Source organism: Benincasa hispida, chromosome 1 (genome assembly GCF_027475165.1).
Source record: "Benincasa hispida cultivar pf3 chromosome 1, pf3_genome.v1.1, whole genome shotgun sequence".
NCBI lineage: Eukaryota > Viridiplantae > Streptophyta > Magnoliopsida > Cucurbitales > Cucurbitaceae > Benincasa > Benincasa hispida.
The window spans coordinates 75,071,363-75,143,082 of NC_143478.1; the positions used below are offsets into that span (position 1 = coordinate 75,071,363).

At 34.7% G+C, this 71,720-nt stretch overlaps 6 protein-coding genes and 1 pseudogene across 10 annotated transcripts; 3 read left to right on the plus strand and 4 right to left on the minus strand.

The window, feature by feature from the left end:
* The first annotated feature begins 9,787 nt into the window (after positions 1–9,787).
* Positions 9,788–11,135, plus strand: LOC120087830 (uncharacterized). Its single transcript, XM_039044801.2, has 2 exons — positions 9,788–9,930; positions 10,040–11,135. The coding sequence occupies exon 2, from the start codon at positions 10,103–10,105 to the stop codon at positions 10,628–10,630; it is 528 nt and encodes a 175-aa protein (XP_038900729.1). The 5' UTR covers positions 9,788–9,930; positions 10,040–10,102; the 3' UTR covers positions 10,631–11,135.
* Positions 11,136–13,784: 2,649 nt separating this feature from the next.
* GRF5 (growth-regulating factor 5) lies at positions 13,785–15,927 on the minus strand. 2 transcript variants are annotated; one of them, XM_039023798.2, is made up of 4 exons: positions 15,202–15,927; positions 14,605–15,085; positions 14,094–14,443; positions 13,785–13,964 (listed from the first exon to the last, which is right to left on the minus strand). In XM_039023798.2, the coding sequence occupies exons 1-4, from the start codon at positions 15,383–15,385 to the stop codon at positions 13,957–13,959; spliced, it is 1,023 nt and encodes a 340-aa protein (XP_038879726.1). In that variant the 5' UTR covers positions 15,386–15,927; the 3' UTR covers positions 13,785–13,956. The 2 variants fall into 2 exon arrangements, with proteins under 2 accessions (XP_038879726.1, XP_038879715.1); XM_039023787.2 differs by having other exon boundaries at positions 13,922–14,443; positions 15,202–15,532.
* Positions 15,928–18,224: 2,297 nt separating this feature from the next.
* Positions 18,225–20,444, minus strand: LOC120078896 (uncharacterized; annotated as a pseudogene). Its single transcript, XR_016529926.1, has 5 exons — positions 20,370–20,444; positions 19,127–19,717; positions 18,764–18,799; positions 18,588–18,655; positions 18,225–18,472 (listed from the first exon to the last, which is right to left on the minus strand). The product of XR_016529926.1 is annotated as an uncharacterized LOC120078896 (transcript).
* A 27-nt stretch (positions 20,445–20,471) lies between these two features.
* On the plus strand, positions 20,472–21,044 carry LOC150038723 (uncharacterized). Its single transcript, XM_090316652.1, has one exon. It carries the CDS (start codon positions 20,521–20,523, stop codon positions 20,875–20,877), a length of 357 nt encoding a protein of 118 aa, XP_090172778.1. The 5' UTR covers positions 20,472–20,520; the 3' UTR covers positions 20,878–21,044.
* Positions 21,045–21,124: 80 nt separating this feature from the next.
* LOC120071466 (putative GTP diphosphokinase RSH2, chloroplastic) lies at positions 21,125–24,824 on the minus strand. 2 transcript variants are annotated; one of them, XM_039023775.2, is made up of 7 exons: positions 24,685–24,824; positions 23,490–24,411; positions 23,204–23,389; positions 22,392–22,852; positions 22,118–22,276; positions 21,697–22,039; positions 21,125–21,590 (listed from the first exon to the last, which is right to left on the minus strand). In XM_039023775.2, exons 2-7 carry the CDS (start codon positions 24,243–24,245, stop codon positions 21,297–21,299), a joined length of 2,199 nt encoding a protein of 732 aa, XP_038879703.1. In that variant the 5' UTR covers positions 24,246–24,411; positions 24,685–24,824; the 3' UTR covers positions 21,125–21,296. The 2 variants fall into 2 exon arrangements, with proteins under 2 accessions (XP_038879703.1, XP_090172760.1); XM_090316634.1 differs by having other exon boundaries at positions 23,490–24,576; positions 24,685–24,739.
* A 17,200-nt stretch (positions 24,825–42,024) lies between these two features.
* On the minus strand, positions 42,025–45,528 carry LOC120068103 (DNA N(6)-methyladenine demethylase ALKBH1C-like). 2 transcript variants are annotated; one of them, XM_039019802.2, is made up of 4 exons: positions 45,197–45,528; positions 43,540–44,328; positions 42,670–43,014; positions 42,025–42,573 (listed from the first exon to the last, which is right to left on the minus strand). In XM_039019802.2, exons 1-4 carry the CDS (start codon positions 45,293–45,295, stop codon positions 42,298–42,300), a joined length of 1,509 nt encoding a protein of 502 aa, XP_038875730.1. In that variant the 5' UTR covers positions 45,296–45,528; the 3' UTR covers positions 42,025–42,297. The 2 variants fall into 2 exon arrangements, with proteins under 2 accessions (XP_038875730.1, XP_038875734.1); XM_039019806.2 differs by having other exon boundaries at positions 43,540–44,333; positions 45,197–45,469.
* Positions 45,529–48,125: 2,597 nt separating this feature from the next.
* Positions 48,126–51,483, plus strand: LOC150038724 (uncharacterized). Its single transcript, XM_090314254.1, has 8 exons — positions 48,126–48,691; positions 48,787–48,918; positions 49,146–49,326; positions 49,369–49,567; positions 49,724–49,820; positions 49,924–50,246; positions 50,793–50,944; positions 51,361–51,483. Exons 1-8 carry the CDS (start codon positions 48,126–48,128, stop codon positions 51,481–51,483), a joined length of 1,773 nt encoding a protein of 590 aa, XP_090170380.1.
* Positions 51,484–71,720: the final 20,237 nt, after the last annotated feature.

Genomic DNA, 71,720 nt, shown 5'->3' on the forward strand with positions numbered 1-71,720 from the left:
GACGTTACCTTTGTATAAATACTATCGTTTACCTCTGGACGTATTGTCTACACGACGTCGTCTAGCACTTGACGCTATCGTCTACCTTTTGACGTTATCGTCTACACGATATCGTCTATCACCTGACGCTATCGTCTACCTCCTTCAGACGTTATCGTTTACCTCCTCTAAACGCTATCGTCTATCGCTTGACGCTATCGCCTGCCTCCACTTATATGTTATCGTTTACCGCGTGACACTATCGTCTACTTGTTAGCGTTGTCGTCTACCTTTTGACTACTATCGTTTATCTCTCGTCGTATACCTCGTTAAACGACAAATTCACACTTTAACTTCTTTTGAGTCACGGTAAATATTAAATTCGAAAATTGGAAATGACTAAAATAAAATAAAACTCAAAGTGAAAAACAAAAAATGATATTTAATACTTTGATACACTTTCCTCCATATGAATTTTGCTACAAAACGATGTAAACCCACAAGTTTTACTTCATATAAGTAATTGTAACTACATGAATTAAAGGATGTGTGGAATGGAACACTAGAATAATGTTTCCAAGCATGATACATAGTTAAAGAAATTAATCAAATTATTGAAAACTAAGAGTTTGATGAAAATAAAGTCGTAATTCATGTTTTCAAATATGTGTTTGGTAATAGATCCAAAATTTAGACTACCAACCAGACATTTAGTCAGTATGTCCATACAGAATGATACTAACTAAAGGCGGTATATACTTAACTCCTATCAATTTTAAGTAGTCTCAAAACATTAAAAAAGTAATATAATTTGAAATAAGATTGGTAGAAAAGAAAAAGAAAAGGGTAAAAAGAGGAAAAGGGTAAAAAGAAAGTGATTGAAAAGAAAGATGAAGGAAGGGGATGGGAATAGCATATAGGTAAGAGCGTGCTATGTTAAAGGCAGTGACTCAGTTTTTAACTTATAACCCATTAAAAGAAACAAACAGCCTCAATTTCCAAAGCAAACTATAATAATAATGTTTTTAGAGGACCCCTTTTTGGCCCATCCCTCTTTCTTTTTCCTCCCTTTACATCTGTCTCTCCAATTCCAACATCCCTTCTTCTCCCACCGTCACCTCGACCACGATTAAAAAAAAATCGAATTTTAAGAATTGGATTGGATTGAATTAGAGACTTTATTTAAGTATGGCGGTGAACTAAAATAGTATAGGATAGTATATGGGGAAAATATCTAGCAATATCGTAATACATACTCATCTCGTTCATTATTTGACATGTCATTGAGTGATTTATTTCATAGACTCTACGTAATTCTTAAATGCTATTTTTGTGTCAAGCAATAAATGAAGATAGAATGAAAAACTTCTATTATTATAGTACTAGAAAGTTTCTAGTACTATAAGTTCCAATTTTCATTCCATGTCACCACTATCCTATTCCAAATTACAATTTAGTCTAAAATAATATGCCAAAATATTTTTACTTTCAACGTTTATGATAAGGATATCTAAACTATGTTTTTGTAATTTAGTAGATATATATATATATATATATTTCCTTTCGAGAGGACAAGAGGAAACAGGGAGAAAAGGAGAGGTGAGTTTAAGTTTTTATTTTATTTTATTTTGTAATGGGACACTGCAGAAAGAAGAGGGCATACTGCCATCCCCTGCCCCTTCTCTGCATGGAGCTTTGGGGATTAGGGTTTAGGACATACAACCCTTTCTATTGCAACAAACCTACTCTATATGTCCTTAACAACGTAACGTTATAATTATTATTATACTTAAATCATCGATTGACTCAAAAGCTATGAAAATTAATATTAATTGATGAAGAAATGAGGCTTAAACATTCTCAGACCCCGTTCTAATGTGATTTTAAATCATCGATTGACCCAAAAACTTAAACTGAGGGATGAAAGTAAATTTAATTATATATCATGTAAACATTATGGTGGCAGTGAAGGGTAGCTTTTAATTGTCTGTCTTCATGCTTCATGTGAAGGAAAAGGGCCAAAGGGTAGCCTTCTTTCTCTGATTAAATTGAAGCACGCCATCACAGAGAAGTCTTTGCCATTTTCACTGTCTTCATCTTTATATATATCTTAAATTCTTTATTTATTTTGTTTCTGGATTTGATCCTTTGATGTGGTTTGTATAAGTCAGAAAAACTTCAACACTTTTCTGTTTGTTTGGCATCTATCTTGAGAAAAATAAGTTGGGCTTTTTTGCTTTTTGGTGTAACCCCATTTCAAGAGATGATGTGAGATAAACTACTTTTCTTTTGCCCATACAAAACCCAAATCATAACTTTACTCTCTGCATCAGAGAAACCCAGAGATAATATTGTTGGGGCTCTTTAACTCTTAAGGGAGCTTATTTTTATCTTTATTTGTAGTTCAACAAAAATGTGGAAGCTGAAGATTGGAGGGTTTTTTTTTTATTATTTTTTTATTTGTCTAACTACAGACATTTTGATCGTTAGCAGATAGTTGTGCTAGTTCTTATGAAAAATGAAATTGTAAAAAAAAAAAAATGTTGAAAAAGATCTCCTACTACTACAATGTGATTAAGAAAAAAAATCATAAAAATTAAAGGAAAAGAACAAAATTAGGAAACACGAGAATTTACATGGAATATGGTAAAAAACTACCACCCTACCATGTGAAAAGTTGTTATAATCACACTGAATAATTTTCTCCTTGATCTCAATCACAAGACAAACCTACTTTGTTTCTCATGTGCTCATGCTCTCTGTATCTCCAACACTCTATCATTTGATTCTTAGAATCTCTGCTAGAATCGTCGCTAGACTCCACTAGACCACCATATCATCGTTTAACTTGTACTTGTGTAATTCAAATTGTATTAACACATCTTTAACTTGCACTTACTATAAGTTGAATTTGATCATTGCATCAAATTTCTCCATATAGTATTTTATTGGACTCGTAAAGTTTGACACGTGTTTCACTCTTACCAAACAGGCAAATGGTGAACAACTCATACTATTCATATTACAGCCACTTGTTTCAAGAATTCTTCAATTTTCTAATGTGAAAATACAGACAATATTGCAATCATGTAGCATACTCAAAAATTTAAGAAACAAAAAACCAAAATCTTTGATACCACTTGTTGGAAAAAAATCTCACACTACTGTTGCAAGAATAAGTTAAAAAAAATAGATAAACTAAAAGAAAATAACAAAACTAGGAAATACAAGAATTTACATAAAAAAAAAAAAAAAAAAAAAAACCTCCAACTTGAAGAAAAACTATGACTCACTAGAAAGAAATCTACTATATGAAAAATTGTTACTATCACTCAAAATAATTCTCTCTCCGATCTCAATTACAAAAGCAATCTCTAAAGTTTTTGTACTACTCACACTCTTTTATCTCACTCTCAAATTAAAGAATATAAAAGAAAATTAAACTAAAATTAGCACACTAGAACTTAAAGTGTTTCCAACTGAGACAATTTGAAAACAAAGTTATATGCTCTTTCTATAGTATTTGGAATCCATCACTTCCTTGAACATTTCCGACGTGGGGCAATTTCACTTTTAATATTTTACCAAAATCCAACAAAGTTTAGAAAACAAAAGATCCAGATAACCTAGAACACAAAGGGTGTAATTGGGCTCCCAACTTCAAATGGGTGGAATCGGTGTTTGGAGCTCCAATTGTAATAGTTATGATGATTCCAACTATTATAACATACCACTAATTACATTATTACTATTTCAAATCATTCTTTATTACCGTGTTTACTATTTTCTTACTCATTAACTTTTTTCTTCTTTGTTTACTATTTCCTACTCCAAAACTAATTCAAATAATTTGTATCCCAAATATAGACTATTAAAACCCATACTAAAATTGTCTCTATTAACATGTTTTTATACTTAATTTGTGAAAATATATCTAGTCTTTTTTCGCATGAAAATTATTTTTATCGTTTAATCAATTTTTTTTATGTATAACTTTAAAAGACTAAATTTAAGATTTATTAAGCATTCAAAGATAAAAAATTTGGTAATTGAAAGTATATGAACTAAAATGGAATGAAACTCAAAATATATGGATGAAAATAATATATTACTTTTTTTTATTACAAATAGTGGTATGAAAATTTGAACAATATGTAAATTGCTACTACTCACTCGATGGCTTAATTTATTAGGAACGGTTGAGATATGTCGAACCATTCATTATATAGTTTGTTGATCGAGTTTTTTATCCCTTTCTTTTCAATATGAAATGTTTTCAGAAAATTTCTTTTAATTGCTAACAAAATTTTGAAAATTTACTTTGAACCCGTAAATATTGAGATATTACTATTGGGCCCGGGAATTTGTCGGTATCTCCACTTGTAGCCCACTTAAGTCAACGTTTCTACCTTTGGGCCTTTGGTTGATGAGCCCAATCCCTTTCTCATTCTTATCGTCTCTATGATTACGCAATGTACATGCCTACGTGGCCAACTCATTCAAAACACTAGAACCCTTCGTAAACCTATTATTAAATTTCCATCGAAATCTCGATATTTTTATTGATATTTTTACATTTTTATGGATTTGATATCGATATGATGAATGAATCGATATTTCTATCATATCGTAGAAAAATCTACAAAACATAATTAAGCAACAAAATATCACTAATGTAAATATGATATAAATAACAAACATGTTAACTTGTTAAAAAATTATTAAATATTTATCTACTCATTTAAATTTATTTTTTAAACTTTTTGTTTTTATAATTTTTTCAGAAATATCCATCAAAATTGAAATTTTATCGATATTTCCAATTAAATTTTTTTTATAAAATTGAGATCTGGATATTTCCGTCAACATCGATATTTTAAATATTGTTCATAAATAGCAAAATTTAAAGACTCTTTTTGAAAAATAGTAAATAGATTTCAAAATTAGGAAAATTGGATACCAAAAACCCATTAATCCAAAAATGCCAAATGTAAAATTCAAATGGTAAAAACAAAGATTTCATTAATTATTAAGACCCGGTTTGGTAATCATTTGATTTTTTTTTTTTTGAAAATTAAGTTTATATCATCCAATTTATTACAATGATTTGCATCGTCCTTAACTATAATGGTTGAATTCTTAGCTAAATTCTAAAAACATAAACAACTTTTAGGAAGATACTTTTTTTAGTTCTCAAAATTTAGTGTGATTTTCTAAACCATTAAAGAAAAATAGATAATAAATAAGAAATTTGGTGGTGGAAGCCGTGTCCATAGACTTAATTTTTTTAAAAAAAAATGATTATCAAACGGGATCTAAAAGATCAAATTTTTAAAAAATCTTATAAATTGAGTGACTAATTCAAAGATATAAAATTCAAAACTTGAAAACCAAGATTCGACTATTAAAAGTTAGAATATTTTCAAATCTTGAACTTGAAATTACATCACCAATAAAACTTACATAACATAAAAAAAATCAACATAAACAATTACACACAAATACCACGTTTTCTAAATAACTATTAGTCTCCTAAGATTAAGCCTTACAAATACAATGTACCAAAAAACATTGTATCAAAGGATTCTGACGATCAATTTCAATATGATCAACCAAAACACAAATATAAATATTGTATTTAAAATAACTATTAGTCCCCGAATACCAAGTCATTCGAATACAAATATACTACATTAAGAAAAATGGATAACCAATTTTAACATGATCAACTACATAGATATCTTGTAGTATTTGCACTCAAATAGAAGATATGTGTGCATTCATGACATAAAACTTAATAAAAATTTCAAAAAAAAAAAAAAAAAAAAAAAAAAACCCTTCTCTTCCATAAAGCATCTGAACACACTTAAGTAATTTCCTAAGCGATTCAAATGGAGATAACATCAATAAAATATAGAAACCTTTAAGGCGAATCAAATCCTTCATAGGAGGCAGATCGAAGTCCAGTGCCGGTTGTAGACTATTGCACTACAAAAAGTGGATTTAGCACAACAATCAAAGGAGAGCAAGAGAAGTGAAAAGTGTAGGATCGATACGGCAATCCTAGATGAGGGTGAACAAAGTTCATTCAAATTAATTAAAACTTTTTCCTTATGTGAGTACAATTAAATTAATTAATACACTTTTTGCTAGCAAGTAGTTTAAACAAGAATTTTATGCAAATAAATACACTTTGAATTATGCAAGAAATTAACAATCGCACTTTAAAGCACTCTATTTAATTTTAATAAAAAGATTGGTAATTGACATAGAAATTTAAGAACTACCAATTGAAATAAATATGAACAATTAAATTCAAGAACAAAACTTGCAATTAATTACAAACAATAAAATATAATAACAAATTATTTGCAAAATTAAATAGGGAGAGATAGAGAAATTGACACCAAGACCAACCTACTCCACTTCCTAAGTTTTTATTAGGTATTTTACTAGAAGTCTTTGACTCTTTCCACAGCTTAAAGTTGAACTATTACAAGTTTTGTTTTTTGGAGCAAGAACAAGTCGGATTCTTTCAACGATTGAAGATCAAGCCGTCACAACACTTTAAGAGTAACCCTTTATAATAAATTTGAAAATGAAGAACGATATGTGAAAAACTCTCTCAAACAGTAGATTTACAAATGTAAGCACTCAACGAATCAATTCTCACTATATAGTAAATCTCTCTAAATAAATAGTAGATTTACAGATTTAAGCATTCAATGAATCAATTCTCACCATATAGTACATCTCTCTAAATAATTAGATGAAAAGAAGAAAATTAAAGCTTGGAGAGAACAATGGAGACTTAATAAATTATGAAAGATTGTAAAATGTGAAAATTGTTGCAAAAAAATTGGAGAAGAAGATGAGTTTAAGAATAAGGAAAGTGAGTGATAACCAAATTTAAATAAAAAAACAAAAAAACGAAATCATTATTAAACTTTACTAAATGGGATTCAAATTATGATGAAAGGACCTCTTAACAAATCAAACGTAACATATCTAAATTCTAATAAAATCAACATTTTTTCTCCAAACAAAGAGACAAAATAATAAATGAAAAAGAAAGAAAAAAAAAAAAAAGGAAGAAGACTTTTTCAACCTTTTTGTATAATTGGGGTGTGATTCAAAAGTCAATGTAAATCTCAGGCACACTGAAGAGCCGAGATCTGAGCTTTTAAATAAGGGGATTAAACACTTAATTTCAGACAAAGTTTCAGTTTCTAATTATAAAATGATTATTAAATTGCCCAAATCATTAATACTTTAATTTGAGTAAAAATCACAACTATATCTTTTAGCATTGTTGATATAAAATAAACTTCTTTTTCGTATCTCGACTTCTCTGATTTTATAAAGTCTTCAATTTTGAAAATAAAATCCTCAAATTTATATTGTTTGGACTATGGTTGAAATTCCATCAATTATTTGCTTATCAAACCTAAGTATTATATAATGAGCTCATTGTGGGACCCATATGATTATGAAATGGATTATGAGATTTTATAAATACCATTTAGAGTTCTTTTAAATAATTATTTCACTTTAATACTTATTTACCCTACAAACTAATTATTGAAAGCTTAAATTAAGACATCATTTTCTTAAAATTACACTCAAAATAAAATATCGAAAGACATTATATTGAAATATTTAAACATGTAATTTTTTTCTACAATGTGGAATGAGAATCGAATTTTTAATCTCAAAGTTGATATTATATACTTATGTCAATATAATTATACCAATTTTAGCTTTAAATATGTGACTTTAGTGATTATGACATTTGTATTTCTAATTATATCCCGTATGCAGAAGATTCTAATGTTTAATCTAACAAAAAAAAAAAAATCGATTTTAGTTGTTGAACAAAGCTTATATTAGTCATTTGTTTAGGAAAAATAAGATTGGATTATCTCACTCACTTTAGGATAGGATATTTTAAAAATGATGAGTTAAGGATAATTACGGTATAGTTTTAATAATAAATATTTGACTCAAAACTTAAAACTAATGGTTAGTTTGTCAATATAAGCATAATTTGATGATAAACAAAAAAAAAAAAAAAAGAAACAAGGAAAAAAGAAATAAGTGTTTATAGATAACCGAGAGGTTAAAGATTCTCCCACCCTATATATTATTGAACTAAAAGAAATAATTATTTGTTTGAATTTGATCACAACTTAGTGAATAAAAGCATATATTAAATACTGAAGGCTCGATATCCTACCTTGTATTGCAGTATTTATTTATTTATTTTTTTGTAAAGTTAAATTACAAGTTTAGTTTAGTTTCTAAATTACAAGATTTATATCCATTTGGTCTCTAAATTTTGTTAGAAAGCTAAATATGCATGTGACTTTGTTTTATCCTATAGGCCCTTATGTTTTTAAAAGTAACTAAAAAATTCTTAAATATTTAATTTTGTGTCCACTAAATCTCTTAGTTTTTAATTTCTTTTTGTCAATTAGTCATTGATTGATTCAACATTTTAAAGATTACAAACCATAAACAAAATAAAAAATGTAGGCTCCTACTAGATATGAAATTACAATTTATATTGATTATATTAATCAATTAATTTAAATATATCGATTACAAAATTGAAATTTGAAAGATATATTAGAAAATTTTAAAGTACAAATATCCAAATTAAGAACCCAAAAATCTATTAGACATTTTAGACAGTTTAGAGATGATGATGAAGACACAAACTCGAAACTTCACTACCTAAATTTATAATTTTTTTTTTTAAAAAAGAGATTTTTAAAAATGGAAAAATAAATAAACTATTTACACACATTAATAAATTATAAATTTGTTTGATAGAGACTAATAAAAGTCTATCAATGATTAGAGATGATGATGAAGACACAAATTCGAAACTTCACTACCTAAATTTATAATTTTTTTTTTAAAAAAGAGATTTTCAAAAATGGAAAAATAAATAAACTATTTACACAAATTAGTAAATTATAAATTTTTTTTGATAAAGACTAATAAAAGTTTATCAATGATTGAACACGATAAAAGTCTATCGCGGATAGACATTGATAATAATTTGTTTGTGTTTTTATGGTTATTATTATTTTTTTTTTTTTTTTGTAAATAATTTGATTTTTTTTAGATATAATTTTTTTTTAAAAAAAAACTAATAAAAGAGAGTAATTAATTGATTTTTGGTATATAAAAAAAATGTAGATGGAAAAGAAGATTGAGGTGTTGAGAAAGAGAAACAGAAAAGCAAAGCATATAATTAGGGAATTTTAACAGCTAAGTGTGGGATTAAGTTTAAAAGTCTCTGAATCTGCAAAAAAGTAATGTTGTCTGTCATTGAAAACAGGTTGGAAAAGATTGTATGAATGGGTAATCCATCAATCAATCTCCTCGAAATAGCTTCAACTGTTTCAAACTCCGCGTAAACTCTATCTTTCCTTCTTCACCATTTTTATTTTCAAAATTTTCTCTTTCTCAACAAAAAAAAAAAAAAAACCTAAGATCATCATCATCATCATTCATCATTCATCACTGTGACTCAGTCAATCTCAAATTTGACTTAATTTCCCTTCTTCTCTTTCTTTCTCAGCCATCGATTTCCATTTCATTTCCCCCCTTCTTATGCTCTTCTTTTCCCCCCTTACCAAACCCTCACATTGAGGAAGCCCCAGATTCCGAGGCCATCCCAATGTCCTCTGCAGATTTATTCATCTTTTTTCTTTTCATTCCTTTCTTCTGCGGATTTTGATTTTGGGTTTTTTTTTTTATCTACTTATGGTTTCGGAATTTGGGGTTATTGTATCCAATTACACTTGGGTTTCTGAGTTCTGTCAAACCCTAGCGCTTTGAATCCGGTTGCGATTCTTTGTGGGTGTTGACGATTTTTGGATTTTGAGGTTGGGAAGGGCGAATTTGAGCGTTTTGGAGCGAACCCTTTTGGACGAAACGGCAAGAACATCGCTTATTGTTTCATTTCAATTACAGGGTTGTTATTCTCTGTTTTGTCTTTTTATCCTTTTTTTTTTTTTTTTTTTTTTTTTTTTTTGGGAAAACCCAGATGCGAGGAAGTTCCGGTAATTTGAACGTGAATCCTGATTTTCTTTGATTACTGTTCAATGCAATGGAACGGCCATTGACCACATTGATCTTCGTAATTTCGGGGTTTGCTTTCAGTGTCTTGTCGCTTCTTGTCGAGTCTCAGACTCAAGATGGAGCCAATCCTACTCTCTCGCCGCCGATACCTTCTCCACCGCCTCCCTCTCCGCCGCCACCACCACCGCCTTTATCCCCGTTGCCGCCTCCGCCTCCGCCTCCGCCACCGCCCCCAATCTTGTCACCACCTCCACCGCCCCTTTCGCCATCTCCACCTCCATTTTCCCCACCGCCTCCGTTTCCATCGCCTCTTCCGCCGCGTCGTCGTCCTCCGCCCTTTCATGCATCCGAGAATGGAAAAAAATCTCCACCAGTGCCTCCGAAGAACATCAATAATACTAATCAAGGCTCGAAGCGAAGTCTCAATAAGGGGAAGAAAGTTGGGCTGTTCTTCGTAGGTATTGCCGCAGTCCTCCAAATCTGTGTGGTGGGATTTTTGGTATTCAAGAGAAGGCAGCTCCTAAGAGTCAAAGACCGATATGAAGGCTTTTCATGAAGCCATTAGCATCTGTTTTCTTCCTCTTACAACAGAGCCGAGGACTGTAGAAGTATTCTTGAGGATATGGCGGCCATTGAGCTAACTGGATCCAGTCACCTGCTCCATGAAAAAAAAAAAAAAAAAACCAACAATTGGGTAAATTTCAAGTCTTGGATTGAGAAGATTGACAAAGCTTGTTCTTGAGTTTATAAGAGGCTGCACAAGCAGAAGATGAAACTAAGCAGGCAGTAGGCGGATAGAAAGGGCGAGCAATCTTCTCTTAGGCTTTCCTCAGGTGTTGTGTAAAAATGGGTACATGATATTTGATTAAGCTTTTTCTCCTTGTGATTTTTGAATTCTTGTTCATTCTTTTGTCCATTTCCGATTATACAGTTTATTAATTCAAACCAGAAGAAACCGTCTTGAAATACCCCCATCTTGTTGAATTCTTTTTCTGCTAACCTCTGTTATGGCTGTAAAAGATTGTCTTTGTCTAATATCCACAAACTAATTATGCACTGAACCTCTACTCTCTTCTTCTTGAGCATGTAATATTGATAGTAGTTGCAGTTTTGTTTATTAATGTTGATTTTGGCAAATTGGTAGTACCAAAGCTAATTCCAGATACAGTTTTTCAGAGTTTAGTTATTGATTATCACTTATCAGCTATGTATATCATGACACTTCACCGGATATCAATGTTTTATCTTTACAATTTCTTTCCCTAAATAGCCTTCTATGCAAAAACAATTTAGTGAAGGACAGAGTCCTCTATGTGTCTATTACCTGAAAGAAAGAAAAATGATTGACTTCATTGCACATTCATTTTGATATTCACAGAGCGTTGAAACTAGCTTGCACGGACCTTTACTGTTCTTTCAGTATAACAATGTTACTCTACATTTGGTGGCTAAGAAAAATCATAGAATCTTAAATTAGATGGGTGGCCATACGACTTGTTAGGACCTAATTTGCATAAAAGTTTAACTGTGAAGGAAAAGACTGTTATATCAGGATTGATCTTCCATGGTTGAATAGATAGCCTAAAATTTCAATCCCTTGGAGCAGATTTTAGGTAAGATAGATGCATTTGAAAATGGTATTGGTTATTGGTCTCAAAAATCAACCTTGAGAGGTCAAAATAGCAATTATTAAATTGTGCATTGAGTCTGTCTCCATATACCCTTATTTCTAGACATTATTTTTACCAGCTCCCTCTCCTATTAACTATTCGGAACAACATAACCCATTAACTTCATATTGTTAGATGATATGATCTCATTTTTGCTCAGTCTCTTCAGTTCTGTTTGGTTTGGCTTTCGACAGGTCTTATCAATGATTTCTCACCATATGATGATTCAGAATCTATTAAAATGTCTTAAAAATTTCGCTATTTCTTATCTTCAAATATCACAATTTCTTCATGATAGCTGAGGTCCACAAAATGATCATAGGATGTGGTTGAGCTTGAATTCTTACTCTTGTTGAAGAACAATAGAACAAGAAACGATAAAGAGTACGAAAGCTCATCATTCCTACTCCAATAACATTGGGACAAATAGTTTGACTTTTTCAAGGAATCTAAGTGGTTGTTCATGAGTAGTACTGAAAACAGTTTTCGATATATGTATTCAAGTCTATCTTAAAAGAGATGTGCAGAATGACTTGTAAAGTTTAAAGTCACTGAGCGCTTGTATTCACAAGCTTGTTCAGTAATTCTGAAAATAAAGTTCATCCATATGATAACCAACTGAAACAAAATGGAGAAAAAGTAAAGTACTTTTAAGAACAAATAACTCATTTACGGTCGTAAATTTTGCTTCTCTTACTACAGGAAACCATCTTGTATCTTTCTATTTTTTTTTTTTTTTTTTTTTTTAAATGGTTTTAAGCACTCACAAAGTCATTTGTTGCTTCCGTTCCATGCAAGTAGCGTTTCTTGCTATGGAAGTATCTATCTCCTCTCTTACTATGATATAGGACGCAATGAAACTTCATTCTTTTAAAGAATCTAAATAGACCCAACTTCACTCAAGTTTTCATTCACTATAAATATAATCTACAAAAGAAATCATAAGGAAGTTGAAACCAATATGTTAGAAAAATAAAAATATTCTAGAATTGGAGATGAATTTGGTCAGCCTTAAAATAGAAACTGAACAATATCCTAGAATTGGAGATGAAAGGACTGTAGGAGCTGCTGATAAAAAAAATTAAAGAGAGCAGAGATAAGGGGTTGTTTGAAGTTTTGACAGAGCTGGAAAATGCAAGACTGTCAATCCTTCTGCTGTCAAACAGTGAAGCTGCAAGATTCTTTTACATGTGCCATCTCCTCCACAGAAGCTTATTGGATTTTCATCTCATTTATTCTACAGAAGAGTTTAGGTATCTCTCTCAATCAGTTGATCTTTCAAATTCTATACTTTTTCCCCTTGTTTTGTGAAAGATATGGTTAAAATTTAGCCATCAAACTGAGATGGTGAAGAACAGTCTGTGAAATTGATTTGATACCCTGGAACAGGAAAGAAAAGCCACCCACCTCAATAGTATTAACTTTGTCTGCAGGTGAAGTTTGGAAGGATTCATTCAAGTAATGTCAAATCCGAACATGTACTGTGTTGGCTTACTCTGTCTCTTTGACTTGTACTCTGTTTGACCTCAGACATTACTGAATCTTGAACTAATTTTTTGTTCTTAAAAACTAGGGAACGTGTTTCGTTTACTTAGCCTTACTTTTGTATCGTTATAAAACAACTGATCTTTATGTTTACGGTTCTTAAAGCATTTTCCGACTTTTGGTGAGGAACAACTTTTAATATTTATAAACGTTGGAGATTGCTGAGTATTTGAAATCATGTCATACCAAAAACAAAACATAATGCTGTGATGAGACAATTTAAAATGGGAGAAAATAGCTAACTTTAATGAAGTAATAGCTTAAACAAATAAGTTGTTTTTGAGAATACTAAGGAACAACCTATTAGACAGGAAAAGGAAAGTGCATTTAGGTATGAAGCTAGAAGACAGAATCTAGCAAATTTTCTTTTGTTTAGGGAGAAAATTGTCAGAGTGCTTATGTGTGCACTCCATGCTTCCAATCAAATAAGCAAGGCTGCATACTTTGAAACATGTTTCTTACAGAAAGAGACAGCAAGTGGAAAAAAAGAAAATATGAAAAGAAAGCAAAGGACAGAAAACCTCTCTTGAGAATCCTGCAGTTTTACATTCAAAACTTTAGCAAAAGAAAAGCTTCCCTGACCACAAACTAGGAAGAAAAAAAGAGGGCACTTCACTCACTGACAAGTACTCTTTTGGCCATAACCCAAAACTCCATTATTGAGACTTTAACCATCTGCACAGAGAGACAGAAAGAGAGAAAAAGATAGAGGTGAAGTGAGAAGCGAAGTGTCAGATTACAGCTCAAGAAGTAAGCAGAGCAGGAAAAGTATTCATAATCCAATAAAATTTCCACTTTGTATACTTGAATTTGAGGCTAAATCAAGCCAGGAATCTGAGTTTTTAGGTGGGCAATCCTCAAAGAAGTGGAGTAGAGGCTTCTGGGTTTCTGCATCTTCTTTTTCTTCCTCTGTTTTAGCTGATCTTGACGATTTATTGAAGTCTGTGCCCAAAACAAAGCAGTGTTGCTCTTGTTGTTGCCTTGCCTGTTTCGAACTATAAATTTGATGGCTTTGAGAAACAAATTGGGAGCATCCTTTATAAGAATCCATCCCTATTGGCTGACTATAAACCTCAGCCATGCTTCTTGCAGAATCTGCAACTGATGGAAAGAACGCCTGCATTCCCACACCTTCTCTTGGACCACTAATATCCCTACTTAACACACAACCCAATAAGTTTTAAACACATGCCATATTAAAGTATACTTAATGTATCAACATTATTTATAATATTAATCATCGAACTCCAAGAAAAAGAGAAACAACCCATAAAAAAAAAGGGAAACGTTTTTAAAACTTTTCATTTTCACCGACCTGTAGTCTTTATCTGCTTGAGAATGAGTCCCTGAGTACAAGAAGAGTTGAGGGTTTGTATTGTTTGAAGAGAAATCAGAGCATGGAGGTCTGGAAGAAGATTGATGATACAGAAATGGATGAATGGAGGATTCATGATAAGCAGGAGGAGGTTGATTATAGGATTGAGTTTCACAGGTCAGTGAAGAAGAAGAAGAAGAAGAAAGTGTAGAGAGAGGATAGGAAGAGGAGGTTGGAGTAGAAGAGAGGGTCCTGGTTGAAGTGAGGATTAAAGGCGATGGGGTTTGAGTTGGTGGCGTTGAAGAGATTTCCACAGGCTTTCTTGAACGGTTTCTGCCTCTGTGCATGTGCCTCTCGCAGTATTTGGAGTCTGGATAAGCTTCTTTTGAGCATCTCCATTTTTTTCCGTCTGTTCTTCTGCACCTTCCTGGCTCTGGATCTGTTTTTCTGCCAAAACCCATCTCGAAACACCCCCATCCAACTGTGGAAAACACAATCAAACAGTTAGATTTAGTAATATGCTTGCATCTGAAATCTGAGATAAAAAAATGGTATAGACAGGGAACTGTTTTTAAAGTAAAGCAAATGGTGACTTACTGGGCTGGTGAGGGAAGAGTCTTGCAGAAATGGAGGAATCCAAGCTTCTTTTTACAGAGAAGATTAGATCAGGAGGGATTGGTACTCCTGAAACCATGTATTTGAAGATCAGAGCTTGGTGTTCCAGTTCTTGCCATTGAGTTGCCGTGAAAGGAGAGGTGCAGGTCTTTGGACTTGAATTCATTATTCTTGAAAGTAGAACAAAAAAGAAAAGAAAAAAAGAAAGAAAGAGAGAGAGAAAGAAAGAAGAAAAATGTTTAAAAAGGACCAAGTTTGAAAGGCTTGAAAGACAGAGAGGAGGGTATGTTGTTCTTGGGGGATGCTAGTTTTTTTATGGGTATTTCTGCAAAGTCCATAGGTTGTGAAAGCTTGTTCCTGTCAAATGATGGCTTACTGATACCTTCTCTCTCTCTCTCTCACTTGCAGTCTGAAGTTATATGACTACTCCTGTGTTGGGTTCTGCCTCTGCTTTCATTGCTGCTTTTGTCTCTGACTTGCTTGCAGAAATTCACATACAAATGGATAAAAGAAAGAGAAAGGGAAACAAAATATCATAGACACACCCTTGATTTTGCTCTCTCCACATCACATTCCTTGAAAACAGTGCCATGAGATTTTGCAAAACTGCTGAAACAATGTGGTGTGATGTACCTACACAAACTCCTTTATCAATACAAAACAAATACTCTTGCAGGTGTCTTCCTCCTATTGAACGCTCAGGAGGCTGAAGGATCTACCAAAACCCTCCCCCCTTTTATAACATTAACTTCCCCTATTTTTGCCTTTTCTCTTCCCCCCACACCCCCCCTTTCCTTTTTTCCCTCAATTTATTTATGATATTATATTTTACCCTTCCCCTCTGGGTTCCTTGTGCTGGGTGGGTTCTCTTGGAGTCATAAATCCTTCTCTATTCTATAGGTCAATGCAAGTTGAAGACTTCCATGATGGACTAGGCACTAGACTTTATTATACTTATTAATGACCTAACTCACATTTAAATTCTTATACAATTGTTACTGTCTTGGTAATTTTATCCTTTACCACTCTTTAAAGTATAGAGTTGAATTTTGAAATCAAAAGTTAATAGGTTAGAGTGAGAAAGTTTATGTTTAGAGAAAAATGAAAGATGAAAATTTTCGATAAATGTACAAATTTCGATAGTAAATATTATTAAAGTTAATGAAGTTAAATTATCTGATACCGATTTATGAAGTTAGTGGTCAACCACATCTTAATATCCGATGATATAAAGAGTGAAACTTACTTGATATTAATATGTTTAAGAGTAAAACAAAATATATTTTTGAAATGATTCACAGTTTGACAGGTTTCATAGTTAACTTTTAACAAAAGTTAGACATTTGTACTTCTCGCAATCTGTGTGTAATGTTATGATTACAAAGGGAATTATGGCATATAGTCCTACCACTTTAAAAATGAATTAATGAATTGGGTTTTGTTTTTGAAGAAAGAAAAAACAGAAAAGTGATAGAGCTATATGTTCCAAATTAACATTTGTAACTCTTTTGTTACTGGAAAGGACAGAGTTGAGTGAAAAAGCAGGACATACAGTAATGTGAAGATATTAGGACAAACCAACTAAGAGACTATTGGTCAGTGGGAGGTTCCAATTTGTTTGCTAGCAATTCAAAGCTTTCTCTTGATACTTTTTTTTTTTTTTTTTTTTTTTTGTCAGGGAAGTGCATTGTTAAGGTGCCAAAAACTGTTCATACCATCTGAAGAGTCTGCCCTAATACACATGCCCTTCTTTTCTCTCACTAAATGCCCTTGTTTCTCACTCTTGTTTTTGTTGTCCTTTGTGTCTTTTATTGTGGTTCCCAAACAACTCAACTTTCCACTCATTAACCCCCAAAATTTCCTCATTTACAGTTTTGCTTTGGTCACACCTCTTTCCATATCAGTCACTCTCTCATACATCCTTTTGGACTCCATTTTCTTCTGCAGTCTAAGGCTCAACCCCTACCCCTGAGATGCTTTCAGAACTGACTCAGTCACACCCTTTTTCTTTTTTTTGCTCAAGTGGGGTTTGGTTTGGCTTCATAAAGAGATTAAAGTTTGCTTGTTTTAGAAGTTGTCTCTTTCTTTACTTTTTGCAAATCAGATGGAGTTTGCTTCTTTTCCAATATGAATCTTCACTCTATGCTTACTTTCTACCCCCAAACACATTTGCTTCCCATAACATATTGATTGGGATCCTATCATACTCCATATCACTTGGAAATTGAGAAATATTTTTGGTATATAAGTGGCCTCAATTTTTCTTTCTATAAAGTTTTTTTTTTTTTTTTGAAGTCCCAACACTAGAAAGTTTAATATATTTTTAAAAAAATCAGTTTATACCTCCAAATGTTGTAGTTATATCAATCTCAAACTAATAATAACATCAACTTGAGAAATATGTTGTAGTCAATCACATAATTTTGATTGAATAAGAATAAAGAAGTAGAGGAAGGCATGAAGATGAACTACTCATACTAATAAAATTCACAACGTTTCTCTCTAATATTATATTTAATCTTTTGTTTGAACTTTGAAGAAGTTTTATACACGTATCATGTACTAATGACTTTAAGATAAAGTCCTAAAAGTTGGTCCAAATTGAGTCACGGATGAAAGTTTAACACTTGATACTTATTAATTTGAGATTTTAGTGATACAACTTTCCTAGTTTAGCAGTATATAAATTGATTTTTTCTCAACAGTACAACCTAGTTGAAATTTTCCCAAATATCATAGCCACTTGAAATATCCTCCCATTGGCAACTTGTTTGAATATATTTCTAGAAATGAGAACCCAAATTATCCACTTTCATACCATTGAGAAATTTGTATTCATAAATTTCTCAGCAATAAATCTATCAAAAGAAACACAACCATTATAGAAAATGATTAGAGAACTGTGGTTAAGTAAAGAAAAAAAGGGTTTTTTTTTTTTTTTTTTTTTTTCTTTTTCTTTTTTAAGTGAGAAGTTATTTGAAACAGCCTTTAATCTTGTAGCATGTAGCATCCAAGTTGGGGATATTTTTAGATTGTTTGCAGAGAGAACAGTCTCTGAGAGTTGTATAATTTGATTTTGTTTACTTTGAGATCATTTAAAGAAAAAGCTAATAAAAGAAGCACCATTTTAAGAATAAGTTAAGATTAGGAATGAAAAGAGAGTATAAATGCATTCATGAATTGAGGTGAATCAATGTTGACAGCATGTCCAGTGTCCTTTAAAATATGCAGCTTTGATTTGTGCCCCAAATGCCTGCAATTTTCAACCTCAAAACACTGCTTTTTCTATGATATTAAAACAAAGGCAACATAATAATAATGGCACACACAATGACAAAGCTGAAGTCATTCTGATTCTCTTGTTTTACCTCTGCAATTGATGAGCCAAGTAGACAGGGAATACTCTATCTTTCTCACCCCAAATTATAACACTTTCCTATCACCCAAAATGTTGATTTTCTTTAATATTTTTTTAAAGACTCATAATTGAATAAGAACAAAAAAAAAAAAAAAAAATGTATAAAATTTGAGTTGATTTGATTACTTGAGTTAGAATGGGTAGATTTGGATCTCCTCCCTTCTATGCTTGTTATTCATCACCTAATCAAAAGAACATAACTCAATTAATATCAAGTATGTACAATACTCTCAAGATTAAAGGTTCTATATTTTTCATGTATAGAAAAAAGAAAAGTACGGCAACTAACTATTGCTCACAGATGAAATAATGTTTATATGCTTAATTTTAAAAAAACTAGAGGAAATATATATTAAAAGAAGAAGACTTTATCTTTTTCGAGAATTCCACCATTGCTAGATGGAACGATGGAGTTATGTTTGGAGTCAGAAGGTCTTCTAAACCAACTAAAACAAAGATGTTTAATGAAAGAGTAACTCATGTTCATCACTGGAGAGTTGGAATAGAATACAGAAATGATACTCTTATGAACTGTTTGACCAAGCAATCTGGCAACCAACTTGGATCATACTTGTATATAGACAACTTCATCAGAATCTTCAAATCTGGTGGTGTTTCTGGTACAAGAAGATCCACTGCATCCCTTCCTATGTTCTTAAGCTGCTCCACCTTTTGATCATCATTACTACATATTCCACAGCTCACAATCACCACCTTCATCACTTCCTCATAAATCACACCATCCGATATGCCACGTACCCTCCATAGCTGATCCCCACTACGCTATACTTCTCCACACCCAGTCTTTTCATTCATTCCACCTACACAAATCGCTTGGAACAGATCCGACATGTCAGTTTTGTTGGTGTGAGATTCTCCAAAGAACAACAGGTCGGGTATGTACAAATGGAAGCTTCTCGACAAGTCTCTAACTTGGAAAAAGATTTGCCATTTGGAGTTCCCACCGAAGCCATGGATTAGAACAAGACAGGGTTTGTTTGGATGTCCAGAATTGCATTTTTGTGTCTTTGTCAATCCAAACGCTGCTTGGTGACAAGTTGCAGAGCCTGAAGTTGAGGTCTAACCCTGTCTTAAGTATTGTAATGGAGAGAGAGGAGACGGAATGTAGAAGGATTGAGATAAAGGAAAATGGAAAATCGAAGAGAAAGAAGGAGAAGACATTGAAGCTGAGCTTTAGAGGGAATTGTGATTATGACATCTCTGTTTGTGAAGAGATGGGAATTGGGAAAGAGAAACAGATTTCTCTGTTTTTTAAAAACAGGGGTTTGGAACTCATGAGGCAGTTGTGTAACGGCTGAGAAAAGGAGGAAGGTTGAGTAGGGAAAAGGGTTGTGAAGTTGGTTCACGAAAAGGAAACGGATGAGTCGAAGACATTAATCCCATCCTACAATCTCAACATTCCCACATTGATACCGCTGATGCCCAAGTCCCAAATGCATGATAGATAGACCATTAGTCTTACAAATAGCACTAATCTTACAAAGTATGCAATCTCAAGTGCTTAGTCGTACAAAATACACACATCAACAAATAATTTTTTTATTTTTGTAGATTTTTGTTGAAGCTTGTATTTTGTTGGAGTACAGCGAGTGTGAAAACTATATGAAAAATATTGCCATGAAGATGAAAGATACCTTGCTTCCAAACCAAAGCAACAGTTTTCAACACTTTTCACAATTCTTGCTGATAAATGCTTCTTTTATGTTTCTACTTTTTCACTTTTTGGACGGCTACGCTCATCTGATAACAGCCTTTCCACATAGATTCCTTCATCCATGCCCACCATTTTCCTCCCTATAAATCTCCTGTTTCACATCTAGTTTTTGCTCAACAAGCAAATCTTTTTGATAAAACCCAAAACCATGGATAGTAACTATAGCGCTTACCCAAACCAGAACTCGTCTCAGAGGCCACTGGCCATTGTTTTGGCTCTTGCTTCTGCAGTGGTCCTATCACCATTAAGATCCAATGAAACCAGTTGGAATTCTGGATTTGTTCTTCCACTTGTTCTTTTGGGACTTATAATTGCCATTAAGACATCATCGTCCTGCTCATCCACGCCCAAGGATAGAGGGGAGAGAGATTCTGCAATTCTCTCTACAGATCCTTCATGGGTTCTTAAAATGGGGAGCTCCTCTTGGGGCCTTGCGGGGATTTTAATGATGTTGATTCTCGGGCTTTCTTGGCAAAATTCTGTTCAAGAATTCCTTTGGAGATAGAGAACCAAAACCGACTTAGATTTCTATTTCTTTTTACTCACAAGGTTGTATTGAAGTCGGCTTGCGTGATGAAGTTGTGTGCTGATTTGACAGTTTTAAAATCCTGACTGAATAGATTCAAGATGTCCAAAACAGTAGAATAAATTAGTATGAAATTTATCTCTTCACTAGGGGCTGATGAATTTTCTTTTGAAATCTTTAAAAGGCAAACTAAAATTACATAAACATAGCAAATGCTAGGAATCAGTTCATCAAGTAGTAATCTAAAGCATATATCATAACAGTTGATACCCGTTTACATTGAATCAACACATACCAGATATGTACAAATATTTATAATTATCTACAAGAGAATCTGATCCACAATTTGAGCATGATATTTGTAGTGTAATCATAGAGAAGGGGCAACGAAGGCACTGTCAGCTCCTCCAACCAGCGGGCTGTGGAGTTGCTACAGTAAAGCCTCCCTCGTACATTCGCTGGATTTCTTCCCGGTATTCGATCAACGACTTGTCGGGTATTGGTGGGGTTAATTCCACCACATCACCCATCTTCAGCTTGCACTTGGGGTCACTCACAGGCTCGTGGTTCAATCTTGGTCTCAACTCCTCCTTCATTGGGAACCTATAATGAGCCCATCTTGTGCTTCCTCTTCCTGCTCTTTCTAAAAGATCCATCATCGTTGCGTTAGCTGGGAATTCCTGGACCGACATCTGAAGATAACCAAAACAAAGCGTTTTCCAATTGTTAAAAGTTGTACTCTTGCACCAAAGACAGATAACAAACTTAACAGAAACAACTAGGATAATAATCGTCGACCTTTTCATTTTCAATCATTATGACAAACAAAGGTCCATCCTGGAAGTAGTGAGGTTTGTAAGAGTAAGAGCAATCAGACGAGTGAAAAGGGAACTTGCAGGGTGGTTTGACAGAACCAATAGAAGAACGATCTTTGTTCATGGTCTCACAATGCCAGGTGAGAACCCATCTGGCCCATTCAACCATCTGAAGCACAAATGAAGAGTGCTTGGAATCACCCTCCTTGTATCTCCAATGAGCTGCAAACCCAAACTCGGCTTGCAAATGCATCTCCTTCGTCCGAATTTGAACTTCAAGTGGGACATCACCTTCACCCTTTACTACTGTGTGTATAGATTGATACCTGATTACCACTAAATACTATAAGAGAAGAATTGTAGAATAAGTATGAAGCCAATTAATACTGCTTTTAGATAAATACCCGTTCAACTTTGGTTTACTTATGTAGTCCTTGAACTTTCCCGGTACTTTGGGCCATAACTGATGAACGATTCTTAATGCTTCATAGCAGTCCCCTTCATTTTCAACAATGAGTCTCAACCCATGAATATCGTGGATTTCATTCACGGTCAAATTCTTCCTACAAAACAAATTAAAATTCAACTAAAAGTTACTATCCTGACACAAGCTCTAGAAAATAACAGTCTGCAGAGATGAAGAGAGAATGAGAGAGAGATGGAAGGCTGAAGGCGTACTTCAACATTTTGCGGTGAATGCTATAGACACTTTTGTGCCGCCCAGTTACAACATGGTAAGAGATTCCTTTATCCTTAAGAGCTCGCTCTAATTTTTGAGTTGCAGAAAATATAATTGCTTCATCATATAAACCCAACAGCTTGGAGGACAAATCTTTGTGTTGTTCCAAGTTAAGATGCTTAAAACACAGGTTTTCTAACTGTTCCTTCCAACTGTAGATTCCGAGGCGATTAGCCAAAGGAACAAAAATCTCCAGAGTCTCCTTTGCAAACCTTTGCCGCTTGATCAGAGGCAATGCATCTAAAGTCATCATATTGTGTAGGCGGTCTGCTAATTTAATGAGGACAGCCCTTGCATCAGCCATAGCAAGGAACATGGTGTGCAAGCGGTCTGCCTCAACTATTCTCTCAGCTGTATCATGTTCTCGAGCAAGCTTGCTTAAATGACTTAACTTCGACACCTAAAACAAAGGTATAACTTAAAAAATTAAAAAGAGGACTCATTCCTCATCAGACAATGTTTTTTGTTTTTTTTTTTTTTGGGGGGGGGGGGTGTGGTGGTGTTTGGAACCATTCAGATCTGTAATTCTACAAAGACGTAAGAATGTATAGAAATAATGATATATGCAAAAGAGTTTTCTAATAAGAGACCTATAGCATGAATGTTACTGTTTACCCCAAATTTGAGACTAGTGCAATTTGCAATTTCTTTCTCACAAGAAAACAGAAGAAGTTTTTACAGTTATGTTCTATACCTAAACCTAAGACATCTATATGATGACAAAGAAAAAGTGGAAGGCTCAGCATCTTACCCCCTCAACCAAATCAGCGACCTCAGCTCCAAAAGACCCCAATATGTAGTCATGACTCACAAAAGAATCGTCAATTGTGTCGTGCAAAAGCCCTGCAGCAATTACTGTGGAATTAGCACCAACAAGCGCAAGCATCACTGCTGTTTCCACACAATGTTCCAAGTAAGGGTCGCCACTTGCACGCATCTAAGGAAGAACAAAAGATACCAAAAAATGAAATTTCTTAATGAATATCATCAGTAATCCAGGCAATACCAACACTGTCAATATCGAAAGATAACATTACCTGTCCTCTATGTGCTTTCTCGGCCTCAAAAAAAGCCTTAATCACAAACTTATCACAAAAGATTTTGTGCTTTGATTGTGCACTTAGAAGCAAATCCTTCGCATATGACTCAGAATTACCTTCCATAACGTTGTCCTCCATATTGAAAGTCAATTCATCTCCAAACAAAGCAGAAGAACCCACATCTAGCCCATCACTAGACACCTCCAATCTTGGAGAATCATAATCCACACATGATCCTAATGCATTTCTCACAAACCCATTGAACAGCCTGTTGGTACTTCCTCGTCCATGAAAACTACCATCCCCACTCCTTTCCCTTACAGTCCACAATGGAGGAGTTCTTGCCGACCCAACGCCACTACTGCCACAGGAAACCGGACCCTGGAACACTGATATTGGACTCTGATCCCGATTGAAGAATGACCCGATGAATTTATTTGGGGAATAATGGAACGAAGAACTCAATTCTTTAAGCTCGTCCCCTTTATCATGCCTAAAAGAACCCAATTCATCTCCGCTACTTGAAATGCTCGATGACGACGAGGAGTGCCTCGGCACACTCGACGAGAACAAACTTGACAACCCACCGACCATTGGTTTTTTAGATGAAGTGGCCGTCGAAGACGCCAACGACGAGGACCGAGAGGTAAATTCTAAATCACATGATGAATGAGAGTTCATCTGGCAAGGGTGGGGTGAAGAACAAATAGTACTCGGTGGGCTCGTATACAAAGCTATAGTTGGTACAGCCATGACCTTTTATACTCGAAATACCACCAATTATCTCAAGAAACCAACACAAATTCCAGTAAAACAACAACAACAACAACAACCAATGCTAAAGTGGAATAGACGAATTGTCGGGCTAATTAAGATTTTCTTCCCCTTTCCAAACGATGCGAGAGACGCCAAGCTTTCTCTGTACGCAATCAAATGAAATTGCTAGAAAGTATAAATTTGACGAACATTCAGCAGAAAAGGTACAGAAAAGAAGCAAACAGACCAAAAAATCAATCAAAATTCAACCAAGAGGCACTGCAGGAGAATATGAAATTGGAATACAGTAGCGAGAAATTAATCGAAACTGAAAGGAAAAGAAAAGAAAAAAAATAGGGATTAAAGCAAGAACTAAAATTGAAGAAATCAATAAGAGGAAGCCATAAACCTAATTTTGGAAGAGAAGGTGCCATACCTTGAAGTGGAGGAGAAAGTGAAAATGAGAAAGAAAGAAGAAAGCGAGAGTTGCTTCTGTGAATTTCTAGTAATCTCTGCGTTCTCTTACATTGCATTGCGTCCTGGCAGTGGAAAGATTGAAAGTACCATATTACCCTTCTTAATTTACCTCAATTAACGTAAAAACTATAAACTAAAAGGATAGCCGACCACGTCCTAACTATTCCGGTTCCATCATTCTATGAAATTTACTTACATTTTCCGGATAAAATTTTACCTTTTTATAAATGAGGTCTTATCTTAAGTTTTTCTTTTACATCACCTTTTCCGATTCATAATCAAAATTAATGTAATCGTAAACAAATTCTTTTTATCGTTTATCGAAAATTAAGAATTTTATCTAATTTACTATTAACGTTATGGTTATCTTTACCTTTGAGAGTCAAATCGTAACAATAACGATAATGATAATAGTAAATGTGTCAAAATTCATTATTTTTTTTTTCTAAAACTGTAACAATAATGATAACCATAATCATGATCATCATGGTAAAGGTAATGATATGATGTAATTTTCAGATGCAATTTAATTGATCACCTCACGCTCATTGTTTAAATTACATTACTTGATTACGGATTTTCAACTGGGTCCACCTATCAGTACGAATGTAGAACGTCGATACACACTGACAAACATAAAGAAAAAAAGGTCATACTTTTCAAATTATCTTTCATTTATTGTGATATATCCCTTTTGTAAATGTGGCCTTAATTCACAATCTGATTTGTCATGCACGTAAAAATATCTTTGATGTACGACTTGAAGCTCATTCGTCATAGGTCGGTGCTTTTGTGTTTTGTGATTTATTAACTCTTTAGTTCTTACTTATACTTCTTCATTACTTCAGGAAAAAAAATACTAAATAAGTTTGAGTGGTCGCAAATTAAAATGTTTGTAATTAACTATATCCTTAAATTTTAAATTTGTATAATATGATGCTATATATATAAGCACATATTAATTTGATAGCCTATTAGGCGAAAAAATTGTTTGATAAGAGTTATATATATAGTTAGCTAGATGTATAGAAGAAAATATTTCAAATTTATAAAGTTATGGAATGCAAATCATTTTAATCAGGTCACAATTATTATAAATAGTCATATTGTAATCATCCTATTGAATAAATTTTCTATTTTATATGCTATCCTATCCAATAATTTCTTTTCATTTGAAATATTATAAATTATGCTTACCTTAATATAATAACTTTTAATCAAAATCTACTCAATTATCTTATGGAATTAAAACAATCAAATATCCATTTGATAAAGAAACATATCCAGTAAATATAATAAATAATATTTATTCCCCACATAGGTTAAAGTTAAACTCAATTAATATATGCAAGGGTGGCCTTATATATGCATGCAACTAGTTCTAATGGGGTCCATCTTTTTTTTTAAGTTGATATTTTTATACTTTTGTTTTTGTGGATGCTATTGCCTGTTGTGCCTTTTTGTTCATTTTTCCTTTTTTCTTTTTAAATATATATACTCTCTTTGGATGTTTCATACTCACCATCATTCTTTTTTATTTGTTGTGTATTTCCAATACCTAAGGTTAATCCAATGATTTCATCTCTAATGCTTGTCTTTTGATTCAAATATTTAAATTTTAAACTTATTCCTGTTTGTGTTACATGTATTACACTAGCATAAAAGCGTGGAAATTCCTATTATATTTCTTGTTGTGGAAAACTCGAACACGTGTGGCGATGTGAGCCTTGATGCTCTGATGATCCACTCCTTTGGTTCTGTCTCGTCATTTGAACTAACTTGCATCAAAGTGTTAGAGTTAATATTCTAAATCGAGTGTATCTTATAGTTTGTAAAAACAAATTATATATCTAATAAAATAAGATGTTTTTTTTATTAATGTTTAGACTACATTGAATCAATCCAATAAACTAAGATCCAAGGTTATTTTACAAAACTTAAACATATATGTGAAGACATACAGGTGAATCACGTTTGAGTGATAACCTAAAAGGTCTGTAGTAAATGGATAAGATTGGATACCTTATCCTGATGACACTATGAATATGACCTGTTTTGTATATGTTACCATTGTTGTAAAGTGCTACAAATGATTTGATCCTGATCATTCATGTGGAGACATGCGAGCAGGGGTATTCTATACAATACAAAGAGTTTGTATAAGATCGGACCGTGCAATGAATAGTTTCTCTATATAACACCGTTGCTAGAATAGACTTACATTTCACTAGGATGACCATAGGTGACTTGACTTTAATCTTGAGTGAGTTGTGAACTCCTGAGAGTGATCCTTTGATTTATATGGGTAAGAGTGACCTTATTAGCCGAGTCAACAAGTCTACCATTTTGGAAACTTGTCCGAGCAAGGAGTTGGAAACACAACTACACAAGATGAAATTCACTCATTTTCCGACCTTAGGGAAAGTGAATAAATTGCTCATTTAATATCTGATTCCGAGTCTTGAACATTGAGGTCTCAACCTCTCACTGACCCAAGAGGTGTTAATTTGTAGTTAAACTATAACTGCTTGTTCATTAGAGGGATCAGTGGTATTTAGGGACTTAGATGTAACTACAGGGGTAAAATGGTATTTTGACCCAACTATAGTTATGAGCAATTTGTGAAGGGTCGATTCACTGTTGATTGGTTATAGAAATAAATCTACAATGCAAAGAGTGCAGCCATCGATCTTTAGCGGAATGACTGGTAGTTAATGAAAATTGATTAATTTAATTAAATAGTTTAATTAATTAATCTTATATCATTTGAGCTTTTAATCTATAGGTCCATAAGGTCCTCTTGTTATCCCTAAAGGATATATAAGTAGAATGATTTGAATTGTTCAAATCAATTGCATATTAATGAGATTAATATAATATGGTTAATTATAGATGTGATCTATAATTAAGAGAGAGAAATATTTGAACAATTGAAGAATTAACCATTGAAGGGACGTTTTGGAGAAGACACGGTGGGAATCGTGAAGAATTTGGGAATCTACAAAGGTAAGTTAGCTCTTTTTTTTTCCCTCTTAAATGGATGCTAATCTTGATTGTTTATCCATTATGTTATTATTTTTATACCGTATTTTGTTTATGTAAAATCGAAAAACAAAATTGCAAGGCGATCATATACTTTCACTTGAGATTCAATCTCTTCAGAAAGTACTCACACCATAATTTGGTATTGAGTCGAATACACTTCAGTGTCTAAGTTAGTACTAGGAGTATTTAGTTTAACTAGGTACAAAGAAGTGAGCTAGATTCTCTTTTGGAATTCACTTATTTCTCCCTTTTGATATTGTAGAATGAAGTTATTTATAATATTATTTCTCTAACACCTGCTTGTGGTTATGTGTAACGTGGACAATGTCAAGTTGATTGTAGCCCATGAGGTTGAAGAGCTCTAGAACCAAGCTCCGCTCAATTCTTTTATGATTAGTATACTTTCTTTTATTCAGTGAGTTGACCTAGAATTTGAGAGTTTGACTTTTTCGTTTTTAGACACACAGAATTCCATATTGTCTCTTAATTTTCCTTTCGCAGCTTTAGACTTCGCCTGAAACAATCATCAACAATACTAACAAATCATTAACCACCTTGTTAATAAAAATACAAGTTTGTTGGGAACACACATCATATTGTTTTCTTGTCAACTAATAATTTTAATACATAAATGAAAAAGATATTAATTTTCAAATGCCAATGGATGCGACTATGATGGCTATAGACAATTCCCCTTTCTTGTTGAATTTGTTGAGCTAATTGAAGTAATTGCGTTTCATAATGGCATATTTTATCATTTCAAATCTCTTATCAAGTCAAGTTAAATTTGTTGATGAGGTTCAATTTTTGGTTGATTTTATTCATGATTATATGTGAAGCCTTGCAATCTAAAGATTCTTCATTGTCAATCTAATACAATTGCTTTACATGCATTAGTTTCTCGTGTTTGAATTGAAGCATCAATTTTTAGAGATTCGTCTTGAAGATCATTCTCATTGCTTATTAGATGGTGCATTTGTTTCTGATTTCATATACTATTGTAGTTACATTACATCTATAATTTTTTTTACCAGAATATAATTAAATTTTGCGTTTTACCTTTTTCCACTAAAGAATGTTAAATATATAATATTAAATTTTCATTAACATGTTGATATTTTCACATTTTTATGGGTTTGATATTGACACGAGGATGAATTAATATTTTCATAATATCATAGAAAAATCTACGGAATATAATAATTAAGTAATAAAATATCATTAATGTAAATATAATATAAATAATAGACATGTTAACTCGGTTAAAAATCATAAAATATTTATTTACTAATTTAAATTTATTTTTTAATAATTTTTCTAGAAATATCCATAGAAATCGAAATTCTATTGATATTTCTATTAAAATTTTCATAAAATTAAAACATCAATATTTCGGTTGACATTGACATCTTAAACATTGGTTATACATATATAGTTTTTTAGGTTGTTTTCAGATATAGAAAAATGAGTCAACTTATTTTTCAATATAACAAAATATTATTGTCTATTAGTGATAAATATTAAAAGATATAGATATATCTATTAATATGATATTTTACTGTATCTGAAAATATTTTCAATAGTGTTATTATTTAAAAATATATATATATATATATATATATAATGAAAATGTTATGCATATGTGATTGTAATATATGTAATAATAGAAACAAAATGAATATGAGATGCGAGTAATTTTAGTAGGTAGTAGGGGCAGTATTGACATTGTGATAGTAGTGAGTTGTAATGATGACGGTCCGCCTTCTGGAAGATCCAGGGATAAGGACAAATTCGAAATAATTTATTAAAAATTAAATAGGTTCTCCAAGATTCAGTTTTGTGTAGGCTGAAAAAGTAACACGTGGCGGGCAGATAGACATTACACGCTGTCCACAGCCCACCAGAAGGACCGCCTCGTGCCGCACGTGACGGCCATTGGGTGAGCCGTCGTTCACACGGTCACAGTCGGGGGAGCGCCACCCCCACCACGTTTTTCTGTACTTTGCTTTTTCTTCTGCTTATCTATTGGGTGATTCCACTATTCAAACTAAACCATGACACTTGTTTATATCAAGCTTCCAAATGGGAAAAGAAACTTTATGTCATATTTCCATATTTTAGAATCATCATCATTTAAAAAATTCGTTAAAATAGTTTTTTTCTCAATTTATCTCGATCAAAATCGATCATCAAAATTTTAAATTAAAAAATTAACTTTTTCATCGTATCCGTTGTTTTGGAACTTTTTCGATGATATCTGATAATGATTAACATTAAGATTCTATATTTTGACTTTTTGGTGAAATCTCATGCATGATTAATAATAAGATTCTATATATTTCTCTAAATATTACGTAGTTTTGCAGAATTTGATCTTTCCTAAATTTAAAAATGATAGTGTAATTATCTAATAAGATCAATCGGAAAATCCATTTGGATAAGTGGTAAATCTATTTGAAAATTTAGATAATTATATGAAATAACAATTGGGTTTGGGTGAAAGATTTGATAAAGATAAGAGAAAATTTGAAAAGATATAAGAACTGTATAAGATTTGGAAAAATTATGAAAAAATTAGTAGAATCTCATTGTTAATCTACTTGAGATTTAACCGAGAAAATTCAAAACAATTGATAAAATGAAAAAGCTAGTTTCTTTTAATCTAAATCAATTGCATATTAACCGAGATGAACCGAGAAAAATTAGTTTAATGAGTTTACAAAAAGAGTTTATTTTTTAAAGAAACTTTAGGGGGCTAATTCTAACAATTTTCCAAACTTTCTCGTGAGTATAATGATAAATTTGTTTGAGGGGAAAGCACATGTAAACAACTACCAGTAAAGAGTTTGGAAGTAGAAAATCAACTTATTTTTCTAAACTATAAGGATGTATTTATAAAAGCAGATGACGTAGATTATTCCCAATAGAAGATTTCACAACTATTTTCTTGGCTCTATCGTTTGCGTCCTGCTTGATGTAAATTATGCATTTGGTCCAAAATCCCCTATCACAACATTAATTATTATCCCAAAAGTCGATAAATCAATTTCTCTGAACAAAATCTCTTCACCAATCAACTTTAAAAATATAAATTCAAAATTTTCTCGGGGGAAATATCACATTAGAGTTAAGTAAAATGTCAAATCTATAATACAATGTGAGAGGGAAAAAATGTTTTGGACTCTTTCATCTTTGCATAGAATGATCAGAAGACAAGTACGATGACCACTTCGATCTTGCTTTTCACTACAAACTTACTCAAATGTTCAATTGAGGGACAAGTATAGCAACGATATGTTAGAGTTAGAAAATATGCAGCGGAAGTATCAAGGATCCATAAGCATTCAAATTCACTAATTTTGGCAGAAACTAAAGCATGCTCATCTAAATAAGAGGGTTTTAAGATCATACATTTGAAGAACTTTTCAAGAACTTGATCAATCAATAGCAGTCTTCACCAAAGATCATCGTGAACCACCTCAAGATCTTCCCCACTATCCTCTTGGAACTTTAGATCGAGTTGTGGGACTCAAGAACAGCTTGAAACGATGAAGAATAGAGAGATACTCACAACAGCTCACTTCGAAGAACCCTTTCTTCTCACTAAAATTTTCTCTTAAAATTTCTGTGTTATGCATACCTTCAATTCACTCCTATCTTCTTTATTTATTGTAGATAAACATACAAATAAGAGATATGCATGGCTTGTAGCTCATGCTTGGAGCTTTAATGAAGAAGAAGAAGTGGACTTTAACTGAGCATGAAGAAGATGATATTGGAAAATTAAGTTTTTCCATTTTGGTGCATGCAAAACTATTTTTCCCATTTTTCTTTTAAAACCAAATTTGATTTCAAAATTCAATTTTGATTTTAATAACTGAAAAATAATTTTCATAAATTAATTTAAAATATTAATTAGTTTAATATCAAATATTAAATTAATTTTTGCACAATAATCATCTTTATATATTTAAATCATATTTAAATATATATTCTCGTATTCTGTTTAATTTGAACATTTCAAATTAATTTCTCAAGTTACTCTAAAGCTTAATCAGCGAGCTAGTAGAGAGATCTCACGGACCTACAGATCATGGGCTCAAACTATTCGAGATTAATTGATTAAACTCATTAGTTCGATCTAACCCCCATTCGTTAACTAAGGGGACACTTCACTATAGCCCATAGTTGAACTCCCCTCACTGTAGATATATTAAGTCCACTTTATAACCATAATCAGTAAGTCGATCCTTCACAGGTTGTTCGTAATCACAACTAGGTCAAAATCATCGTTTTACCCATGTGAATACATCTTGTTCCTTAAGTTCCTACTGACTCTCTAATGAACAATTTTGATTCATAATCTCTATGAATCAAATCCTTTCTCTATCATGAAAAGGCAGAGCCCTGATTATTCAAGACCTGGAATCAGTACTTAAGAGAACAACCTATCTGTAAGGCTATGTCCCTAGCTATTCATCTGGTTTTATCCCCAAAATGGTAAACTTATTGAGCAGTGCTGTTGGACTACTCTCACCGTTTACAAATCAAATGATAATCCCGAATAAACAGGAGTTCATAGCTAGCTCAAGATTATGATCAAGTTAACCTAGGTTATTTGATAAATGAAATAGTCAGTTTTAATAGTAAACGGTCGTTATAAAGAAAAGTGACTATTTTCGTGGTCTAGTTTATATGCAAACTGTATAGGATGTCCCCACCCACATGTCTCAATATGAACGATTTGTGGATCACATCGTTTGTAATACTTTACAACTTCTTGTAACAACTACAAAATAGGCCGCATCCAATAGTATTACCAGGATGAGATACCCAATTTCATCCATATATTTATTAGACCATTTAGGCTATATACTATCAACTTGATCCTGTTTATGTCACTACATAAATTTACATAAAGCTACAGTATTCAGACTATAGCCATGGATATGTTTATTGGATTTCCATAATAAGATGCAAAATCAACAAGTCATTATTATTGATAAATAGAATGTTTAACACAAATTGCGAGTTCTAGGACATTCCCAACAATCTCCCACTTGGACTAAAACTCCAGTGAGAACAAATATATACAATATAATGTTGAGAAACATAATGGGAAAAATACAATAAACTAGGGCATTTCTAATACCATAGACATTCTCCCACTTACCCTAGATTACACTACTTAGAGTCCTAGTCCAACTAGGTGGCCCTTGAATACTTTAGCCGAGAGGGCCTTTGTGAATAGAGCAGCAAGGTTGTCTTCAGAGGCAATCTTTGTGACGATCACATCTCCTCTGTGTACTATCTCCAAGATGAGATGGTACTTTCTTTTAATGTGTTTTTCACATTTGTGATTCATGGGTTCCTTTGAGTTGGCAATAACACCACTATTATCACAATATAGTGTGATTGGCAGGTGCATATCTGGAACGACTTCCAAATCGCCCAAGAATTTGCGTAGCCATACTACTTCTTTAGCAGCTTCGCATGTAGCCACGTATTCCACTTCCATTGTGAAGTCAGCGATAAAAATTTGCTTGATGCTTCTCCAAACTATAGCTCCTCTATTAAGAGTGAAAACTGATCCTGAGGTAGATTTCCTAGAATCTACGTCAGTCTGAAAATCAGAATCGATGTATCCTGTAAGGATCAAATCCTTAGGTCCATACACAAGTATATAGTCCCTCGTTCTCCTTAGATACTTGAGGATATTATTACAACGGTCTAATGACCGTGTGCTAGATTGGATTGCAACCTGCTGACGATTCCAACTACAAAACATATGTCAGGGTGTGTACACAACATGGCGTACATCAAACTCCCAACTGCAGATGCATATGGAATTTTGTTAATCTCCTCAACTTCTTGAGGTGTCATAGGACATTGTTCCTTTGATAAATGAATTTCATGCCTAAAAGATAATAAAACTTTCTTGAAATTTTGCATATTATACCTTGACAACATCTTGTCAATATAAGATGCCTGAGATAGTACCAATGTTCTATTCTTTCGGTTATGAAAGATCTGTATTCCTAGACCATACTGAGCATCACCCAAATCTATCATTTGGAACTGTGTTGCTAACCATCTCTTTACGTCAGCAAGAAAACTTGTCTTATTCCCAATGAGCAAGATATCATCAACATATAGAACTAAGAATGCTACAGTTTTGTTGATTATCTTCTTGTATACACAAGCTTCATCAACATTCTGTTCAAAGCTATAAGATTTGATCACAGTGTCAAATCTTATATTCCAGAATTTGGACACTTGTTTCAACCCATAAATAGATCGATTAAGCTTAAAGATTTTCTGTTCCTGTCCTTTTTCAATGAACCCTTCTGTTTGAGACATAAAAATACTTTCATCAAGATAGTCATTCAGAGAAGTTATCTTGACATCCATTTGCCATATCTCATAGTCATAATATATGACAATGCCCAAAAGTATTCTTATTGATTTGATCATGGCAATAGGAGAAAAAGTTTCTTCATAATCAACTCCTTTTTAGGTAAAACCCTTTGCCACGAATCTGGCTTTATAGGTCTGTACCTTGCCAGTTTGGTCTTGTTTTATTTTGTAGATCCATTTACAACCTATAGGTGTTACCCCATATGGTTGATCTATAAGTTTCCAGACAGAGTTGAAATACATAGACTCCATTTCATCGTCCATGACTTTTATCCATTGTTTCCTGTCGATATCCTCCAATGCTTTTTTAAAGGTTAATGGATCCTCTAAAACATCATCTTATATGATGTTCTGAGTTTCTGTTAAACCCATGTAGTGTTCAAGTTGCTGAATAATCCTCCCACTACAATGAGGCATCCCCAACTCTTGGGATGGACGTGACGGGACAACAACCGTTGTTGATGGACCAGTTTGATCAACAACTTTTGTTGATCTTTCTGTAGTATCTTTAGTAAGTTCTTGCAATATTAGTTTACTGCGAGGTAGATGATTTTTAATATGATCCGCATCCAAGAATGTAGCATTTGCCGATACAAAAACTTTATCTTCTTGGGATCATAAAAGTATCCTCCTTTTGTTTCTATGGGGTATTCTACAAATAGGCATAATTTTAAACGTATTTCCAATTTCTCAGGATTCTCTACCAACACGTGTGTTGGACAACCCCAAATACGGAAATGATGTATACTTGCTTTGCGTCCTTTCCACAATTCAAACGGTGTTTCTGAAACACTTTTGGATGGAACAACATTCAAAATATAAACTGCAGTCTGTACTGCATACTCCAAAAGGATTGAGGTAACCGAGCATAACTCATCATAGACCGAACCATGTCCAACAAGGTTTGATTTCTCCTTTATGCAGCACCATTTTGTTGTGGTGTTCTAGGTGCTGTGAGTTGGGATTGAATTCCATGATCTACTAGATAATTCTAGAATTCAAATCCATATACTCACCACCTCGATCAGATCGAAGTGTTTTAATTCTTTTACTTAACTGATTTTCAGTCTCAGCCTTAAATTCTTTGAACTTTTCAAGAGTTTCAGACTTGTGATTGATTAAGTAAATATAGCCATATTGAGAGTAATCGTCAATAAAACTGACGAAGTATTGATATCCTCCTCGAGCTTTAACATTCATCGGACCACATAGGTCTGAATGTATAAGTTTGAGAGGTTCTTTGGCACGCAGACCTTTGTCAGAAAAAGATCTTTTTTTCATTTTTTCCTCAAGACATGATTCATATGGAGGTAGGAAACTGTCTTCTAATTGATTTAGATGACCGTTTTTTACCAATCTCTTAATCTTGTTGAGATTAATGTGACCAAGCTTGAGGTGCCAAAGACAGGCGTTAGGAGGAATTTTTCACCTTTTATTATGAGTCTCAGCCCTTTTAAACATCTCTATATTTAAAATGGCTCTTGCTTCAGTTGGTTGTAATATGTATAAGTTATTTTCAAGTCCAGCAAAACAAATATGAACACATCTTGAATAAATAAACACTTCATAACATTCAAAAGATACACTGTACATATTCTCTAATAGACAGGAAATGAAGATCAGATATCTTTTCATCTTTGGTACAAAGAACACATTCTTGAGCAAGACAAAAGAATCTCTAAAAAAACAACTTCACATCTCCCACTGCTTCAGCTAAAATGACTTCACTTGTTCCCACCTTGAAAGTCATCTCATATTTAGAAAGTCTTCTCTAAGAACTAGTTTTCTGTAGAAAAGCGCAAACATGATTAGCGGCGCCTGAATCCAATATCCAGGTAAGGTGAGAATTTTCCACTATACATGTTTCAACAACCAGTAAATCAAATTTACCTTGTTTAGCCTTTTCTGCTTTCTTTTTAGCCAGATATTTTAGGCAGTTTCGTTTCCAATGCCCAACTTCTCCACAATGGAAACATTTTCCTTTGGGAGTTTTGTTTTTCTTTGCAGTAGCTTTCTTTTTCCCTTTTCCTTTCTTCTTCATTTGTACGGTTTTATCCTTAAAAGAAGAAGGACCAACTTTCTTATCATCAGTGGGTTTCGTACCTGACGTTGACCCCTTATAATTTTTTTTTGGTTTTGAAATAACATTTATTTCTTTTTCCTTTAGTTTCATCATTGATTGATAAGTTTGCAACTCATTCAACAATGTCATTAAGTTATAAGTGATTTTGTTCATGACAACGTTTGTCCTAAATAACAGATAACTCTCAGGAAGAGATTCTAGTATCATGTTCACTTGACTTATCTCGTCTATCATTACCCCGTGAGACTCCGTAATGTTAAAATGAACCATCATGTTGAGAACGTGTTCTCTTACGTTGGTTCCATCTTCATGCGTGTTACATAAACATATTTGATGTCTTCATGTCTAACAGAAGATGCCGGTTGCCTGAACATCTCTTGTAATGATGCCATACCTCACGGGCTGTGGGCATAACCTTATGCTTCTTGTTGAGTACATCAGATATACTCGCCAAGATATAGGCCCGAGCTTTCTCATTCGCCCTCACCCATCTATCATAGACGTCCCGAACATTTCAGATGGTCGTTGAACTGGGAACTGGAGGACACTCCTCTGTTAACAAAAACCTCAGATTGTTTACAACTAATATCGTATTGATGTTTGACTTCCAGTTCGAATAACCCTCTCCATTAAATTTATCAGAAGCAATTAATTTTATGATTGAGTTCGACATTGCTGAAACATTTTAAACAAACTCTATTAAATATGCATCTAAATCCATTTTTAGCAAAACTAATAAAGTACCCAATAAATCTTTATTTATTTTCAATGATACTTAAGTGATTTAGAGCAAATGTTATCGTGGGGCAGTCAAGAATTCCTTCACAAAAGCAAGATAATTCTTGACCAAATACTATTTTCAGAATAACTCATGTTCCAATAGATCTTTTGGTTATCGTTTTCGGTCAAGATCTTTATTAACAATTAGTAATTCTTGTAAGTGTGACCCACCATTTTCAGATCTTATATGACGGTACCTCTTAGATAGAAGACAATATCCAAGACGGAACTATAAGATCCTATTCATTTTATTGAAGCCTGGGTTGTTCCGAATCCTATGTTACAACCCTTCATAGGGATCGTTGCGGTTAATGACTAGCTAGTGCCGCATAAAACGACAGCAGACGCAACATAAAAATCTCACGGTTCAAACTAATAGAGGAGATCGTAGGACAATGTTGACACATTTCCTTCACCCACTTACTATGAACTACCTCCCTCATTCACTTTGTTATTGACCCATGCAAGCATTTTTCATATAGAGCGGTCGAGATAAAATCGACATGAAGCCGAGCATGGATCTCACAGTGTAAATTCTTGAGAACATGAGAGCTAATAACTATATATCAAATATATTGTTAATCTCCCACTGAAGTGTTCAAAATGTTTGGGTATTTTACTTAGGCATGATGGCTAATTTTATACAACCTAAGTCTAGGTGATTTATCTAGATATAACTCTTATAATTGGATTTAACCTACAATGTCTAGGTGATAAACTATTTTATTACCTCACATCGCTCAAGCAAGTTCATAAAATCAGTTTACAACTTTCAATAGTTCGGTTATAATCCCTAGGTAGGAGGTGTTCTGTAAATTGTCAACTTAAGTACCCCAGCCTTAGACGGGTTTATGAACCGATATGAATTTGTAACCTTATTTTATAAGGTAACAATCTGTTTTAACGTTTAAAACTAGTTGTTAAGTAAGTGAGTATGTAGCTATTCTTTGTTATGGATTTTAAATGTCTAACCAATTTTATAACAACTTACAAAATTTTAGACATGCTTAACATCCACAACATTCAACAAAGGCATCTAATATAACCATTATATTAAACATAACTCTAACATGCATATTATATATTATAACAATTATAACATACTTTCAATACATGTAACATGCTTCCTACGATGGAGTTTTAAATCTACATGGCATATTGTATGCATATACACGAATTATTTAATTATTACATACATCTCATGCATAAACAATTAAACACTAACTGATATGGTTTTTGTTTTGGCATAAACAAGCAAACAGATGCCTAACTATTACAAACAACTTCAAAATTGTCTTTGAACCGCTCGAACTGCTCCAAACCGAACCCAAGCATCTTGAACCGGATCAACCAAAAACCCTTTGAGGCTAAACCGAATTGGACCTTGAGAAAATTGATCGAACTAGTTGCTCTCGGTCCAACCTCAAAGTCTTGCTAAGGTCGATCGTGTAGCGTTGAAGGCAATCGTCTAACACCATTACCTTGTGTTGAGAAGAGGTACACGATCGCTTAGTGTCTACTGAAGCTAAACGATCGCTTAGCTCTATTGTATAGAGCTACATGATCGGTTAACACCATCGCCTAGCTATCGTTTAACTCTATCGAATAGAACTACACGATCGTTTAACACCATTGCCTAGCGTTTCATGTCATCGTTTAGTATCCGCCATAGCTAAACGATCGCTTAGCTCTATCATATAGAACATTTTCGCATCGCTTAGCACTTCGTCTACACGATCGCTTAGCACTTGATCTAAACGATCGCTCAATGCTATTGCGTAGCACTTCATCGCATCGCTTAGCGCACACTGCAACTACACGATCGTGTAGTGCCATCGTTTAGCAAATCCAACGTATCGTTTAGTTCCCACGCCAAAAGCTAAATGATCGCGTAATGCTATTGTATTTCATTCGAACGTATCGCTTAGCTCCCGTAGGTACACGATCGTTTAGCGTTCAACATCACAACAACCAGCGCCCATTGCTATACGAACGTCTAGCTTTTCTTCACATCGTGTAACACCTGGAACTAGATGATCGCTTAGCAACCGAACCTTAACAACGATTTTGAGCAGAAGCTGAAAAACTGGAACAACAACTCGGCCTCCTTCACTTGTTTCTTCAATTACATCTTAATTTTAATTCTAATGACTCCAAATAAATTACAGACTCTTGCTAACACATAAAAGCTCATCAATTAAGAGCCAGTTACAAATTTAAATAATAAATTAAAGAGAATTAAAATTCCAAAACTCAGAAAATCATATCAGTGTATTAGTTTCATATATCTCATGAAAAACACCCACCACACCAAAATTAAACCAAATTGAATGCTTAAATGATGCTTTGATACCAATTGTTAGAGTTAGAAAATATGCAGCGGAAGTATCAAGGATCCATAAGCATTCAAATTCACTAATTTTGGCAGAAACTAAAGCATGCTCATCTAAATAAGAGGGTTTTAAGATCATACCTTTGAAGAACTCTTCAAGAACTTGATCAATCAGCAGTAGTCTTCACGAAAGATCACCGTGAACTACCTCAAGATCTTCCCCACTATCCTTTTGGAGCTTTAGACTAAGTTGTGGGACTCAAGAACAACTTGAAATGATGAAGAACAAAGAGATACTCACAATAGCTCACTTCGAAGAACCCTTTCTTCTCACTGAAATTTTCTCTCAAAATTTATGTGTTATGCATACCTTCAATTCACTCCTATCTTCTTTATTTATTGTAGATGAACATGCAAAGAAGAGATATGCATGGCTTGCAGCTCATGCTTGGAGCTTTAATGAAGAAGTAGACTTTGAGTTAGCATGAAAAAGATGATATTGGAAAATCAAGTTTTTCCATTTTGGTGCATGCAAAACGATTTTTCCCATTTTTCTTTTAAAACCAAAATTTGATTTCAAAATTCAATTTTGATTTTAATAATTGAAAAATCATTTTCTAAAATTAATTTCATAAATTAATTTAAAATATTAATTCATTTAATATCAAATATTAAATTAATTTTTGCACAATAATCATCTTCATATATTTAAATCATATTTAAATGTATATTCTCCTATTTTGTTTAATTTGAATGTTTCAAATTAATTTTTCAAGCTACTCTAAAGCTTAACCAGCGAGCTAGTAGAGGAACCTCGTGAACCTACAGATCATGGGCTCCAACGATTTGAGATTAATCGGCTAAACTCATTAGTCCGATCTAACCCCCATTCGTTAACTAATGGGATACTCCACTATAATCCATAGTTGAACTCTCCTCACTGTAGATATATTAAGTCCACTTTATAACCATAATCAGTAAGTCGATCTTTCACAGATTGTTCGTAATCATAGCTAGGTCAAAATTATTGTTTTACCCCTGTGAATACATCTTGTTCCTTAAGTTCTTATTGACCCTCTAATGAACAAATCTGATTCATAATCTCTATGATTCAAATCCTTTCTCTATCATGAGAAGGTGGGGCCTTGATTGTTCAAGACCTGGAATCAGTACTTAAGAGAACAACCTATCTGCTAACCCTTAATCAGGTAGGAGTGAATTCTATCTTGCAAGGCTATCTCCCCAGCTATTCATCTGGTCTTATCCCCAAAATGGTAAGCTTATTGAGCAGTGCTGTTGGACTACTCTTACAGATCCTGAACAAATAGGAGTTCATAACTAGCTCAGAATTAAGATCGAGTTAACCTAGGTTATTTAATAAATGAAATAGTCAGTTTTAACAGTAAATGGTCATTATAAAGAAAAGTGACGATTTTCGTGGTCCAGTCTATATGCAAACTCATTGCATAGGATGCCTCCACTCACATGTCTCAACATGAACGATTTGTGAATCACATCGTTTGTAGCACTTTACAACTTTTTGTAACAACTACAGAATGGGTCACATCCAAAGTGTTACCAAGATGAGATACCCAATTTCATCCATATACTTATTAGACCATTTAGGCTATATACTATCAACTTGATCCTGTTTATGTCACTACATAAAACTACATAAAGTTACATAAAGTTACAGTATTCAAACTATAGCCAATGATATGTTTATTAGATTTCCATAATAAGATGCAAAATCAACAAGTCGTTATTATTGATAAATAGAATATGTAACATGAATTGCGAGTTTTAGGACATTCCCAACACGACATGCATATGTAGAGACTTGAATCTCTAACCTATTGATCATAGATTAACTAATTGAGATATATTCAAATTACCGGTTAAAAACTTGATTTGACAGTATCATGTTCACATTATTGGTATTGTATCAACATTTGTTTTCATATTTTTGCAAATACTTGTTATTTAACATCCTTTGTCAAATATAATTCTTAAATACACATTAATATCAACATGTCAAAATAAAAACGAAAGAAATACCCTCTTGAACGAAATGACAGGTAGTTAAGCACTCTCAAGAGAGACATAATTGGTTGCATTAATTTCATACTAAACGAGCATGAGTTTTTGTCGTAATAGAAGTAAGTGAGTTCAATTTCATCATCCAATTTCTTCTTGCCATATAGATTAATCGTAATGTTGGACACAAGCTTCGAAAGATGGAAACTTTTGTGTTAAGAGTTTCTCTTTAACAAATTTTGTAAGTTAAAAATTGTTTTTAATCCGTTGTTTAGGAAGTTCAGGTTGTTCTAAGGATTTCCATACATTATGAATATTACTTTACGTGTATAGTAGAAACAGTTACAAAATTGCAATCAATTAGATAATTCCATGGTAACTGTTAAAAAGAGAGACAGACAGAAAGAGGAGACAAGATTTACGTGGAAAATCCTGAAACATTTTTACATAATATGAGAGATACTAGAGGATTCTTGTTTATAGGCTCCAACAAGCCTAAATACAAAAAAGGAAAGAAAAATAGGGTAAAATAAATAACTATAATACCCCGAAACTATAAACAATCAACTAAGTCCCTTGTTTCCAAGGGTAACCAACACCAAAAATTCCTTGAAAACCCCACTGTAATGCAAAATATTAGAACTGCACAATATGACAAAGTTCTTGAAAAGCAATAAATTTTCCCATAGGATAATAGATTACAACTAAGAATTACCTCTCTGTGCATCAAGACTCTATTACGATGATGCTTTTGTAATGTGTTAGTTAAAGTAAAACAAAACCAACTTCCCGAAGCACTAGAGAGAAACTTGGGACTGTATTACAAGGGCGTTGTTTCATAGATATCTCCCTTGGTGAGCAAAAAAGAAAAAAAGCTTTCAGTACTGACGGAAAGTAAGATTCAAGCGACCTGGACGAAGATTTGTTGCTTCTAAAAGTTCTTTAGGAGCAGTGTTTGGATGAATTACAGTCACCCCATGGAAAACATGTCTTGATTTCCCACCAAATATCAAGATATCTCCCGATTCCAAAGTAACTTTCTCCGCTTGATCAGCGTCACTCTGATCACCAAATAGGAATTCTGCAGAGTCACCAATGGAGAAGGAGACAACAGGCAATCCTTTATCGAGACTTTCTCGACTTTCATCTCGATCCTAATGGGAAGAAAATGAGACAAAGATTATGATGGAAGAATTATGAAATGTTGGAAGATCCAAAAAGTGAAGAGTATAGGAGCCGTTATTGCAGACCTGATGAAGACCTAATCTTCCATTTTGTGAGTAGAAGTTTACAATACAGATGTTCGGCTTCATCCATGGAAGTACACGTTCAGGATTTTTCATTGTTGAATCTTTCCCCATAATGGCATAAGAAACTTTGATTGCCTTTTCAACCAGTTGGTAAAATTCATCTGGTAGACTTGGTGGTTTTGTATCATCAAATGGACGAACATCTCCATATGTGCTACTATCCGGATCCCAATTTTTACCTAGGCACATCATTTTCAAGTGTAGCTTTCCTCCTTCACGGTAACCAGGTTGGTAAAAGCCTCCAGCTCCAATACCAAGATCCCGACATCTTTTTACTATCATCACCTGCGGCGACCATAACAGAGGAAGAAAAGCAAGGAAGATTCAGAGTTTTGAAAACGCTCTCAACAAAGCTAAAAATAATAGTGCGGCTCAAATCAAACAAAACCATCCAACACCTATATGGTGAACCTAGAATGAAAGGAAAAAAAGACCATAGTCAAAGCTACAACTCATCCTCTAATAAGATCCATTTCTTGCTTGATAATAAAGCATCTTTCCCCACGATATTTGTAATTATCGCCTGAAGCTTAGTCCATTTGTGCTTAGTGTTTGGACTCCTTTTGTGAGACCCTTTTTCTTTTATTTGTCTTGTATATTCATCCATTTTTCTCAATGAAAACTTGGTTCAAGAAAAAAGAATAAATGATACGGCACTTTCCTATCCTTGGAGAGTGAGCTTTCCCTCCTAGAGATATATGGAAAGATCTTTAACTCAAGAATTGATTCGTTTATGTCTGAGGCTAACTACAATAATAAGATTTTGATATAGACCATTTGTGCAGGTGAGAGAGAGAAATCAATGTATACCTGATCCCTGAGGGAAATGCCACTCTTCAGATGAACCATTCCTGGTCTCAACACAATTCCACTATTTCCCTCCATTGCACGCTTCATCTCATTCCTCTTTTCTCTGTTCTTAGCGAATAAAGAAGGATTCAGTGTGACAACCCCAGTCTTTGGAAGGCATATATCAAAAGGATCGAGGTTCACTGAAGGCTTCTTGTCTTTTGAGTCCGTAGAGCCCGAAACATTATTACTTTCCCTTAATTTTTTGGTGGAACTCTCATCTTTCACACAGGATTCCAAGAGAACTTGAACCTTGAGGTCCTGTCCAACAGCATCTGATCTGTTACAATTATCATGAGGAAACGAATCACTACAACTTTCCCCTACTGCTGTAGATTCCCGAATCTGAATTCTTTCAACAGCAGAATGCAAACTCTTAGAGACATTTTGGGCAGAAGAAGGTGAGAATTCCTTGCAATTAGAATTTGATGCAATAGATCCCAATAGTTGTTTAGAGCTTTTGCTCATATGATTACTGTCAGTATTTGATGCAATAGATCCCAATAATTGTTTAGAGGTATTGCTCAAATCATCAGCTGAATTATGTTCCGGTTGAAGATCAATGGCAGCAGAAGACGCATCTTTCCCACTATTTAAAGGCCGCCACTGCCACTGTTCAGAACTCGAGGCCTGTTTTTGTCCAAAAGGCTTCCCGACATTCCTCGACGACATGTGCTGAGAACTTCTATCTCGGAAAGTTCCATTACCAGGGTTAGACGAACCAGCAACAGAAGGCCCCTCACCTCCAGCCTGCACTTTTTGTTAGAATGTGAAAGATTAGAAGTAAGCATGAGAGTACAAATCTAAACTCTGGCACCTTCAATTCTGCTCCCTTACTAACTGATACAACCTATTCATAACATATATTGTATTTTCATAAATTTGCAAACAAAATTAAATATCTACAAATTTCAGAATTCCATAAAAAAGTAAACCAGAAGTCCTCAGGTCTTTTCTGAAATCCACCACTGACACACACACAACACAAATGATCAATTTACTTAAAAGATTAAATAAATTATAAGTTTAGTCCTCGAACTTCTAAGTTTGTGTCTAATTGGTCCTTCAACTTTACAACATGTTGGACATGCAATTTTGTGTCGAATAAGTCACCAAACTTAAAAAATATCTAATAAGTTCCTAAATTTTCAAGTGTGCGGCCCTCAGCCTATTCAAAATTTTTAAAAATTAATTGATCTAATATATAAAATTAAATTTTATGACTAATGGGATCCTAAACTTTGGATATTGCCTACGAATTTTAAAAATATGTATAGACGCAATATTGGACTTATTAGATACTTTAAACTTCATAAACTTAGATATAAAACTAAAGATTCAAGGACAAAACCTGCAATTTGAACTTTACTTAAATTTCTATTTTTTTCACAATATCTATTGAATCTCTAATTGTAACAGGAATATCAGCCGTTCGTCTGCATGAAGGAAATAATTAAAAATAAATAAATAACAGAAATGGACTCAGTGAACAGTTAACTCGATCTGTTTAAAGACTAGAATAAACATATATGAATAAACGAATAAAGCAAAAGTAAAGCCTAGAGCCAATATGCGTAAAATTTGTAAAAGTTGCGGAGCTTGAAGGAAGTTAGATTACATGACGAGGACGATAAGTGAAATTATCGGCGGAGCGAGGAGATCGTCCTCTGTTATTCGGATGGCCTCTTCCAGCATATCTACGGCCACCGTCGTTCATGATCTTGAGGAGGGAACTAAAAACAGAAGAGATTGATCGGGGGAAATTGAATGCCAAAGCTCGATCGATTTCGGATTGAGAGAGGTTTTGATGCAGCGAGGGCTGGGTTTAATATGGCTTTTTGTTGGTTTGTTTAAAGCTTTATTCCCTTTTTGAAAGGGATGTGAATAGTCCGCCTCTAATAACACTCTACTTAGGTTTTAAGGGCGTTTCATTGCGCATTTAAGATACTTGGAAAATTAAGCGCTTTGATAAATGTTGATATTTTATGGTAATTGTAATATTGGACCTTACCCTCAAACTAATTTCATCATCATTCTTTTTCTTAATTAATCTACTCTCAAAGGGTTGCGGACGAGCGACGATTGAATCTCCCATGGGTAGTCGATAGTCGTTTCGGTGGCGGCGTCGTCGTCTTTGCCTATTCTGTTGCTGTTGCCATCTTCGTTTCGATTGTAAGAAGGTCGCCGTCTATTCCGCGATAGGTACGTTCGGTCAGTTACTGTAGCAGGTAGCAGGTTTATGATAAGAAGGTAGTAGACTTTAGCAGACGGTGAGTTTAATCTGGATAGTGAGGGTTACGTTCGGGTTTTTAGCAGCAGAGGAAGGTGTGAGTTTAGATCTGTGGACGATGAGGTTAGATGGTGCGTAAGCGGTCACCTTTAAGATTGAAGGAGAAGAATGAAGGTCGAGTTACTCGACATCCCTTTCGTCTACTTAGACTGGAGATCGAATTGGGTTTGGGTGCTCGTTCTTCAGAGGTGAAGGGTTTTGGGATGTCTGACGGTTGTTCTGAGGAGGGTGAAGGGTCCGATACGAGGAGTGTGGCCAAAGTGGGGATGAGGGGGTTGATGGCGGGTGATTCGACGATGGTCGAAGGGTTGATCATAGAGTCAGAAGAAAATCGGGTTGAGAGGGATGAACCGGATGGGCTGGGGTTTGGGCTAGTGGTTGGGCAGAGAAGTTTGGGCTCGAGTGGTGTTGGGGTCCAGGATGTGAGGAGTGTGTTTGGGAGCCTTGAGAGTGTTGGAAACTCGGAAGAAAAATGGGTTGTGAGGGGTGTTGGGTTGGGCCTTGAGGGAGTTGGGATAAACAGGCCTGTTGGGAGTGGAATGAGGCTGGGTGAAGGGAGTGAACTGGTATAGGGGGAGCTGGGGATAGGGTCGAAAGGTGTGGGGGCTTTGGAGGGTGGGTAGCGTGGTGTTGGGCCGGAGTTGGGAGCCTGGGGGTGGTAGAAGTTAGGCCATGGGGAGGTTTCATGGGCTGGCCTTATTGAAAGCGAGGGTCGGTCGGTGGACAAGCGGGGTTCTCATGAGAAGGAGGAGTCGGTTCTCAAAACTGGTTCGGTTGGGGGGTTTGGTCTAAAGTTAGACCGGTTGAAGGAACGAGGTGGTTTAGTTGGTTTTGGTTCCGGTGTGAAAGGAGAAAGTTCGTGGGCAACCCTTTTTGGGTCAAATTTGAGGGGAAATTTAGAGTTTATTCCCCCTTTGGTTGAAAATGACAAAGTTATTGTTGAACTTTGTGAGGAGATTATTGATGCAGGTGTGTGTTTGTGGGAGAAATCTTTGGGCGGTCAGTTTGTGGATGCCAAACTCCCGTGTTCTGTTATATGTCACCTTATTTAGAGAATTTGGGGACGCGTAGAGTTGCCAACTATTACCTTATTGGAAAATGGGTTGATTATCTTTAAATTTTAGAAGGTCGAGTCACGGGATTGGGTGCTGAAGAATGGTCCGTGGCACTTGGGTGGCAAACCCATCTTATTACGACAGTGGTCACCAGGTATTGTTCCTGAAACTTTTTTTTTTTTTTTTATTCTGTTCCTATCTGGATTAAACTGGAGCGTGTTCCCCTAGAGCTGTGGACAGATAGGGGTTTAGTAGTGTTAGCTAGTGTCATGGGTAAACCGATCTCATTTGATGTTGCAACAAGAGAGCAATGATGGTTATCATATGCGAGGGCTTGTGTTCAGGTGGATGGTGATTCGTTATTACCCTCTTCAGTCACTGTTAGAATGTGAGGTTAGAAGTTTATTATTCCAGTAGTGTATGAGTGGAAACCTTGTAGATGTGCTTGTGTGGTTCCTTTGGGCATACTAGGGCTGTGTGTGAGAAACAAGGTGTGGCAAAGGGTCAAGAATTGTGTATTGTGGCGATTAATAAGGGGTGTTTGAGGGAGAATGGGGGATGTGAGAGTGTGAGAAAGGGGCATGATTTGGGTATTGGTGGGAGAGAAATTAGCCCAGTGGTTGAGAATAGAGATGTGAGTTGTGAGGGGTGTTGGGTTGGGAATAGAGGTGCGGGGAGTGATGATGAGTTTACTATGGTTAGTCGTCGTCGGCGTGATAGAGAAGGTGTAGGGCACAGGGGTGGCAGTGGGTCACCGGGTTTGGCGCCCTTGAGGAGCAGAGTAGTTTATGGGTCCCTTGAAATTACGGGATTTGTAAAGCATGTTGACAGACGTAATCAGTTTGAAGTTTTATGTGATGAGGGGGGAGACTTGTTGGCACTGACTTTAGTGTAGACAGATCCTGATCCATTGTCTGTTATGGAGGGGATGTTTGGAAGTTTGGACAAAAGCCCAGTGGGAGGTGGTAGATGTGATTTCTTGCAAGATTCATGATTTGGGTTCCTAGAATGTTAGGGGATTGAATGACCATATCAAGTGTAGGGTGGTAGCAGACTTTCTGGCTTCCTTCTCTGTTACTTTTTGTTGTTTGCTTGAGACGAGGGTTCTTCACGAAAATTTTGATATAGTGGTGGGTAGGTTTGGTGATGCTTGAAGGTGTGTGTGTAGTTATAGTGGGAGGGGAGTTGAGAGGATCTGGGTGATGTGGCGGATGAGAGTCTATGATTTTCTTATAGATGTTAGTGGGGATCAGTTCATTTCTGGAACTTTGGTGGATATTGTATCTAGTGCTAGAGTTCATATTGGTGTTGTGTATGCCTCTAATCACGTGAGCGAGAGGAGGAACTTGTGGTCTCAGTTGATTGATGTATGTGCCTCATGGCAGCTTCTTGGAGTTGTTCTGGGGGATTTTAATGCTATTCGTAGTAGTTCAGAGGATTTTGGAGGTTGCTCTAGCTTGAGGGAGATGGAAAAGTTTAATGGGACGTTGTTGGAGGCGGATCTGGTTGAGTTGGGCGTGACATGTAACTGGTTTACTTGGACTAGTAAAATTCAGGGGAATGGTATCTTGCATCGGTTGGATCGCTGTTTGTCTAATAAGGCATGGAAGGTAGTGTTTCCATATTTTGAGGTTAGGGTTGGTCAGTGGGGGATTTCTGATCATAGCCCTCTTCTGGTTTCTATAGGGGAGACGAGGAGTAGGCCGCCTCCTACGTTTCGCTATTTTTCTCATTGGGCAGAGGTTGATGGTTTTATTGATACTATTAGGTTAGTGTGGAGAAGGTCAGAGGATGTGTCTCCCATGGTTAGCTTTGTGCGAAATTTGAAGGCAGTGAAGCGGTTTTATGTGCATTGCTTGGTAGGCGTATCTTTGTGTTATCTAAAGAGGTGAAGGTGGCTAGGCAGATTATAGAGGCTGCTCAGGTTGAGGTGGAGAGGGATCCTCACTCAGGGTCGGTATGTGCGGAGGCGGCTCGAGCCATTGAGATGTTCTGGTTAGTGGCTAGATTGGAGGGGGTGTCGCTCCGGCAGAAGACTAGAGTGAGGTGGCTGGAGTTAGATGATATGAACACGTCATTTTTCCATTGTTGTGTTCGATTTCGTTGCAGTTGTAGTGGTTTATTTACGGTTATGGATGCTGGGGGGACTCGATAGACGGTGCATGATAGGGTGGCAGTTGAGTTCTTTCGAGGTAGTTTGGGTCTCAGCCTGTGGGGTACAGGGATTTTATTGCCCGGATTGGGGATATTGTGCAATTCAATTGGTTCGAGGAGGGGGTGGAGGTGCTTGGTAGTTTAGTGAGTCGGGATGAGATTCAAAAGGGTTTATTCTTAATGAAGTCTGGAAAGGCTCCTGGGCCTGATGGGTTTTCTGTGGATTTTTACAGAGCTGCTTGGAGAGTGGTTGGGGATGATTTATGTGATGCTGTGCTGAACTTTTTTTAGTCCTGTTACCTGCCTGGTAGAGTTAATTCTGCTGCTATTACTCTTATCCCAAAGAGACGAGGAGCTGAACGTATGGAGGAGTTTCGTCCTATTTCTTGTTGCAATGTTGTGTATAAGTGTATCTCGAGGATCTTAGCTGAGAGATTGAGGTTATGGTTGCCTTCTTTCATCAGTGGTAACCAGTCTACTTTTGTTCCTGGTAGGTTAATTTTCAATAACATTTTATTGTGTCAAGAATTTGTGGGGGGCTACAAGAAGAGTAGAGAGAATTCCCGTTATGTGTTAAAGGTAGATATTCAGAAGGCGTATGATTCAGTCAATTGGGATTTTCTGTTTGGTGTGTTGCTGGCTATAGGTATGCCCCTTCAGTTTGTCAGTTGGGTGAGGACTTATGTTACGACACCTACGTTCTCTATGATGATTAATGGTTCCCTTGAGGGGTTTTTTACCTGGTAGGAAGGAGTTGAGGTAGGGGGATCCATTGTCTTCTTTTTTGTTTGTGATGGTGATTGAGGTCTTATCTAAGTTGTTGAATAAACCTCCTGTGTGGTTTAGGTTCCATGATCGATGTGAGCATGTCGACCTGACTCATTTGACTTTTGTAGACGATTTGATGATTTTCTGTGCAGCTGGGAGAGATTCCTTGGAGTTTGTAAGGCAGGTCTTGGCGGATTTTGTACGGCTGTCTGGGTTAATTGCAAATGTTGGGAAGAGTTCCATGTTTGTTGCAAGTATGGAGCCTGGGGAGGCAGAGGAACTAGCTGCGTTTATGGGATTCTCTCTTGGTTTGCTGCATGTTAGGTATCTGAGGTTACCGTTATTGGTTGGTCAGTTGAGGGCTATGGATTGTGCACCTTTAATACAGAGGATTACAGCTCGTATTAGAAGCTGGGTGGCGTGATCCCTCTCTTTTGCTGAAAGGTTGTAGCTTGTTAGGTCTGTTTTACAGTCCTTTTAGGTGTTTTGGTGTAGCATCTTCATGTTGCCTGCTTGTGTAACTCATGAGGTTGGTCGTCTATTATATAGTTATTTATGGAAGGGAAGTACGGTGAGTCGAGGTAGTGTGCAAATAGCATGGGTTGAGGTGTGCTTGCCGTTGGGAGAGGGGGTGTTGGGTGTGAAACATGTGGCTTCATGGAATCAGGCTGTTATTATGAAGTTGCTTTGGTTTCTCTAATTAAATCGAGTTCATTATGGGTGGCGTGGGTGGAGGTGTATGTTTTGTGTGGACAGTCTTTGTGGGCTGTTCGGAGTGAGGTTGGGAGGTCTTAGTGCTTGAGGGCTATCTTGCATTGTAGAGAGATTCAAGCATCTGGTTCGTTTGATGATCGGTGATGGATAGTCTTATTTTGTTTGGTGGGATCCTTGGTTGCCGAGGGGTGCAATTTTAGATTCATATGGGTCTACGGTGGTTTATGATGTAGGGAGTAGTTTGGAGGCACGGTTGTCGGAGTTCTTAGATAGTGAGGGAGGTTGGAGGTGGCCTATAGTGACTTGGGAGTTGCTTGAGATCTGGGGTATTATTCAGACAGTGGGGCCTAGGGTGAGGGGGGAGGATTATTGGGTTTGGGAGCAGGTGCTAGTGGCTAGTTTTCTATCGGTAGTGCTTGGGAGAGTTTGCGTCCTCGTCATCCTAGGGTATCTTAGGCTAGTATTTTGTAGGTGGGGGGGTGGTATTCCACAATTCTGTGCGTGGTTAGTTGTGAGGGACAAGTTAGGCACGCGGGATTGGTTGAGGAGCTAGAGTGTGTTGTCAGGGGGGGGGGGTGTCTTCTGTGTAGGGAAGGTATAGAGTCTCGGGATCATTTATTTTTCGAGTGTGGGTTTGAGAGAAAGGTGTAGTCTGGTGTGTTGCGTCAGTTAGGTTTGTCGCCTCGGGTGGTGGGTTGGGATATCGAGTTGAGTTGGTTGTGTCGAGTGGGGTCGGGTAAGGGGATGCGTAGTATGTTGTTCCGTGTATTAATGTGTGCTTTCATTTACTACATCTGGCAGGAGCGTAATCGGCGGTTGCATGGAGGTCAACCGAAGTCGGTGTCTGCTTTGTTTCATCTTATGGTCTCTATGGTTCGTGCTCGAGCTGTTTCCTGGCGAGTTGATCTTATTGGTCTTATCTAGCATGTTTACGCTTGCTTTTCTTCTTTTTGAACTTGCTGTTGCTCTCTGTTTTGTTGTTGTCCCTAGTTGTGGGGTTTTGGTTTCTCTTTTCTAGCTTTCTCCCTGATGTTTTGGGGTTTTTTTTACGTTTATGTTTGGTTTGTTCAAGTTTTTTTCTTGTTGGCTTTGTTTGCGTTTTGTTGTTCTGTCTTTGCTTGTGCTTTGTTGCTTTGATACCTTGATCTCGGACTGTGGGATCCTCCTTGTTGTTGTATAATAATATCATCTATTCTTAAAAAAAATTAATCTACTTTCAACCTCTATTATTAATAGATACCTGTCACATATCCACTATTTTTATATCTAACGTCGATAAATGATCTATACTATCAATAGACCATTAATATATTCCTTTGTGATATTTTTATATTATTGATAGAATTTTTTTTTCTTTGAAAATGAATTAACTATAATATTTTTCTATTAATCATTGACAGACCATATCTATTAAGTAGGGACGAAAATTGTTCGATTCGATTTGGTAGCCCAACCAAACCGAACTATTTTTTTCTTTTTAAAATTATACAAAACTAGATTGCGTCGATTGACTAATACATTCATAGCTAACAAGGATATTATTAGAAATAAGTCTACCAAGAACAAAAGCACTCTAGGGCTTAGAAATAACCTTATTAAAAAACAATTTCAACCTACTAGTAACAACTTTAGTGATAATCTTGTAAGAAACATTATGCAGGGTAATAGGTTTGAAATTAGCCACTCTCGTAGGATGTGGAACCTTAAGGATAAGGACACTCTGAGAGTGGTTCAACTCACATATAGTAGCTCTATCATTGAGAACCCTACAAAATCCTCCACTTTAAAAGGGAATTTTTTTAGTAGGCTGTTATGGAAAGTTTTTCATACCACCTTAAGTTATTTTTTTGCCATAAAAATTATAAAAATAAAACAATATATTATTTGGTGAAATAACTGCCCCTTTATTGTTTTATTATATGTTTGAAATATGTGTTTGTAGAATTTCTAAGTTGTTTTCTTTATTTAGTGTTTCATGCAAATACGTAAAAACTTCTTTTGTTTTTTGAAAAAAAAAATAAAACAATTGATTGATAGAGTATGGAAAGATCATTCAAAGAAATATATACCTATAGGTGCGTACAAATAATGAATACGGAGTTATAATTCTTTTTTGTTAAGTACAAATGGACGAAGAATTTATACTATGGACCTCTTGATCTTCAGCACATATTGATGTCAATTGAGTTAGGATGTATTTTGAATACATTTTCAAGTGTTTAGTTTAAAAAATAAGTCATTTTAGAAAAATTTGAAGTGTTTGACAATTACTCAAAATAGCTTTCGAAAAGTATTTTAAAGAGTTTTGATAAAAAATGTTGAAATAAAAATAATTTTTTTGAAATTTTATTTTTCTTAAATCAATCCAAATGGACCTTAAGCTCATTTTGGCTAGAGTTATGATTTTTTATTTAGTATTTCGTGCAAATAAACTATTTGATTTGAGAAAACCCAACAATTAATTGAGAGAGGATAAATAAAGAATAAAAAAAAAAGAAATATATTATATTTGAGATTTGGTGGGCAGTTTTGTGAGGAATCATCTTTTATGGTCGTCTTCTTCACAGAGAAGCAAGGTTGTGATTCTGATTTTTTCCCTAAGAGAATTCTCTCTCATTTTCCCAATTCCTCTTCCCATAATTTCGGAGCTCACACACTCATGAGGATTCTTTACCCAAAAGAGAATATGCTTGGTGGTATCTTTATTGGGTGTTCGTGATCCAGTTATTCAGGATTGATCGAGGAGGGATTTCGTGAAGAAATTGATTTCTTTAAGGGTATCTTCAAAACCCTAATTTCTTTTTTCCCCTCTATTGCATGCTAGAAATTTATGTATTTTGCATAATCTTGTTCGGTAAATTTTGTTATGTGTAAAATTAAAAAAAAAATTGGGATCGATCTCATTTATAACACTTGTAACATCTACAAAGCGGGTCGTATCCATAGTGTCATCAGAATAAGGTACCCAACCTTATCTGTTGACTACAGACCATTTAGGTTATCATTTTAAACATGATCCTCAATTATTTTAATACTAACAATTTCTTTATACATAATTTACAAACTACGAGAATACAAGAGAAATTTAGGACACCAATCCCAACAGTCGAGTTATAACTTATTTTTTTATTTTTAATTAAAAATATGTAAATTTATATACAACACATGACTAATAATTAAAATCTCATAAAATTTAAATGCTAAATACCATGATATTTTTTTAAAACTTTAAACAAAGATAAATAGCATAACAATTTAAAAAAAAAAAAATTTAAAAACTCACAAATTTATCCATACAAAGTAATTAAACTTTAAACGAAGAGAAACCCAATAAAAATAGAAAAGTTTAATCGAATCCATCAATTACATTTTTGGGTTGAATAGTTCGAGTTGTCGGATTATTTTAACAACCCTAATTCTATCTTCATTTCCCGCCCCAAAATCGCGGTTGGAAAGTACCTCTCCTACAAATACTTTGGAATTATCTGGTCTCCATGTGGACCTTACTAGCTTCAAGCTCGAAAAATTTACTCAACAGAGCTTTTTAGTACCAAGCATCTCGATTCCTTTGAATACATACGAAATGAAGAAAGTAATTCTTTGCTTAAAGAAATTCATAACTCTGGTAACAAACAAATCCAACTCAAAGATCATTTATCTACAATGAGCTTGAATGTCATATGCAGAAAACATCTCTGTTTCGCCAGGCAAATTCAAGAAAATGTTAGACGAGTTTTTCTTGCTGAGTGGTGTGCTTAACATTGGGGATTCCGTACCCTAGATTAGTTTCTTGGATTTGCAAAAGTATGTGAATAAAATGAAAACATTGAGCAAGAAATTTGACAGGTTTCTTGAACATGTGTTGGATGAACATAATGAAAGGAGGAAGGGTGTTAAAGATTATGTAGCTAAAGATATGGTATATGTTTTATTGCAATTGGGTGATGATTCTAATCCTAAAGTAAAACTAGAAAGACAAGGAGTGAAGGGAAGGGATTTATTCAAGTTCTTATAGTAAGAGGAACTCAGAGTTCAACAATAACAGTAGAGTGGAGAATGTCAGAACTTTTGAAGAAGCCAAAGAGTTTGAATAAGGCAAGTGAAGAACTAGAGAGTCATTGGAAGGAAAAGATGGGTGGAAGAGAAAGACATTGTTAATTCTCCATATATCGATGCAATAGTGAATGTTAGTTTTTTGCTTCTCATATTTACAGCATCTTTACCGTGGGTTTCTTGGGTTTATGAGCTTTTATTTTATTATGACCCATTAGGCTTATGTAAGCTTGTTGTAATTTTTCGGGGTGACAGTCAATTCAGTTTTATCGGTTTTGAGGCCAACTAAGTACCAAACCAAACCAATCGATTTTACAAAAGAAGAGATCCAAACCAATGTCCAATAAATAACAAAATTATTGGATTGATTTTATTTGGATCCATTTATTATCGATTTGGTTCTCGATTTTTAGCATATTTTTTTCTTCTACTTTTTTATTAGAAGTTTGTTCTGAACTTGTCCTTTTTGTTAAATTAAAATTGGGGTCTATTTCTTTTTTTTTTTTTCACAAATTAAAAATTGACTTTTTTTTTCATGGAAGTTCTCCAAATAAAAAATATACACGCTCCATCATAATTGGTCTTTTTTCTAAACAATAAATATACATGCACCATAATAATTAAAATATTAAAATAAAGTTTATTTTTAGGGATATACATATATCATTGAATCAATTCGATTTTGATTGGTTTTTCTAATAAAAAGTCGATCTGAGTCCATATTTTTCAGTTTTCTTCAAACCCAAGATGTTTAATTTTATACTAAAAAACTAAACCAAATCATTGAATTGTTTGAATTGTTTTGATTTTTCATTTTTTAGATTTTTTGTTGCACTCCTAGTCATTTCTCTATATAAATAAAGAGACTTTGGGTGGGGAGCAAAAAAAAGAAGAACAAAAAATAGTGAAATTTGGGCAGAGAGGTTATTGCTACAATCTGGGTCTTTTTTTTCTCCTTCAGAGCTTGATTTTGAGCTTGATTTGAGTTCATCATTCTTTGATCTTTTGCATTATTACTGTTAATAAAGAATTCTATTTTTGATTTGCACAATGGATATAGACTTCGGTTGAACCATTATAAGACATGTGTCAATCTCTTCTCCCTTCCTCTTGTTTCACTATCTTCATTTTAATCTGATTTACAAGCTATTGTGGTTATTGATTTGTCCTTCAAATGGTATCGAAGCAGTTGTAGGAGGGTTCTAACATTTTTTTTCTTCACCGACTGTTTTCGTTTGCATTCCTGATTTCAAACAAACATGTCAGCCAAGTTCGAACTGGACAAATTTGATGGTAGATGAGATTTCAGCCTCTGAAAAAAGAAAATGAAGGGCCTGTTAGTGCAACAAAAAATTGATAAGACTCTTGAGGATTCGGGTAAGTTGTCTTCTACCATGATTGATGCTGAAAAATCTGAAACGTGTGAAATAGTCTATAGTACCATTATTTTGCATCATGCTGATAATGTTCTGAGACGTGTTAGTAACATTAAGAATGTATTTGATCTGTGGACTAAACTTGGTGAGTTTTATATGTCTAAATCGCTTACTAATAAGATATATTTTAAAAAAAACTATTCAGATTTAAGATAGATTAGTCTAAAAGTCTTGAGAAAAATATTGATGAATTTGAGAAGATTTGTTTGGATCTCAATAATACAGGAGAAAAATTAGATGGTGAAAATCAAACAGTAATCCTTCTGAACTCGCTTCTAGATAACCATAAAGAGGTTAGGTTAGCAACTAAGTATGGGAGAGATGCATTGATACTTGATATTTTTCTAAATTCTCTTATATCCAAGGAACATGAACTAAAAGTTGAGAAAAAAAATATTTTAAAGCTCTGTTTACTAAAGGTAAGAATTCTAAACCTCAAAACAGTCAACAAAATAAGAACAATCCCAAGTTGAATAAAAAAAGGAACCAAAAAGCCAAAGTTGTAATTACTGCTGTAAAGAAGGACATATTAAATTTGATTGCCCTATTTTGAAAAAAAAAGGAAAACTCCCAGTTAGAAAGGAAAACAAAGTCACTATTAATGTTCATGAAGGTTATGAATCTGCTGAAGTGTTAGTAATGAGTGAATATTGTGATATTGATGAATGAATCATGGATTCCGATTGTACATATCACATGTCACCTTATAAACGCTTGTTTATTGATCTTCAAAAACATGTTGGGGGTAAGGTCACTATAGGAAATGATGAGCAATATGAAATTGAGGGTACTGGATCAATTAAGTTGCAGTTATATGATGGTACTTTTAGAATTCTGTCTTCTGTTAAATATGTTCCTGGCTTGAGAAGAAATTTGATATCCTTGGGTACTTTAGATAGAGCTGGTTTCCATTATAGATCTAAAAAGGGTGTTTTAATTGTTAGTAAAGATACTTTAGTGAAATTGATTGCAAAATTGAAAAAATGGCTTGTATGTTTTAAGGAGAACATGGGTACCTAATGAAGAGTCTAATGTTGTTATTGATTCAACTTTAGATGATACAAAACTTTGGCATGGTTGATTAGGTCATATTAGTAATAATGGCTTAAATCATTTATATAAACAAGGATTGATTGGAAAACCATTAGGCCTATCCTTTTGTGAACATTATATACTTGGAAAATCCACCGAACATAGTTTTAAAAAAGGATCATGTAAGACATTTGAAGTCTTAGAATATGTACATTCAGATCTTTGGGATCCTTTAAGAGTACAAATATATGGGGGAGCTCGATATTTTCGCACCATTATAGATGATTACTCAAGAAAACTGTGGATTTTTTGTTAAAAACAAAGGATGAGGTGTTTGAAAAATTTGTTGAATGAAAATTTGTCAAGCAAGAAAGTTAAAACTCTGAGAATAGATAAGGTCTTGAATATTTGAATAATAAATTTCTTGATTTGTGTAAAGAATATGACATTAATTGACATTTAACTGTCTCGGGGACACCACAACAAAATGGCCTTTGTTGAAAGATATAATAGAACAATCTTGGAGAAGGTTAGATACATTTTGTCTTATGCAAACCTTCCAGAAGCTTTTTGGGGGAAGCTATAAATACTGTTGCTTACATTATTAATAGAAGTCCATCTATAACTTTAAATTTCAAAACTCCTCAAGAATTGTGGTATGGAAAAAACCTAAACTTGATCATATGAGAACTTTCGGTTTTGCAGCATATGCACACACTAGAGATAAGTTAGATTCTAGAGCTAAGAAATGAAAATTTCTAGGATATCCTAATGGTGTTAAGGGTTACAGACTTTGATCTCTTGAAAAAGGGGACAATAAAGTATTCATCAGTAGGGACATTTTGTTTACTGAAAGTCTAATGCCATGGAAAGAATCACAAAAATAAAAAAACAAATCAAATGTTGAAACTAATGGGTTTGAAATTGATTTGATTGGTTCTCAGGAAATAATTGGTAGTAGTGGATATGCAGAAAGTTTGCTTCCTACTTCAAACATAGAAAAATTTGATGTACAACTTGATTCTTCAACAATTAAGGAGGATGTTCCTTTGAAGGGTGAACAACCAATTATCCCATCAAACAATAATTCACATCTACAAAATTATCAGTTAGCCAGGGATAGGGAAATGTTGGGTTATATGTCATAAAACTTGCAGTTTGTAAACTTTAAATATATTCCTATTTACAATAAAGATGTTATTGAGATTATTTCAATAAAATTACTATTGAATATATAAATTACATTCATAGATTCCTAAATCCAATAAAATAACGAATCCATGGCTATAATATGAATACTTAAACTTTATATAGAGACATAAAGGATGATCAAGTTTGAGTATATAGCAAAAATGGTCTATAAGTATATGGATAGAGTTGGGTGTTTTATCCTAGGAACACTATGGATGCAGCACGCTTTGTATCTTGATACAAATGATGTGATCCCAAAGTCGATCATGTGGAGACATGTGAATGGAGGCATCCTATACAAAAAATGTTTACATAAGACCGGACCACGAAATAGTCACTTTTTTTATAATTACCGTTTATTGTTAAAATTGATTATTTAGACAAGATGTTGTCTAGATATAAAATGCAAATTCCAAAAGAGGTTTATTACCTTTTAGACATGAAATTCACCTGTCTAAGGAATAGTGTCCTAAGACACCTCAAGAAGTTGAGGATTTGAAAAGAATTCCTTATGCATAAGTAGTCAGGAGTTTAATGTATGTCATGTTGTGCACACGTCCAGACATATGTTTTGTAGTCGTAATAGTTAGCAGATTTTAGTCCAATTCTAGATATAATTGTTGGACTTGAAGGAGATCAGACATGAGGATTTCTATGAGCAGCGGAATGATCGTTTCAAATTCCATTCGTATTTGAACATACACAATTACAATCGATAAACGGAAACTAACTGGTTATGCACAATAAAAAATTACAACATGCTTTATAAGATAATCAAGGGAACGATTATACAAACCTTTGAAGACTCATGCTTCAAACTCCCTTGATCACGAACGCTCATTCATTCTTTAAGATAGTAACACATGAACGTTCGAACACTATGACTGCAACACAGCACGATCAACAACAAACTCAAACTCAACGATCTCCAAGATCACGAACCCAACGAACGGCCTCCAAAACCTCGAACTCAGTCGAGTTGAGTGAGGACACCACCACAATGGCTACCTTGGTATTCTCGGTGTGAGAATCCAGAAGTGTGGGCTCTGTGTGGACTTGGTTAGAGTAAGAGACTGGAGGAATAATAATCGTATAGGCGATTGAGCAAGTGGGATATGACAAGAGTCTATTGCATAGACGAATGCTAAATCGTTTAGAAGAATGTCTTATACAAACTCTTTGTATAGGACACCTCCGCTCGTATGTCTCTACATGAATGGTTAGGATCTACCATTTGTAGAAGTTCACAACATTTGCAAACCTCTACAAAGCGGACCGTATCCGTAGTGTCACTAGGATCAGGTATCTCTCCTTAATCCTTATACTACAGACCTTTTTAGGTTATCACTTAAGGCATGATCCTGATCCACTTGTATATCTCATATACATGCTTAAGTTTACATAAAATATCCATGAAGCTTTGTTTATTGGGGATGAGTAAATTCCAACTAAAATAACTCTTAACTTATTAATAACAATGTGTATATTTTACAAAGTATGAGACTCTGGGAGAATTAAGACACCAATCCCAACAATCTCCGACTTATCCTAATGCCTCGGGAGACTAATGTACAATACAAAATAAATACAAGTATAATATATAATAAACTAGGGCATACACTATAACCCAGTATCATCTCCCATTTGTCCTAGACAAGATGCCGCATGTCCCATAGACCCAGAGATTCCAGATGACTCTCAAACTAGCCGTGAGAGTTTTTGTAAACGGATCAACAACGTTGTGCTCCGACGTGATTTCGTGACTATCACATAACCGCGATGCACAATCTCTCTGATCAATTGATATTTTCGTTCTATATGCTTGCCTCAACGATGACTCCAAGGTTCCTTCGAATTTGCCACAGCCTTATTGTTATCACAATAAATAGTGATTTGGAAATCCATATTTGGAACAACTTCCAAATCTGTAAGGAATTTTCTTAGACAAACAACCTCCTTAGCTGCTTCACAAGTGGCTACGTATTCGACTTCCATAGTGGAGTCGGTGATGCATCCTTGCTTGATGCTTTGCCACACTACAACCTCTCAATTCAGAGTGAACACTGACCCTGATGTCAATTTACGAGAATCTCTATTAGTTGAAAGTCAGAGTCTGTATACCCTGTAAGGATCAAATCCTTATCTCCATACACGAGTATGTAGTTCCTCATTCTCTGAAGATACTTGAGGATTGTCTTGACCGTAATCCAGTGATTAAATCTTGGATTGAATTGATAATGACTGACAATCCCAACTGCATAGCAAATATCGAGTATGGTACATAACATTGCATACATTAAGCTTCCAACAATTGGAACATAGGGAATCCGTCTCATCTCCTCAACCTCTTGAGGTGTCTTAGGACATCGATCCTTAGACAAAACGATTCCATGCCTAATGGGTAACAAACCCCTCTTGGAATCCTGGATCCTGTACCTGATCAATATTTGATCGATGTACGATGCCTGAGATAAGGCTAATCTCTTGTTCTTACAATTCCGAATGATCTAGATCCTTAGAACATACTATACCTCATCCAAATCTTTCATTTGGAACTGGGCGGCTAGCCACTTCTTAATGCCAGTCAGAAACCTTACATCATTCCCAATGAGTAGGATATCATCCACATACAGTACTAGGAAAGCTACTGAGTTGTTGATGATCTTCTTGTAAACACAAGGCTCATCAACATTATGATCAAAGCCAAATGATTTGACCGCATTGTCAAACTTAATGTTCCATGATCTAGATGCTTGTTTCGGCCCATAAATGGACCTTTTAAGCTTACAAACTCTTTGCTCTTGATCTGGAACTCCTCTGATTTAGCCTTATCTCCTCAAGATTACCATTAAGAAAGGCAAACTTGACATCCATTTGCCATATATCATAATCATAAAATGTGGTGATGGATAGGAATATCCTGATAGACTTGAGCATGACAACAGGTGAGAAAGTTTCTTTATAGTCCACTCCTTCGACCTAGGTATAACCCTTTGCCACGAGTCTAGCCTTAAAGGTTTGCACCTTTCCATCTACACCTTGTTTTCACCTGTAGATCCACTTACACCCTATAGGTTTTACCCCATCAGGCTGATCCACAAGCTCCCAGACTTGATTGAAATACATAGACTCCATTTCCTGATTCATGGCCTTAATCCATTCATCTTTATTAATATCCTCCATTGCTTGCTTAAAAGACAATGGATCCTCGACCCCATCATTAGAAATAACGTTTTGGAATTCAGTCAAACCCAGTAGCGATCCGGTGGGCCCATAACCCACAGGTTCCAGGGTCGAAACTTGGCTTTGACACCAATTGAAGGAAATTAGACATGAGAATTTCCATGAGCAGCGGAATGATCGTTCCAAATTCCATTCGTATTTTAACATACAAAATTACAATCAATAAACGAAAACTAACTGGCCATATACAATACGAAATTACAGCATGCTTTATAAGATAATCAAGGGAACGATTATACAAACCTTTGAAGACTCATTCTTTAAACTTCCTCGATTACAAACGCTCGTTCAGTCTACAAGACCGCAACACATGAACACTCAAACACTACGATCGCAACACAGCACGATCAACAGCAAACTCAAACTCAACGATCCCCAAGATCACAAACCCAAAGAATGGCCTCCAAAACCTCGAACTCAGTCGTGTTGAGTGAGGACACCATCACAATGGCTACCTTGGTATTTGATGTTTAATTTTATGAAGTGAATTATGGATGATATGAAATGGTGAAATTGCGTTGTGCACTCAAGTTTCCTCAGTGGAATCCAAGTATAAATTCCACTGAGTTTCCTGGTAAGTCCAGGGTTGAACTCAGGGACTTGTGAAAATAGGTTGCGTTGGTAATTTTTATGAAAAGTTTGCGGTAACTGGATAAATAAATAAATTGTTGGGATTGTTGTTTGTGTTAATGAAAAATAAAAAAATGCGGCAAATTTGAGAAAAGTCAGTTGTGGGATAGATGCATTGAGTATGCGTTGAACGGGTTGAGAAGGTCTTTAGCTATCGTTACCTGGGAATGCGTCAGACTATGGATCATGCTACAACCATGCACAGCAAGTCATTTTCCAATGTAAATGCTCATAAGTCTAGGACACATGTGTTGAATGCAAAAGTGTCCATAGAGCTTATTCTAAGTCTCTACTCTTGTTCTATACGATGATGCAAAATGTATAAAGGCAAGGTGACCACACACAATCATATCTTATCTCTAGGATGCATGCGATGCGTTAATAGCAAATAGTGCTTATTCCTAAGCGCCTATCTCTTGATTATGCGTTCTAATCTGACTCTCTCGAGCTTAGATTCTAACCTGACTTTTCCAAGCCTAGATCTTGTCCACAGACTACCCTCCCGAGTGTCTCTAATAGACGAATGAAACATACATAATACAAGATAATCACATAGAATGAAGATTCCCAATCAAGCTAGCTAAGTGCTTCTTGACCCATTCAACAAATTTAGCTACTCATGCATAAATAACAGAGAGTGAACAGATATAGAGAAGAAAATTCCATTTTTATAAATGAGTTTGAGTATAAAATAATAATGGAAGATAAGGGTAGAGAGCTTGGTAACAATTCCTTGCTGATCGAGGCTTTTATACTGTCAATCTGTATTTGGTTCGAAAGATGTTCCTGCTTCCATAGGCGTCGACCCTCTCTCTGTTCTGGTAGCTTCTGGTGCTCTCCTAAGCTTACTGGAACGATCTGTCAGCACAATCTTCTTCTCTCGTGTCTGCCTTAAAGTAAAAAAAAATCTAAGAACCAGGCTAAACTCGTAAGATGGTGAACTCGTGAACTGATTAACCCCTTTTCTGAAGGATGCTCTTGGTATTTATAGAACATCCAGAGTGAAAGGTGGCTTCTATCTCATGATTGTATAGATGAGACGACTTTAATTCCTGACTGTGCTGAATATTTGTCACCGAAAAGCTTAATGTACTTGTGATCGTTATCAGCTATCAATTTAATTCGGATTTGACTGTTATCAGCTTTCTGTCCCATCGCGGTTAATTAGCCTTTCACCCAGATGCGCCCACCATGTTGCGCCGACCAAGTTGCGGCAATCCTTCTCGATCAAATATTTATAAACATGATCACCGCAAAGCCTTGTGATGATGCTGCGCTCAACTAATGATTTTCTATGATCGCAATTTCCGCCTAGCGTCATCGCATATTCTGCATAAAAATACGAAAATCAATTGTTCTAATGCGATGAACAAATGCAACCGCAATATTATGAATATGATGCTTTTTGGACGCAACTTAACATGTTTTATCAACGCAAGCCAACATTGTTTAAGAACTTAGCATTATGATAACGTGCATTTCTGCCCGTTATCAGTATTCTCGGTGTGAGAATCCAGAAGTGTGGGCTCTGTGTGAACTTGGTTAGAGGAAGAGACCGGAGGAATAACAATCGTGTAGACGATTGAGCAAGTGAGAGATGACAAGAGTCTATTGCATAGACGAATGCTCAATTGTTTAGAGGAAGGCAAGTTATCGTATAGCAAAAGCTTTGCGATCATTTAGCTACGACCAGTTGAGTGAACTATCGCATAGAAACACTCCACAATCGTTAAGTCTCTCTTTTAGCTATCGTTTAGTGAATCCAATCCACTTGATAGCAAACTGTGAGTTTCTTCTGAAAATGGAAATTCTTGCAAAATTTAGGAAAACATTTTTCTTTTTATCTCACGGTTGATTATTAGAGAAAAAGATATAATTATCCAATAATTATTATTATCATAAATATATATGATAATCAATTCACCATATTATATTTATAACCTATAGTTTTAATATTTCATCTTATGAAACATATAAACCATAGTTCTTTTTCTATTTCATGGTACTTAATGTAAATCTCATCACACCGATCATATCATAAATAATCAAATTTCCTCTTGTCAATTTGAACATTTCAAATTAACACCAAGAACTGATTCTCAACTTGAATCCATTGAGCTACCAAGGGGACCTTATGGACTTGTAGCTTGAAGCTCCAACGGTATGTGAATAACTTACTGAACTCTTTAGTTAAGGGATCCACCATCTGTTAACTATCAGGCACTCCACTAAAGACCAACAACTGCATTCTCCTACTATGACTGAGCCTTCTCTTCCAAAGAGAAACTGTGGCTATGTTCAAGACCCGGGAACAGCCCTTAAGGGAGCAATCTATCTACTTACCCTTGCTTTGAGGAAGGAGTGAATTCCATCTTGTGTAACTGAGCTTCCAGCTCCCAGATCAGATAAAGCCTAAAAAAGGTAGGCATGTTGAGTTGGCAATCTGGTCACTCTCACCCATAATCAAAGGATCGCCCTCAAAGGCAAGAGTTCCCAAAACACTTAGGATTGTGGTTATGTCACCTATGGTCGTTTAGGTGAGATGTAAGTCTCAAGTATCAACGACGTTATATAAAGAGACCAGTCATCTCGTGGTATGGTCTTATACAAACTCTTTGTATAGGACACCTCCGCTCGCATGTCTCCACATGAATGGTCAGGATCTACCATTTGTAGAAGTTCACAACATTTGCAACCTCTACAAAGCGAGTCGTATTCGTAGTGTCACAAGGATCAGGTATCCCCCCTTAATCCTTATACTACAGACCTTTTTAGGTTATCACTTAAGGCATGATCCACTTGTATATCTCATATACATGCTTAAGTTTTCATACAATAACCATGGAGCTTTGTATATTGGATATGAGTAAATGCCAAATAAAATAACTCTTATTTTATTCATAACAATGTGTACAATTTACTAACTACGAGACTCCGGGAGAATTAGGACACCAATCCCAACAGGACTGCCGTTAAGAACATCCTCAAGTATCTTTGGAGAACGAGGGACTATATGCTCGTGTATGGCTCTAAGGATTTGATCCTTATTGGATACACTGTTTCTGATTTTTAGACCAACATGGATTCCAAGAAATCTACTTTGGGATTAGTATTCACTCTAAATGAGGAACTATGATATGGAGGAGTATAAAGCAAAGATGTAGTGTTGACTCCACCAAGGAAGCGGAATATGTAGCTACATGTGAAGCAGCTAAAAAAGCAGTATGGCTTAGAAAGTTCTTAACTGATTTGGAAGTGGTTCTAAATATGTATCTGCCAGTCACAATAAAGATGTTATTGAGATTATTTGTAAGAATGTAAACTTTAAACATATTCCTGTTTACAATAGAGATGTTATTGAGATTATTTCAATAAAATTGCTATTGAATATATAAATTGCATTCATAGATTCCTGATTTCAATAAACTAATGAACCCATGGCTATAACATGCATACTTAAACTTTATATAGAGACATAAACGAGGATCAAGTTTGAGTATATAGCCAAAATGATCTATTAGTATATGGATAGGGTTGGGTATTTTATCCTAGGGATCTATTGATGGATAAAGAGAAGCATGCACAACGGGAACAATGGATCGATAATGCTCTAACTACATTAAAAAAAACAAGAATTAAGCATGCAAAAGGGTTAGAAATATAACATTTATAGTTTCCACAAGAATCTTTGTCTCCATGAGCAATTGGCACCACCAACGATAAATCATCCCTATTCTCTAGTTGAAGAACACGGTTGTGGGACCAAAACATTAGTTAAAAATAGGGAATTTCACTAATTAATTTGGAGAGTCAATGAGATTTTGTGGAAGATAAATGTCAAAAGTCAAATAAGTATTAAGTTTTTAGCAATTGAAAAACAATAACTATTTATAAACGAAACACATGCAAACCCTTCTTGCGTGGCTTCCACCTCAAACTCCATTAGCATGAATAATGTAGGTGTCAAGCTTAGCATGAAATACTTTATAATCCACTTAGTTAGTAGAAAAATCCAACAATTAGATTTTTCCACTAACTAATTTTTATTAAAAAATGAAATACATTTTTCAAATTTTAGAAATTATTTAATTAAAACAATTTTAAATAAATAATTTAATATCACATATTAAATTGATTTTGACACTTAATTTTGATTAATCACATTAATCAATTTTTAAAACACTTTCATGCTAATATTTTATAAAAAAAAAAATCTCCAAAAAAAATTAATTAATTATAAATTATATCTTATATAAAATACAAATTTTCCTAAAGACCAAATTTAAACATTTCAAATTCTCACCTCACTTAGTTCTTCAATTTTGTCCGTAGTGAGCTAGCAAGGAGACCCGATGGACCTACAGATCATGGGTTCCAACGATTAGAGACTAACCGGTCAAACTCTTTAACCTAGTTAATTAACATTCGTTAACTACCAGGACTGTCCACTATAGCCTATAGTTGTACTCCCCTCACTGTAGATATATTATGTGTCCATTTGATATAACTGTCATCAATAAGTTGATCCTTCACAGGTTGTTCGTAACCTCTGCTAGGTCAATAATCATTTTACTCCTGAGTTACATATTTTCTCCTTAAGTATCATTGTCCCTCTAATGAACAACTGATTTAGGATATTAATCACTAAATCCATTCCCTCTCAGGCCAACAAGAGGATAGGGCCCCTTATTCAAGACCTGGGATCATCCTTTAAGGGAACAACCTTTCTATTATCCCCAAAAAGGGTAGGAGTGAATTCTATCTTGTAAATTCTATGCCCCCAACTATCTACCCGGTCTTATCCCTAAAATGGGAGGTATATTGAGCAGCGTTTTTAAGCTTACTCTCACCTATACAGATCAAGGGACAATCCCAAATAAGTAGGAGTTCATAGATAGCTCAGGATTCAGATCAAGTTACCTAGGTCATCAAGAAGTGAAATCAATTAGTGTTAACAGTAAACGATAGTAATACGTAACATTGATTATTTCGTGGTCAGTCTTACATAATCTCATCGTGTAGGACACCCTCACTCTCATGTCTCTACATCAATGAACTGATCACACCGCTCATGACACTTTACAACATTTGTAACAATCATAAAGTGGGTCGTATTCAATAGTATATCAAGAAACAGATACCCAAACTTATCCAAGTACTATAGATTTTTTTAGGCTATTATACTCGAACTTGATCCAATTTATGTCTCCACATAAAGTCCAAGTATTCATGACAATAGCCAAAGGTTCGTAGTTTATTGGATTTAGAATTATCAATTCATTTTCATTCAACAACATTTGTCTGAATAAATTTCATGTATGTTTACTATTTACAAACTACGAGTTTTAGGACACACAATCTAATAAACTCCCATTTGGACTAGAACTCCTGGTGGGTTACAACAAAGTTGAGAACTGTGAGAGAAATCTAAATACAATAAACTAGGGCATCTCATACCCACAATTTCTCCCACTTGCCCTATTTATTCTTCCCGTAGTCCTAAACTCTTTAGGTGACCCTCAAAAATCTTAATCGGGACAGCTTTTGTAAATGGATCAACAATATTGTGCTTATACGCTATTTGTCTCACAATAACATCCCCTCTTAGCATGATCTCTCTAATGAGATGATATTTATGCTCAATATGTTTTCCGCGCTTATGACTTCTAGGTTCTTTAGAGTTCGCTACTACCCCACTGCTATTGCAATACTAAGTGATTGACAGATGCATGTCTGAAACAACTTCCAGATAATTCAGAAACTTCCTAAGCCATACTGCTTCCTTGGCTGCTTCATGATAACTTGTAAAAATACAAGTTATTATATCTCTTTTATTTAAAATAATACACAAAGGTGCGTAACTTAGATAAATTTTTCCAAAAATGTATACAAAAAGCAAAGCATGTGATCACTTACTTCTAATGCATAACATACTTAAATTTTAGACTAATTTCGCTACTTCTGTGCAGTATACCCTTCAAATCTGATGATCGCGTGATTGCATGCCCATTAATGTGTTCAAAGCAAGAAGCGACCTGAGAAGAAAATGAAGACGATCACATAAGCTGCAAGCGATGAGGCATGTCATGACATGGGTGGTGGGTGTCACATCACAAGTTGCATTAGTGGCCGACAGAAAAGTTGTGTTGAAGATTCAATGAACCACTGACACGTTGTAGTCGACGCGGCAGGATATGGAATTTTATGCACCCCATCAACGCAATCATGGGCATAAGAAAAGCAATAATTGTAAACGTCTACAATTAGTTGTTAGTCGTTAGTTAGAATTCCGAGTTCGAAGTTCTTATTATACTAGGGGATATATTGTAGGAGACAAGAAGAATACCCTAAAAAGGGATTTTACTTGACATCCCTATCATTCTTTTGTAGAAACTCCTTGGTAAGAGCTTAGGACTCTAGGAAAAAAAAAGATAATTCTATTCGATTATCTAAGGAAGCAGTTGTAAAACAAGCCGGAGGAAGCAAGACATTGCGAACTACGACTTGACTCTCTGACCTTTTCTCTTTTTGTGTATTTGTATTGTATTTCTTGTATTGAAAAATTCAGAATTGCAGTATGAATACATGTTTATTATACATCTTGTCTATCATTTTCACCAATATCATGCATAGCTAAATCACTTCATGGGTTGGGAAGATTGTAGCTAACACGACTAAATAGCTAGAGGAATCATGCGATCAACTTGTTTTATGCATGCTTACATTTATTGTTTGAATCAATCGAGAAATTGTTCTAAGTAAAGCTAATCTAAGTTTGAGAGAATTTAGATTAAGATCTCATAAAACGAGAGAAAATGTTCCTTATAAATAAGTACATTATCTGAATATTACACCTATTGCATGCATCTTAGAGATAAGATAATGTGGCAAAAGACACTGAGAAGTGCTGGTCGTAACATTGAGTGTATAACTTGATCGCATATTTCATTTAGTTGTTTAGAAAATGTTAGTGAAAACTCTTCTCAACCCTCCTATTGCATAACTGTTATCCAACTTACACTGCTTCACTTTAGACATAATCCCCATCGTATATTTAGGTTTAAGTTTAATTATTCAATCACTCATTTGAACATTTTTAACTTAAGCGAAGATCATATTTTTAGTTTCATTGCATACTTACAAGCAATCCCTACATTCGACCCTGAACTCACCAGGAACTTTGGTCAAATTTGCACTTAGGTTTGACTAAAGAAAACTAAGCGTTAATTCTTATAAGCATTATTATTTCATCGCATGAACAGAATGCATCACTTCACATGCAACAATATATTCTGCTTCCATTGTGGAGTCTGCAATGTAGCTCTGCTTTATACTTCTCCACACTATTGTTCCTCCATTTAAAGTGAATATCGATCCCGAAGTAGATCTCCTAGAGTTTATAGCGGTATGAAAATCGAAGTCAGTATATCCTATAAGGATCAAATCCTTATTTGCATATACAAGCACGTAGTTCCTCATTCTTCTAAGATACTTGAAGACATTTTTAATGGCAGTCCAATGTGCATAACTAGGATTGGACTAATACCTATTGACAATCCCTACTGCGAAGCATATGGCTGGATGAGTATGAAGGAACTCTATTTATAGAGAACATTTGAGCGGAAGCGAATCGTCCAAATCCCATTGTGATTGAATGCATACATTTACAGTCACACAGAACATATTATGCATCAGAAACTAAATTACAACATGCTTCTAAAAAAAAAAAAAAAGTTTAGAATTATAGCTTTGAAGAACCATTCTTCAAGATAATCCCTCGAACGTACTCATTCATGAATGCGTCAAACAAGTCATGAACTCCCTTGAATCAAACAGGACGGTACCACTTGGTGACCTTGTTATTCTTGGTGTGAAAATCCAGGAGTGGTGGGCTCTGGCTAATTTTGGTTAGAGGAAAGTTTAGAGTTTAGAGGAGGAAGACGATCGAGTAGGCACAAGGCTACCATATAGCTAAGAGAAAATGAGACTATCACATAGGCTCTCAACTCCAATTGTGTAGTTACTCGATAGTGTATGCTCATTTATCTTTCATTTGTTCTATGGAATAATTAAAACCAATTTTCATTTATCCCATTTTTGCCATAAAACCAAATAACTATCCACTAAGGGTGGTTGGAGAGAAAAAGGATAATTATCGAATAATTAATAAATTATAAATAAATATGATAACTAACTTATTATATTATATTTATAACCTCTAATTTTAATATTACATCATATACCATATATAAACTATAGTTATTTTCTCTATTTTATGGCATTTAATATAAATCATATTTATATAAAATTTAATAACTATGAATCTTATTCATATAAAATATATTTCAATCATAATCAAATATATATTCCTCAAATTAAATAATAATGTATCAAATACATTATCAATTATATCATATATAATTGAATTATATCATATATAATCAAATTCCTTCTTATTAATTTGAACATTTCAAATTAACCAAAAAGCTGATTCTCAACTTAAATCCATTGAGCTACCAAGGGGACCTTATGGACCTGTAGCTTGAAGCTTCAACGATACGTGAATAACTGATTAAATCCTTTAACCACATTATCCACCATCCGTTAATTGCCGGGCACTCCACTTAAGACTGAAAACTGCACTATTCGCTCTACAGATATATTTCTGTGTTCATTGGATATAACTAATCAACAGTATGATGACCCTTCACAAATTGCTCGTAAGTACAACTGGGCTAAAATACCGTTTTGCCCCTATAGTTACATCTGACTTCTTAAGTACCACTGATCCCTCTAATGAACAATAAATCATAGTCCCACTATGAATAAACCCCTCTCGGGCCAAGAGAGGGTGTGGCACCATATTGTTCAAGACCTAAAATCAACCCTTAAAGGAGCAATTTATTTACTTACCCCTGTTTTAGGGAAGGAGTGAATTCCTTCTTGCGTAGCTGATTCCCAGCTCCCCAATCAGACGAATCTCCAAAATGGTAGGTTTTTTTAGTCAACAATCTGACCACTCTCAACCATGTAAATCAAAATACCACCCTCATAGACAGGAGTTCATAACTCACTCAAGATTAAGGTCATATTATCTATGGTCATTCTAGTGAAATGAAAGTCTATATTATGAACGACATTATATAACGAGATTAAACATTTCGTGGTCCGATCTTATACAAACTTCTTTGTATAGAATATTCCGCTCGCATGTCTAATACATGAATGATCAGGATTAGATCATTTGTAGTATTTTATAACATTTGAAACAACTACAAAGCAGGCCATACTCGTAGTGTCACCAAAATAAGGTACACAGCTTTATCCATATACTACAGATCATTTAGGTTATCACTTTAAATATGATCCACTTGTATGTCTCTACATACATGTTTAAGTTACAATGATAACCATGGAACTTAGTTTATTGGTTTGTGGTTAATGCAACTAAAATATCATATATTTCATAGACAGGAGTGAATAAAATATTATATATTAAAATCACAAAATGTTTTTTCATACAAATATTTACAAACTACAGGACCTTACGAGATTTAGGTCATCAACCCAATAGAG

Coding starts and splice junctions, on each gene's coding strand:
- LOC120087830 (XM_039044801.2), top strand. CDS start 10,103: ATGGAACGGCCATTGACCACATTGATCTTCGTAATTTCGGGGTTTGCT.
- GRF5 (XM_039023787.2), bottom strand. CDS start 15,385: ATGAATTCAAGTCCAAAGACCTGCACCTCTCCTTTCACGGCAACTCAA. Junction 15,086..15,201: donor ACTCTTCCCTCACCAGCCCA/GTAAGTCACCAT, acceptor TGTTTTCCACAG/TTGGATGGGGGTGTTTCGAG. Junction 14,444..14,604: donor CAAGCAGATAAAGACTACAG/GTCGGTGAAAAT, acceptor TGTGTTAAGTAG/GGATATTAGTGGTCCAAGAG.
- LOC150038723 (XM_090316652.1), top strand. CDS start 20,521: ATGGATAGTAACTATAGCGCTTACCCAAACCAGAACTCGTCTCAGAGG.
- LOC120071466 (XM_039023775.2), bottom strand. CDS start 24,245: ATGGCTGTACCAACTATAGCTTTGTATACGAGCCCACCGAGTACTATT. Junction 23,390..23,489: donor AGAAAGCACATAGAGGACAG/GTAATGTTATCT, acceptor GTTCTTCCTTAG/ATGCGTGCAAGTGGCGACCC. Junction 22,040..22,117: donor AGTAAACCAAAGTTGAACGG/GTATTTATCTAA, acceptor AGTGGTAATCAG/GTATCAATCTATACACACAG.
- LOC120068103 (XM_039019802.2), bottom strand. CDS start 45,295: ATGAACGACGGTGGCCGTAGATATGCTGGAAGAGGCCATCCGAATAAC. Junction 44,329..45,196: donor TCACTTATCGTCCTCGTCAT/GTAATCTAACTT, acceptor CAAAAAGTGCAG/GCTGGAGGTGAGGGGCCTTC. Junction 42,574..42,669: donor GAAGATTAGGTCTTCATCAG/GTCTGCAATAAC, acceptor TCTTCCCATTAG/GATCGAGATGAAAGTCGAGA.
- LOC150038724 (XM_090314254.1), top strand. CDS start 48,126: ATGTGGCGGATGAGAGTCTATGATTTTCTTATAGATGTTAGTGGGGAT. Junction 48,692..48,786: donor GGTTTTATTGATACTATTAG/GTTAGTGTGGAG, acceptor ATTGCTTGGTAG/GCGTATCTTTGTGTTATCTA. Junction 50,945..51,360: donor ATTATTGGGTTTGGGAGCAG/GTGCTAGTGGCT, acceptor TACATCTGGCAG/GAGCGTAATCGGCGGTTGCA.